The sequence below is a fragment of the Dromaius novaehollandiae genome, chromosome 2 (genome assembly GCF_036370855.1).
Source record: "Dromaius novaehollandiae isolate bDroNov1 chromosome 2, bDroNov1.hap1, whole genome shotgun sequence".
NCBI classification, from domain to species: domain Eukaryota; kingdom Metazoa; phylum Chordata; class Aves; order Casuariiformes; family Dromaiidae; genus Dromaius; species Dromaius novaehollandiae.
In genome coordinates, this window is record NC_088099.1 from 150,666,921 (window position 1) to 150,739,009 (window position 72,089).

Genomic DNA, 72,089 nt, shown 5'->3' on the forward strand with positions numbered 1-72,089 from the left:
GGAAGAAAGCTCACACCATCAGGCTGCAGTTCCACAACAGAAGGGATTAATCATTCCAAATTTAAGGAAATCCTTAGCCATTTTTTCTCATCCTTGTTCCACAGTGTATTGCCCCTTTAATACAGCTGACATACAGAGAGTCCAGATTCTGGCCCTGAGTTGGACTGAAAATGATCCTCCTTTTTAAAAGTTCTTTATGAGTTAATTTTAACTTGATTAAATTTACTGGTTGAGAACCAGTGAACTGTTGCACTCTGCTGCATTCAGAGATGAGACAGTAGATCTGGATGTAGACAGGCAAATCCTTACACTAGCCTTGCTGCCTAATTTTATATAGGTGCATATAAGTATGCCCCTCCAAGAAGTGACGGAGGCCTTCCTTCCCTTCTGCTTTCTACTCTTCTGACCCACATTTTCTCCAACGAGCGAGTGCAAAGGAGAGGGGACAGCTTTGCCATTACTGGTGCCTGGACTGCTGGTCCCCCGTGGAAGCTGGACCATCAGGGTTCATCCTCCTGCTACCTGCAGCAACGGTGGCATGTTCATGTCAATCAGCAGGCAGCTCCATACCACAGAACCCAAAGTGCTTTCAGTGATAATAGTTCATTAAATTGTTTTTGTTAAATAAAGTACCTGTATTTCTCCTCCTTCCTTCTTGTATTCTGTTTGACTTCAGCATTACAAAGCCATGCTTTGCCGTTTACAATTTTTTCGTCTCTACTCGTATCTAAGACAGGTGATTCAGAGGTGAACGTTGGAATGCACAGCAATTGCAATCATATCACATGAAGTGGTTTTTATCTTGTTCATACAAATAAAATAGGAAATCATAGAAAATATGGTTAAGAAACATGAAATTCTTCCCATAATCAAATTATTTGCATTTCACCTCTTCTTAATACCCTTCAGTGATGAAGATTCCACAGACTGCCCAAGCAGTCTTTTACAGCACTTAATTATGTTAACCAATTTGTTGTTGGTGTCCCATCGCAGCGCACAGCAATTTTTCTGTAAGTAGTACACCAGTATGTCTGATTTAGATCTCTTTCACTGGTCCAGGATCCATTGTTTTCATTCAAGCTGAGCATCTGGTTAGGAAATAGTGTACAGGCTCCTGACCAGAAAAAACACTAGTGAAGAACTTTCTATCTTCAAAGACGCTTTTTTAGAAGCCTTTGCTTTGACTGAACTTTTCCTGAAGCAGCAGTCCATTAACCCTCACCCATGCAGATTGTAATGCATGAGTTTTTTAAATCTTATGTAACAACTTCAGTGTGTAACAATGTCATGGTAATTAGAATCACAATTTAGATTATTATGAGGCATTTTCTGCTTGGCTTGTGCTTTTAAAATGTTCTTTCCCTCATTTGGCAGCCATACTGATGAGGATGTGGCGAAGCGGGGGAGATGTTAGGGCAGTGCAAAAAATGTGGAAATCACCCACTAAAATTTCTATCCCAAATCAAAGCTAGTCATGCTGGCCAGAAAAGCCAGAATCCTCCTTAACTTTGTTTTCATTATCAATCCATCAGAAAACTCCTCGGCCCCACCCCTGAGATTTTTCATCCAAAGAGGGCTGAAGTTCGGACTGCCCAGTAGCTATGGATGCAGCTGAGGCTGCATTGCCAAAAAGATTTTTAGAGAACTTCCCCAGGTTGTCCAATGGGGCAGGTTCAGAGCACACCGCTCTGCACTCGTCGAAGGCTGAAGCTCTGCAATTGCAGCATCCATGGTTTAGTATTGCTCTTCAACAGTCTCCTTTCTTCGTCTATCTCCGAAAAGAAGCTCCAAGCTGGAGAAGAATGGGATGAAGCAATCAGCAGATCAGTATTCAGAGACCTGGCAAGTATCTAAATCAGTGCTTTGTAGCAGGGTATGTAGTCAAGGCATTCTTGGACCTCTAATGAATTTCTTCTGATTTCCTGCTGAGCCGTTTCATATGTTTGGTGTGATCACAGTTCTGCCGTCTGGTAGAATAAAAACACAGCTGAGGAGGCTGCTGAAAATAGTGATGTGTATTACTACTCCTTTGACTGAAATGGTGGTGTTTGCTGTACCTTATCCAGACACCGACTGTCCTTTAAATATGGACTCTGCTTTCCTAACCAGTAACTTGGAGTGCTGAGAGCAATTGGTTGGACTGGTAAAGCAGCAGCTAGTTGGCAGCATGGAATAAAGGTTGGTCAAGCAGCCTGTAACAGTTTGTAAGGAAAATAAGGTGTTAAATGACAAATAGCAAGGTATACATTGCCACTAAGCTTCTAAGAAGTCAAGGTAGGAGAAGAGCTGGGATACCTAGAAAAATTAACATTTAAGTCTGATACCTCACAAGCATACCCTAATCACGGCAGAAGCTGGCAGTTTACAGTTGTGAGCAGCACATAAGACAAATACTTGTCTGAATACTGAACAGCCTGTACAGTGATGAGACGAAAAATAGGAATAAGGATTTTAAATTGTACAAATAGATTGTGCATGAATGTAAAAAGTCTTTTGTTTATGAGTTTAGGTAAGCTACCTCGTCTCCCCGTACTTCGATTTTCTCATCTTTAATACTGCGTGTAGTACACCTTTCTGATGTGTGCTGAAACCCACAGGTAGAAACTGCTAGGCACCATTACTATTTCCCTCAGTATAAAGAGATGCATCTCGCGTGGAATTACATGGAAGTAATTTCTGCTCCTGCTGAAGCTAGAATGGCCAAGTAACTCTAAAATATTGTCAGACAAGCAATTACTAGCATTTTTTCTTGGCAGATATGATAACCAGTCCCTGTTTCCCCTCCAGTTTGCCTTTCTTCTTAAGGGTAGAAACACAAACCACTCTATGCATTAATAAAACATGCTGTCTTTCAAAGAAATCATTTCCCCTCCAAGTTCAATGATTGTCCTGACAGCAACATCTCAGAAACATTGCAAAAATAATGAGGTATAGTTGAATACAAGGAGAGAACTTGGAAAAAGGAACGAAATTAATAAATAAGGATTGGGGGAAAGCACAGGAGAATTCTTTGCGAGACAGACATGGAGTTCAGAGCTGAGAACATTTTTTTAAATGGTCATGATGTCAGGAGGGTGTTAAAAAAACATTCTGAGAGCAGAATTCAGCCCAGGGAAAGCGCTGTAATTCCCTTAACTTCAGTACAATTTATTTCAAGTCAGACAAAAAAAGACCCCAAATGTATATGACACGCTATTGCAGCTATGAGAAGATGAGTAACAGGGCTGGGAGCTAGAGAGATGAATGAGCGGGAACGCAGCCTCAGGCCTACAGGCATACATCTGCCTGCAGTTCCCCCACCACAGTCCTTGAAGGAAGTCTGATGGACCAGCTCAGCTGCAGATACTCTGACCCTGAGCCCTCCCTGTAACTCTTCCCCATCTGCTCCCATTACAGCCAGCATCTTTGTAGCGCTGAAATGTTTGCTGCCCCAGGAGATGCGCTGTCTCTGGTCCCTCTGCTTCTCATCTGTGTTTCTTGTGCAACAGTTAAGTATTGGTCCCACTGCTTGGGAAAGCTCTACAGGCATTTGCGGGCAATATTATTCTTCTTTCTTCTCTTTTCACTTATTTCTTCTACTCTGCATGCACAAGGATATTGCTGTTGGCTACAAGTAAGAGCAGCACTGCGCTAACTCACACAGCTCTGACCCTACAGGCCTGCGTAAGGAGAGCAGTGCACTTGTGCTGCCCTAGGAGCAGAACACAAATCAGATTATAACTGAGAGGCAACCTATTTCCCGCTTCCCCTTTCGCCGCTCTGGCACCAGAATAGGCCATCCCGTAATTGGAGCACATCGCCGCTTCCCCGCCTGGATGCTGCCTGTTTCCCAGTCTGGCTGGCCCCGTTCTCTGTGTCCATTAGGAAGAAAACCATGGTAGCTGGCACGCGCGGCGCTCGCCCAAGGGCACCGTCCTACCGCCGACCTCTCCGTAACTCCCCATGTGCCTTGTGGAAAACTCCCCTCAGAGGCTGCTCATTGTTCGAGCTTTGTTAATTTAAGTCTAAGTTAAATTAATGTAACAGCTTACAACAGTGTCCACTCATTGTAAGCTTCTGCAGCTTATTACCATTAATGGATTCTCACATTTAATTAATGTCCACAGGATGTAGTTAAGACTATATGAAAATTCTTCTTTCAAGCTTGTATATTCATCACTGGTCTATGTTAAAAATTAAGCACATATTACCCTATCATGTGGACTCAGAAACTTGGATCTGTAATGTCCACTCTACTGACATTTTAAAATCAGTCTCTGGGGGCTCTCAGGATATAGTTTAGAGTATCAAGTAGTGGAGAAAGTTCTATTTGACTTGCTTAAGGCTTGTTAATGTTGTCGATTCATCAGGCTGATTTATATTCCTTGTTTTCCCCAGCATTCCTGAAGTGTCTCTTCTTTGCCTCTTTTCCTGGAGTGCTGACTGATGTAATTCTGGCAGTGGTCTCTCTTTGTGAGCGTCAATACCAGCAAGATTTGTATTTTACGCATAAAAAACTCCTGCAGCTATGGTCACTTCTTGTCCTTTAGCTTGGTAGTCATAAAAAGAGAATTCATTCTGAATTGACTGTAAAAACTAATGCTGATTTAGAAATTCAAAATGGTAAAGTTTTGCTACATATTTTCCAAATATACAACAGTTTGTGCTAGTCAAACTTGGAAAATGATAAGGAAAAAATAAATTTCAAGATGGCAAAATTTGTACTTGGTATTTATTCTCATTTGTAATTATACTGTGATAAAACTTAAAAGCATGTTAAAATGTTCACCTCTCTCTATTACCCTTTACAGCAATCTGCTTATAGCAAATTTATTCATTTATTTTCTTAAATACTTTTGTTTTATGTTGGGAGGTTGTAAAGTAGATCTAAGCTAATACCTAAAGTTCCAACTTTAATAAATAAAGGCCATGTAGGATCAGGCTACATCACAGCACAGAGTCTTTAAGTCATATGATTCAAATATCTTGAATTTTCTCTATTTTCATCCACTAATTTATCTTTAGTGACACATCTTTACCATTACTACACAAGTTAATGGTATCTGTAAATGCTCCGCATGTAAAATGAAGTTTGTCCATACTCTTGAAGAGTAGGAAAAAATGCATCTGAACAAGTAAATGAGTCTTCCTTTGGTTCACAGGGACAACAAAGTAAAGTTACCACTTTATTCATTCCCAGCCTACATGGATGCTACCCTTGTACATTCTTCCTTGTACCACAACTGTTTCCGAGTTGTTTCCTCTTCTCTGTCGCTCATCTGCTTCAGGTATGCCACCATTTTTACCTTATGAAAGTAACCTCAACATTACCAAACTAAAATACATTCCAGACCCTATTAGGGGAGGAGCTCGTATATCTCTGCATGCTTCATACCTCAAACACGGGACATAGGCTTGCATGCTTTGCTCTATTGGTTAGTTGTAATTTATATTATTTTGTTCTTCTTCCTTGGTATGTGTCATTTCTCTGAACTATAATTCTGACTGAATTATTATTGAACTGACTGATGGGTTTGATAGAAAAAAAGAGAAATGCTAATTTTTTAAAAGAAACAGCAAAAAAGTTTGTTAATATTTTTTCAATTTCATTTTGCAAGATGTAGCATTTGCTGTGATATCTACCAAAAGCCTAAGCTGAGTTTTCTACAGTTTTAAACAGTCGCCTCAAAACACCTTACATTTAAAATTATTATATGAAGTTTGGATCACTATCTTTCCTGTTGGTTCCTGCAGAAGTAGGAAAAGAGCAGCACATGACAGATCCAGAAAACAGATTTCACATGACAATTGCCTTTTTAGAACATCTGAAACTTTATTAGGAAAACACTTTCAACTTGGAATTACGTGGTGGAGCTCCTTGGCATTAGAAAACAGTTTTTAAAATCACTGTTTCAGTTTCCGAGAAGAAAAAGCTTCATACCAAAAACATCTCTCTTTCCAACTACAATATTATCTGGCATAACTGGATATGGTAACAATAATTCCCTGCTCTACGTGAGTGTGGAAGGTTTTCTCCTCCACAGTAAGAACAGCGGAATGCAGAGGAAGGTCAGTTTTCAGCTCGGCAGAACACAGCGTATGTGATCTTGGGCAAGTCATCCAAGACTACATCCAAAAAAGGCGGTAGGCAGCACTCACAGTGCAGGACTTGAGGATCCATTCTCCTCTTACTGTGCACGTGGAGGGTTGCATGTCTTGGGAAGCAATCCAGAATAACTGGGAAGCTGTCTAACTCTAGCTAACACAGAGGTCAGAATTATTTCCGACAACAGTAACTGAACCAAGCACCTCTGTGGTACAAGTTCCCAAGTCCTGCTGAGGCAGAAAGCTTAGGGCAGATGCAGAAGCAGAAGGCTAATTAAGAACCCCCCCCCCCCAACATTTCAAACACACATTTCTCAAATTTCAGTACCTTCAGCATTAGGTGGCAGCTGACAGGACTTTTAAAAGGATCAAAATTTTGGATTTATATGCTTAAGTTCAGTCTGCATCCCATATTAGGTATTAGAGCTAGCTCAGCAATCCAGCAGCATTGAACTCTGTGCAAGCTGATTTCTCATTTTAGCCCAGTTGTCTCCATGTTGCAATGCAGTGTGCAGAGCAAATGTGTACTAAATCCTTTCATGGATCTGGCCCTTAATCATTAGGTACATAGGTACAGTCCTATTAAACAGGTGTAACACCTACCTACCCTACAGGCCTACTGTAAGAATACACGAATGTTTCTGAAGTGTCCAGGTATTACAGATACAGGCATTGTAACATTAGCTGCAAGTATGTCTTTGCTCTGCAACGTCAAAAGAGTGGTCCTTCCAATTCAGTGACTTAGAAGATTAAAAAGTAGTTTGGAGGGAAGGAAAATAAAGACATATGGAGTCTCTCTCAATGGAGAGAGCTCCTCAGAGACAGGGGAGTGATTTTGAGTGTGGAGTCTGAAGCATTTTCTTTCCCAGAAGAGAACTTGTCAGAGTTGAAGGTTTGTCAGACATGTGAGACCAGTGTTTGTGGTATTTTCTAAACAGATCAGTGTCTTTAATATATCTGCAGCTGAACAGCTAAAAATCCATCACCATTTCTGAGCATCTTTTGCATTTACATCATGCCTTAAGTGGAGTTTTATTTATTTCTTAATAAAGCAGTGAAGTTGGGAGCCTTCTTTTCTAAGAAATCCTTCATATATACAGTCTGTGCCCAGAATCACTTGCAGTGTTAGAAGACAAAAGGCACAAGGCAGACAGAGGCGACACGACTCGGCAGCAGCAGCAGCGCAGGCTGCGGGTCAGCGGCAGGGCCCCAGCGCGAGCCCTCTCGCGCCTGAGCCTTCCCCGAGGCAGCTCCAGAGATCGGCGCCACGGGGGTGGCCGGTAAACATGGAGCGGCTCGGAGCAAGTGAGTAAAAAATGGCTGTTCCTTGTCTTGTCCAAAACAAGCCCGGGGGCACGAAATGAGCTAGCAGGTAACAAGCTTAAAACAAATTAAACTTTGTGGCACAATACATGGATGCTGAAAGTCCACGTGGATTAAAAAAGACAGGACAACTTTATTTACAACTATTAATACCACCTGTGTTACCGGGTGTCCCGGAGCTGGCTGGGGCCGGGGCGCGGAGAGCAGGCTCCATGCCTGCCTTGTCTCACACCTTCCCCTCGGCGCCACCTTTGCCCGTTGCGGCCGGCCGGACGCGGGGCCCGTCGGACCTCGGCGCTAACCCCGTAGGGCAGGTCCCGCGCCTGGGCTCACAGCGCTTTAGCGCTGCTGACGTTTATGACTGAACCACGAATTTTGCTGCGTTTACGATAAAGAGGCCTCAGGGAAGGCAGCCCGCGGCGGCGCGGCGCGGCGCGGGGGGCGGCGGGGCCCCGTTGCGGCGCTGCCCGGCCGCCGCCGCGGCGCCCTGCCCCCGTCCTGCCCGCCAATGAGGGCCGCGGCCGTCACGGCGGCGCGTCACGCGGGCGGCCGCCAAGATGGCGAAGGTCTCGGAGATGTACGACGTGACCTGGGAAGGTAACGCAGCGCCGCGGCGGGCGCCTGGCCCGGCCCCGCACCCGCGGGTACCGCAGCAGGCCGGCCCGCCCCGCGGCTCCCCCCCGCGGCTGCGGCGGGCCCCGGCGGTCGCCGCCGGCTGGGCCGGGCCGGGCCGGGCCGCTGCGGTGGTGGCGAAGAGCCCCGACTGCTCGTGCGCGGCGGGGCTGGGCGGCCCGGCCCGGCCCGGCCCGGCCATCGAGACGCCTCCCCGGGCTGCCGGGGGCTTGTGTGGTCCGAGGGAGCCGCTGCCGGGGCGAGGCCCAGCGAGCCCGGCCGGGCGGGCCCCGGTTTGCCTCTCCGTTGCTCTGTGGTTGCTGCGGAGGCAGGAGCGAGCCGGTGATCCGACTTCAAATGTAGCAGTGGTTTTTGGTGGTGGTTTTTCCATAGCCCCAAAGTTCTTGTTTATTCCGTGGTGGAAATATTTTCTGGTGAAGTAAAATCACGTGGAGGGTAGGTGCGAACGTGTAACGCTGACGTGAGAGCAGGGTGGTTGGACAGCCTTCTTCTGGAGCACTTTGTTTGGAGATCCAGCATATATTTTACTGGAAGAAAACATTCTTGCTGGGATGAACTACGTCAATACTAGATGCATTTGCTGTTGCTCAATGCTTTTAGCTAAAGTCTTAAAAGTGGAGGGGTAACAAGATTTAGGATAACGTAGCTGGTATCTTTCAGTCTGTTAAGGAAGCCTGTGTGGAGTAAGTTGTCGGATGTTTCTCTAAACTCAATCATGAGACTTTGTGGAAGAGCACTCAGGAGCTCTGACGTGACATAAAAGTTTTTGAAAATCCTGTTTCTTAAATCTTTGTATATCTGTTTGATCTTAGCGCAGTTTTTTTATTTTCTTTCTTTCTTTTTTTTTTTTTTTGGGGGGTAGTGAAACCTACTGTGGTTTACCCGAAATTCGGAATGGTTCTTCTTTCTTAAGCAGTTTGTTCTCACACCTCCATGTCCAAATGCTCGTTCATACAGCGCTCAAGCCCACTGGAGTCTCAGATCAGAAATAAACTAATGCTTGTCCATAATTTTGGACATAAAAGAGGGACTTAAACATAAATGGCCCAATGTGTTACAGATAGGTAACCTACCTACACGGTAGGTAGACAATGCATTGACAGAGAAGCTGCGTGATGTTTGTTTTTATTTATTTACTAATCCATGTTAATCCATGAGGAAATACTTGAGGAATTGGGAGAAGAAAAAAGAGTTAACAGAATGATTTCCTGAACATAAATTATTATTGGTTAGTTTGGTTTTGTAATGTGGGGAAAGAGGAGGAATATTGCACGGGAGGTATTTCAGCAGATGTCAGTCACATGCACATCAGAAGTAGTGCACGGTCTGTCGGTCATGTCGCTTCCTCTGGCGGACTCCAAAGCAGCACAAAATGGAATATGAAATACTCAGTTTTCAGTTGGAATTGCATTAATATCAGAAAATATTGTTTCTGGTATTGAAGTAAGTATCACCATAACCGAATGATTAAGGATGAAGAAGAGAGTTTGCTTGCCAGCATGTACAGTTGCATTATGGTGATGTCATTAGATTAATCTCGTACTTTGGGAAAAGATTATGTGTGTGTTTTTATATATCTTATGAGAAGGTATACCAGTTGTGAAGCTGAACTTGAATAAAGAGCAGGCAGGCCAATATATGGGAAAGAAAGCATGCATGTGTCTGTGTGTGTGTGTCTGTCTGTCCGACTGTGTAGCATTATTAGGTTTATTTTTAGGCCTTCCCAAAAGCTGCTTTAAAAAAAAAAAAAAAAGCTTCTGAAAAGAAGGCTTCTAAGAAATCAAGAAATGACAGTGCCAATGTTGTGGTACTTTAACTGAAAAAAAGCTATCAGTTTTGAGAAAGATATGTTGACATTGACCTATTAGTGACAATGGCCTGTTTTAGGCCTTTTATTTGATTTATTAATACAAATATTGAAAACAAATCCTTAAAACCAGACCAAATATGAATGCATTCTCTTTGGAAAAAAAATGGTAAGCATTTATGATCAAGGGGTAATTTAAACAAGTCAAGTCACGCTGCCTAAATAAGTTTGATTATATTTTTCAGTTTTTACTTCATTTGAATATAAATTGCTACAAAAATTACATCAGAGATACAATTTTTTCCCCTGCTATTTAAAGTGTCAGTGATTGGGAAGAGAAGTAAGATTTTTTTCACAGGACCAGTAGCATATTGCATGGATACACTCCCTGTGTAATTAGCCCACCCTTGTTTTGGCTGACGGTATTGCAGACTCGCTGTCTTTATTCTGTAATCTGAAGGTTACGACCAGGTAGGCATAGAGTGCTCAGGCTTACCGCCTTTGGACGTTGCATGGATGAGTGCCCTGCTCTCCTGGAATATTCCATTTTCAAGAGTTTTAATTGACATTTGCGGCACTGTGCAAGGTGCGTGTTTTTGCCTAGGGGTATACTGAACTGAATGAAAACTTTTGAGGACTAGTCAGGGTGTTTTGTCATACCAACTTTTAAGTTGATATCTTCCAGTTTACCTTCAAATGAAAGAGTTGGTTGGCATGTCCCGGGAAGCTTTGAAGATTGGCTTTGGTACCACAGCTGTCTCTGCTTTAGAGAACACACATTTGAAACATTGTATTCTTCTGGCACACTTTAAGAGATGCGAAATAGAGTAAAAACCAACAAATTCCTGCAACAAACTCTTCTCAGCGAAGGCAGCTTTTTCACTGTATTCCATGTGGACTTTTACAGACCACGAGTGCAGTGAGGCTGTTCATGAGCAGTGTTGTGTCCTAGTCCCTGATGGAGAACTTGAACATGGTTCTGGGAACTGAATGCAGCCTATCTCAAATGTATCTAAAACACTTACTGATTTCTATGAAATCAAGTATATGGTTGGTGTTTTTTTAAAAAAGCATCCTTTATGGAGCTGGTGCTTTCTAAATGGGATGGATTTCACTTACGTATTGCTCAAAGATGAAACTGTGCTTGGAGGTTAGGGAAGAAGACTAACGCTAGGCAAACAAAATACGGTTTGAACCTTGCTTAATTTTCAGTCACATTCTTCATGACAAACCTGAGTGTTTAACAGTGATTAAATTGTGTACTAGGTAGGTGCATTGCAAAAGTAGGTGCTTAGAAAAGACATCTGAAAATAGCTGTGATTTCTGCAGTTGAAGCTGTTGTCTTTATTTTTCTTTCTTTACTTTGTCTGCTATTGTGTCTTGAGTTTTAAACTGTGTTTTGAAAACAGTAGAGCAGGAAAATGTCCCTTATCTAACTTCAGGATCTTGAGCAATGGATTTATATGATCCAAACATGGCTTCAGGGTGCTATTGTATCAAAGAAATGCTTATATGTGGACATTCATTGTATATTTTACAGCTTGCTTTTTTAAGCATAAGCTGGTACATTGCTTTTTTGGGGGTTGCTTATTATTCCATGGAAAATGGCCTTAAATTTGCTGCCTGCTTTATATTTGCAAGAATTAGAAACTGTGTAGTGACAGGGAGCCAGGAATTGCTGCCTGCCAAAAAAGCATGATATTGCAGATTTGGCGTATTAGCAGTAACTGGTGATGTCCAGTCTCTTCTAGGAACCTCTTAAGCCATGTAGAACTTTATAGATATGGTCGACCCAAGCAACGCAACGCCACTGGCACGCCTCTGTTCTGTTTGGATTTGTTTCTAACTTTTCTTGCTGTTGATAACTATTTGACACGATTTCAGTGATACATTAAAGATGAATTTGGCCCATGAGTGGAAATATTAAAAAAAGACATCTCTACAAAGTTATTTTAGGAACTGGTTGTGTTCCCACAGAAGTTGGTCTGTGTGTGCAGAATTAGCTTGATTGGCAAAGAAGAAGCAGTCATGACTGTTGAAACTAAATAAAGTAACAGTTGGCTTTCACAGTAAAACTCATCTGATGTCTTGTCAGAATTGGACAAAATAAACCAAGTTTGCTTTTCCTTCTCTTGCTTGCACAGAAGCGCAATTGCGTTAACATGCCAAATGCAGCTAATATGAAGCAGTGCCTTTCAGTTAATGATAGACATGCTTTCTGGAGGTCTCTGAAGGCTGTCGGGGCAACTCTTTTTCTGATCAATAATTCTTCATTGGATATCAAAACCAAAAAGAGAGATGTCATATTCTCTAAACTAAATTTCCTTTAACATAAATGGAATGCAAGTCAGGAGACTATTTTGCAAGATTTTGGATAACTTTCTTGATAACTATATTCTTGACCTTACACAGATTTTCTGGATCAGTAAATCAGTAATTACTCTTTTTTAGATTAAAAATTGCACTACTTAAGTAGTAGCACGTTAGGACTTTTTGTTGCACATTCACATGAGACTTTTTTATAGGATTCTTTGTAATTCATGTATATATCATAAAAATGTTTAATAAAATCAAATTAAACAGTCTGTATATTTGGGGCCATTTTCTTGCAAACACATGCATGAGGAAATGTCCTGTATAACAAAGAGAAAATCCCAAATGAATTTTGAAGAGGAACATTTCTAACTACCATGTCTCTAGTTATTAGAGTCCACTTTCTATGACGAATTGCTCCCTTTCTATGACTTAAATTGAATTCACATTTACTTCCTATTAAAAGATTCCACTAAATAGAAAGCTGAGTCCAATGCGTTGTCTCTCATAATCCATATTCACTTAAATGTTGATGAAAAGTATTTGTTGCATTCCATACTGTGCTTGCTTGCTTCTGCGTATTCCTGATTTTTGTTGTAATTGGGGACAGATCAGTTTACTCCAGATTTTAAATTTGAAGTAGCGTGATTACAACAGGCAAAGGTGAGATCCTGAAATTTTAGCTCAGGCCACTTTGTCGTAGTTAAAGGTGGCATCGGTGTTGCCCAGCTGGATTTCTGTTGCCTCTTGCTAAGCTTGCAAGTTACTGGCACATGTTTGGCTGGAGACAGAGGGCTGGAGCTCTGAACCGAGCCGCAGCCGGGCCACGACACACAGTGTGGGCTTGGGTCACCTTGTTGAGTTGGTGGCTTGGTGGGGCTTTTATATTCATTTATTTATTTCCCCTTTTGTAAGATGGGAGGGGGTGGAACTGAGCTGTGGTGGAACACTGGGTGTCTGCAACTGAAGAATAATATAAAAATGAGCTCTAGAAATGTGCTGGTTGCTGAATCCCTCCCTCACTGACCATGGTAACGGTGGTCATATGTCAAGGTAATGATTTAAAGTGTGTAATGTATGTCTCCACTAAGAGGGATAACTACCTTGATTTCATCAAGTGGTTTTAGATATTAAGGACTTGAAAACTGTATGTCATCTGAACAAACAAATGAAATAGAAATAATTATGAAAGTTACTTAGTGCCTAGTTGCTTAGGCCAAATTAACTGAAAGCTGAGCAGAAACAAAAATAAAATACAGGTTTTTCTTTTGGCTTGCTACACATCATTTGTATGTTTTTAGGGACCAACAAATATCTTGGCAGGTGTGCCTGTTCCTTTGAGCTTATAACACTTTGATTTATTTATGCATAGCTTGCTATTTTAAAGGAATCCAAAAGTAGAACAGATGTATCAGTTGCTCAAGACCCACCTATATATATGACAGAGAAGTAATTGTAATTAAAGTTGGTCATTTATTTAACTATATTTTTCTAAAATCCCAGCTTGTTATTGCCCAACCTTATATTACATAGTACATGTAGATTTGTCTCCAAGAGTTGACTTGTTATTAAGTTTGAGAACATTGTAAAAAAAAAAAAAAAAAGTTACTGTAATTTTTAGCACTTTCTTGTGCGTTTTATAGAGAATTCAGTATTTCTTAAACTAACGCACGTTTTGACAGATGCACCTGAATGAGAACATTTATTTTTGTTTTCTGCTTTTCAGTCACCGATTGATGTACTAGGCCTGTCCTGCTGTTTTTGGCCATCACTGTAGAATCTGTAGTTAGATGATGAATGGTAGATGTGCAGTCTGTTAATAAATAATTTAGACACAATTGCGTTTGGAGTTGCACTGCAGTGGAGTTGTTGGTAATCTCCAAGTAAATGAGTAGGTAAAAATGAGATGACTTATTCTTGATATGTGTAGCTCATCGGTTTTTGTGAGTATTTGTGTTCTCTCACGTTCTTGCTGTCTAACTTTGAATTTCCAGGGATCATCATGTGTCTAGAGCCATTTGACTTTACTCATGCGTATGAAACATAACCCCGTGGTGGTTTTGGTTGAATTTCAAAATACAAAATATAGCACAGTAACAGTTTTATGAGTGATCTGAGATCACTTCAAGTCGATGGAAGAAAGTTCTGTGCATAATTTTTAACTGTCAGTTATGTTAAACTGTGCATTTTGAAGTACAAGAAAAACTGACAGTATTTAGATCTACGTTTGTGTTTGTTTTTCCAGCTGTTATAAAGTAAAAAAAAAAAAAATTGGCAACAGATTTCATGGTACCTTCAGATTAGTAAAAATGCTATATGATATAGAAAGCTATTCTCTTTATGTTCGCTCAACCTTTTGTTCTAGTGTATGGAACTGATAAAAAATTCTTAATAATTTTGCATTTCAGGGGATAAAAAAATCCTCATCTAGTTAGTGCTCACTAGATGAGTATGCCCTGCTGTTCAGGAGATCTGGTTCATAGTAAATGTACTCCTAAAATTGAAAGCAAACAGATGTCCTCATGCTAAAAGAAGCTTTTTTCTATCTTAACTGATAAGGAATGATAGTCTTTATGCCTTTGGGCCCTCCCCCAGGGAAGAAAGCCTTCACTGCCATGCCCGTCTTCCATGGTGCTCCTGTCTGTAGGAGTGTGCTGGTGCTTTCTGGAGTGGAATTTTACAGCCTTTGATTTGCACTGGTAAAAATGAGAGGCAGAAGAGTTCTCATAGCCCTTCTGATACTTTCTTTGAGTGAGAACTTATTCACCTGGAAAAGATAAAGCAATTTTGATATGGTTTGCAAATATAAGTATAAAACTGCTTGAACTGTTGAAGCCTGTTTTTCCTAACAATGGGTAATGTCCGTTAGATTTTATTATTTATCGGCTAAAGAGAAATCAGGGGTTTCTGCATATGTTACTAACATTATAGCCTACAAATTCAGAAGCTGGATTGATATTATATGTATTAGCGCACAGGCAAGGTTTGATACAGTTTCAGAAGCCAGGTGCATCGATCTGTCCGCAGGTAGATTTTTAATATTAGTGGAGGTCATTTTCTTAGATCTGCTGCCCTCTCTAAAACCATTCTTCAAATGCTTATTTCCCAGACATAAAATTCAAATTCCGTTACTCTCTGGAAATCTTAGTATTTTCTTTTGACTCCCCCCCCAGATATGCGTGATAAAATGAGGAAATGGAGGGAAGAAAACTACCGAAACAGTGAACAGATAGTGGATGTGGGAGAAGAGTTAATTAACGAATATGCATCTAAGCTTGGAGATGACAGTAAGTATACATTATTTTTAAAACTTCCATCATTTTAGCTTTTATTGCACATATCTGTTTTTGTTTATTCTGTTTTCTTCTTTCAACCTGTGTATTATACTTCTGTGTAGCTTTTCTCTATCTGCTGATGTTGATTAAATATATGTTGCTTCCTTAGTTTAATAGGCTGCCTGAATCCCCAGCCTTGATTTCTTTCCTGGATATGGGGTGCAGTGAAAATAGACGGAAGAGTTACCTAGTTGAACTCTTAGTTTGGCATCTTAGTAGTTAGACCATGATGTGAAAACTTGGCGTTAATCTGTTATCCAGCTGTCATTCAACTGATTTTATGTTCTTCAACAGCATGGCAAAAGTTGAAAAGTATCTTTTTATAAGAGAGAAAGCTATTCCTTAGTTTAAGTCGTAAGTACTGCAAGAAGGCTATTTTTCTTATAGCATTGTATTTGTGATACTGTATTTGAAGGTAAGTCTAGGTTTCTGCTATCCATAAAATTATTATTTTCAGGGGGTTTTAACTACGTTATACTAATTCTTGGTAGACAGAAACTTGGCATATAATGTTTCATACGAAAAAATTGCTTAGAAACGTGTTTCACAACAATACAATAGCACACTTCTCTGTAAGCGTGAAATAAAATATAAAGTACTGTCACAAGAGTAGTTGTAAGTTTGCGTATTAATGTCACACAGGCAGATTTCTTTTTTTTTAATGTTCATTCCTCTTTCTTCATGTTTCCTTCTTTTATAATTTGGATAACTTAATACAGACCATATAATTTTCTTGCAATTCTTTCATTTTCATTAACAGCTGTTATATAGTCACTGGATTTCAACAGCCACGGTAGTGCATTGTATTTACTAATGTAAGTTACAGTGTTCTGTGTGACTAACTGTTTGTTCAGCTTTGGTAGGTTAATTTTAATTTCAAATACTTAACTTCATACAGTGTTCCAGGAATTAAAATCCACATAATTATTGCAGAAGTATACTTTGCTTCATATTCTTATCAGAGAAGGAATCTTTTGATATTTAATTTTGAGTTCTGTAGATATGATTTTCTTTATAGTGATATTGTTAGTGATACAGTGATATATTATTGTAGTTCTGTCTTGCACCTTCTGCACTGTTAGTCTGTTTTGGAGTATTTTTAGTGCTAGGGAACTTGTGACATTGGTCACTGCAAATACTATGATTTTGGGATATAAATATGTTGATAATTTACCCAAATAACACTGTGTCATAGACACTTCTGTGCATAGCAATGAGTCATGAAGTAGATACGGAGATTCAGTACCTAAAGTAGATATTGCACATGGGGGTCTTACATTATAGCTGTGACAAACGTACTTGTTTTTAGACTGGCTGGTTGGTTGGCACCCTGCAAAAGAATTAGCACAGTTTTCCCCCTGCTTTAGAAAAACTCTGAAAGCTAACTTTGATTTTAGGATCTAGGATTTTGTTGTTAGGAATTTGAGATTTGTATTTTAGTGTCGAATGCTGTAGGAGCTTGATGTTCCTCTCAGATCTTGCCAATGCCCTTCTAAAACAGTGTCCTCGGTAACTCAGCCTGAGTCAGTCCTTTTCGTTCCCTTCTTGTCTGTGTTGTCTTTGTCCTTCTTTTCGAAATATATATATCATATTCTTTCATAAAGCTGACATTTAGGATTTATTAGATAAATTAGCTGCAGTGTTCCTGAGCTACTTAGAAAAATGCATAAAAGTATCTGAAATTTATTTAAATATTTGTGTTCATTTTAATTTTTGAAAAAAAAAAAAAAAAACCCAGGAATGGAAACTGTATACCATTTAAAAAGAAGAAAGGTACAGTGCACCTAGAATTTTTGGGTAGCCATGAACGGTAAAGGTATCATCATATATGATCGATGTTAGTCTTGTTGCTTAATGTGCTTTCAGAAAATACCTGGATGTTGTAATGATTCATTTCAGAATGCATATAGAAGGGAAAATACTGAACAGAATAGGGTGGATTATTTGGGTAGCTCTGTAACTTGCCTTGTATATTTATGTATGTTATCTATATTTTGTATCTGATGCATCTATTTTAACGTTCGTGAAAAAATTGTATAAATTATATTATAAAAATAGAGTACATCTCTTATGAATTGTTTAGTGGGGAAAAAAGGATACAGACAAATTTAGCATGTGTCAGTTCTTTTATATATTTAGAAAGAAAGAAGGAATATTCTCTTTTTAAAAATAGTGGAAACTCATATAATAGAATGTGTGTTAGAAAAAAGCTCAGGAGGGCCTTTGTTATTGGCTGTCTTTATTTTGGAAGATACTTGCTTCTGGTTTGGTTCTGTGATGTGAGTGCCCCAATTTGACTTACAGGAGGTGAGAACACTTGGTACTTCCAGTACTCACATTATATGTTTCCTTCTGCCATAACACATCTTTTCTGTAGCCTATGTAACAACAATTCTGAGTTCCTTCCATTCAAGAACTCAGTAAAGCTAAAATAGGAATAACATAATCTGTCATTGATTTAGAGAAATTGTCCAACTCCAGGAAGAAAGCAATGTTTATAGGAGTTTTGGCAGTGAAACAGTTAAAGAAATTTGTTTTCTTTCTAGCCCAAATGGCTATTTTCCAGGTCTGATCAGAGAGCAGGTCCTAATGGAGATCTGTTTAGAAAACTGTAGGTATAATGTTAGGAAAAGCAGAGAATTAGAGCTTTTTGCCTTTCAAGATGTCAAAAGGTACTTTATGTTACTAAAAGCAATAAAACTGCTTAAATGTATTTTTAATTAATTCCAGCAGTTTGTTAAAATGTCCCTTTTTCAGTAATGATCCACAGGAGTTGAAGGGGGAAAATATACAGAGACAGAATTCATTAATCTTATTTACATTTTAGGTGTTTCCCATTATCTTAAAAAATCAATTATCTGCATTTAATGTCTCTTTTGTGTCCAGTTTGGATAATATATGAACAGGTGATGATTGCTGCCCTGGACTGCAGTCGAGATGATTTGGCATTGGTAAGTTTTCAAGTTGACTTTCTCCTCAAACCTTAAGTTTTCTTCCTGGGAATCTCTTCCAGATAGTTATAGGATATTCTGAGCTCCATATCTTGGAGCTTTTAGAATATCGAGAAGTACACTGCGGGGAAGAAACTGCCTCCACCCACCTTCTCTAATGTGTAACTTTTGTTTAGACAGATCATGTCTCTTCCAATAGCCATGAAAATATTTACAGCTACTCTGGTATGGGCTAAATGTCAAGAATAATACTAAAGTTGCCATATTGTACAGAGAATGTTTGTTTATTGAAAACGTCTTGAATTATATTGGTTTTTTGAATGTTTTGGGGTAAAATGTCATGTCATGCATACCATATTATTTGTCAAGTTGGCTATCATCACTGACAAGGAGTCACACAGTTAGATGTATGTATGGTACATCAGAAAGGCCAGTATATATAATTCCAATTGCTATAGCCTTACAAATGAGTAATAATGGAAGAAAGTGTGGTTGTACCTGTTTTTGCTCTTACTAAAATGTCAAGACCACATTATAAACTTAAGACTGTTTCATTTTTTGTTAGCTACCTGGTTTTATTTTTCCACTTAATTCTCCCTCATCACCTGAAGAAGAAGTGCCACAGCGATTTCTGACTTTTTGTCTGTTAAAATTGTAAGTCAGAAAAGGGCCTGAAGATGTTAAAATTAATGAAATTCTTTTTCTTTTGGCATTTAAAACAAGTCTGGTTCCTAAATGCAGAAACATCTTGCTGTTGACTGTTTTTAAGGTAGTACGTTTCAAGTATGGGAACTGATTGTCAAGGGAATAACTTTTCTGCAGAGTACTTGGTGCTGTTCTCTCTGAACAGATCAATGCTTCAGGTGAACTCTCTCCAAGAGGATTAAAGTAAGGAATAGTTTTCTTATTAAGCATACCTGCTAGGTAAACAGAGCATTTCTTATATTTAAATTTCACTCTCACAAGTTAGTCAGAAAAGCTCCCTTTTTAAAGCATTTGCTTTTACTCATTAGGTAAAGAATGTCAGATAAATGCTGTGAGTTTTAACTGATGATTCCTCAACCTTGCTGTATCATTAGTGAGCTTATTTTCTCTTTTTTTGTGTGTGTTGTATTTGAAGAGAGAGCATTTATTAGCGACAACATAGTCAGCAGGTTGAGGGAAATGGTAATTCCTTTCTATTTGGCCCTGGAGTACTGTGCACCGGTTTTCCGTTCCTCAACACAAGAAAGACATTCACATATTGGAGCAAGTCCAGTGGACAACCACCAAGATGATTAAGGAGCTGGAGTGCATAATGTGTAAGGAAAGGCTGAGACATCTGGGTTTGTTTAGTCTTGAGAGGGCTAAGAGGGGATCTTCTTGCTGTCTTCAAATATATACTAACGGGAAGGTACAAAGATGGAGCCAAAGATGAGAGCAACAGACACAGACTGCACCAAAGGAAATTCCAAGTAGATGTTGGGAAAATATTTTTAGCGATAAGGACGGCGAACCCTTTGGAACAAGTTTTCCAAGAGAGACTGGAATCTCCATCCTTGGAGGGATTCAGAACTTGATTAGCATATGGCCCTGAGCCTCCTGCTCTAACTTTGAAGTTGACTCTGTTTTGAGTGGGGATTGCGCCCAAGTGACCTCCAAAAGTCCCTGCCAACCTAAATTATTCTGTGTTTTTTAATGTAAATATTATTTATGGATATTTAGTTAAAGTCAATTTGTATGTAAATTTATTTGCGCATATATACAAACAACAGTTTAAATAAAATGAGCTAATGTAAAACTGTAACACCTTTTCACTAGATTAAAACTGTAAAACACAAACTTAGCTACTCCTTTGCAGGCAGGAACTGAAAAAAGCAAATGACTGTTTTGCACCCAAACTTTAATGAACTTTTCATCTATCCTTCACAAAAGGCTGGGAAAAGACATGGGGTTGATTTGTGCCCTGAAAGTCAACAATCTTGGGCTTATTCCAAATAAATATGAAGATACTTTATAGAGTTTAAGTCATCTGTGAGAACTGCTCTTCCAGTATTTTATTTTCCTACATGTGGCAGGACACCACGTAAAGTCTTTGAGCCTCATGTTGTGTTGTTTGGGCAAAACTCACTGGTCTGTGCTACGCAAGGGGTCAGACTAGAGGATGTAACTGGGAGAAGGGCAATTTGAAAGTAGACAGAACTAGAAAGTTCTCAAATCTTTATCTCAAATTCTGTATGTATATGGTAAAATGGAGTACGCTGAAAAATACAGCACAAAATACTGAACTTGTGAACCCAGTGAGCTTCCCTGTCTTAGATAACTCTTATGTTCCTCAAAAGAAAATACTGTTTTAGTATAGCTGTCTGTTTAAACAAAAACAAATAGACTTACTGTTTAAATAAATGTATTTCTGTGTGCCGATTTATATCAAAAACATTTTTGATCTTTATTTTGAGGGTCTTTTAGGAAGACTCATGAAGTTGTTGAGGGAGCCAGTGTTGAAAGATCAGTTGTGAAACACTTTGTTTTTACTAATCCTGGCAGAGATTATGAGTTTGAGTTTCTGTGCCCTCTAAGGGATATTGCTTGAGATGAGAGATTGCAACATTTTATGCATCTCAGAAAGTAGGCAAAAAGCCTAGAGGGAAACTTGGATTTTTTTTTTTAATTTGATTGATTTATAGTAAAGAAACAGTTAATTCAAACAAGCCAACATCGTATGTGGTTTTTTTTGCTACAGCTATAGCCCCAAAGTAGACAAACAGCTCTGGAACTTCTGTTTTTTAGCAGGGAGCTTCTGACAGCTGTGATGCATTTTGCCTACGGGAATGGGTCTCATCTGCTCCAAAGGAGGAGACTGAGATGGTTTTCACAGAATCATTCATCTGGCTTTTTTTTTTTCTTTTTTCTTTTTATTACTGCTGTCCTCTTTGTCTTACACAAACTGATTGTGCATAATGCATGCAACCACTGCAGTTAGCTTATTCTGTCCTTCACACACACATTTTAGCAAAATCACCTGCTTTTGGCAGGCACCTGCGCTACTGGTGTCTTACATGCTGAAATTCAAGTTTATACTTCCTTGTTGTTGTAGAATTTAAGTCAGACTTTTAAAGCTAAAAACTTACTGGTTAAAAAAATCAGAAAGCAAATTAACAATACTTTAAGTTGTACATATAAATTAGATTTGCCGTTGTAACTCCTGAGTTTCTGAGAGAATCTCAAAAGTAGATTATTGGCATAGTGCAGAACTGGTGCTCATTGTAGGAACTGATAGAACTTCTTATTAACAAGTGTAGCATTTCAAAAATAAATACTAGCTTAAACAGTTATAGGAATCACAAATTAAATTAAAAAAAAGGAGATGACATTCAGTGCTGCTGAGTCCAGAGCACTTTGAAGATATACCTAATGTATTTTATCTCTGCAGAGGGCTTCTTTTGTTTCTGAAAGTGTTGCAGTGGATTGTTCATGACTGTCTCCCAGCTTTTCATGTCACTTAATTGTGCCTGATGTCTTAAGCTCTTGGAGTTTGTTTTGGCCTTGTGGTTGCTGTATTCAGTTCAATTATGATCATGTAGTCAGATCTGTACACAAACGTTTCTGGTCTCAGAGTACCCCCTGCACTCAAGTGTTAGTTCATCATCTTTCTCTGTAATGTCGATGGAGTTTCTCTGGATGCAGCAGTCTATCTGCAGATTGTGGGCTTTAGGCTCTATATTACAATTTTTGACATTTTAAAAAGGTTACTGGAGAAAACCAGAGCATACTTTTATTGTGAAAGTTATTGTTGTTCAGGATAGCCAGAGTATTGGACCACACAGTGGATTTATGGTCTGCAAAACTTCTTTTTAAAAAATAGAGAGTTACATTTGTATTATGGAAGCTAGAGTGAAGCTACCTCTGGAGTTTTATGCAAGTTTCCTTGTCTGTTAAATTGTTCACAGGTTAGTTCAGATTATGTAATGTGCTGCTAAGTACATGTAGTTTTCTGTAACAGTTTGTAGTTCAGAGCAGCAGCATTTGACCTGGCCATCACTCAAAGTGCCAGTAGACTGTTTCTGTGTTAAATCTGTGTCTTTTATTACATGAAATTGCATTGTTGAGATCTTGGTTGATTGGTACTAACAAGATCATGATGCAAATAGCCTGTGCTTACTGCAGGCTAAACATTACTTCACTGATTACTGTCTCCTTCTTTTCTCTTCTCTCTGTATTCTTTTGTGTCTGGGGGAGATGTGAGTACTTCTTTTTGCTGTGCGCTAGGAACCTATTTCATTTACAGAAACAGAGAGGGAACCTGGTAATTTTTACCAATTTGCTTATCTGTCCATATATTTTCTGTGACCAGTGGATGTGATGGGATGGAACAGACTATGTAGTTAAGCCTCCACCAGACCCTTAGAACTGAAGAACAGGTTTAAAACTGAGTTGTATAAATAAATGCCTTGAAAAGGAGGGTTCTGTATGAAGCTATAACATGACTGATACCACTGCTCTTTTAGAGAGCCTGGGGCCCCATCCTGCCTTCCACTGTAGAGTAATGGATCCGCTACATACATTGCACTGCTATCTAGCCACATTCATGATATGGTTAGAGTTGGGTTGCTTTGGGGAAGTTCTGACTCAGTCCCTCTACTAACCTCCTTTTCCCCTAATCCAGCAAAATCTGCCTGTGATGAATTTGTTTTATCCAGCCCAGGTGTCTCATTGATTTCAGCAGTTAGACGTTTTGCCTCCTCTGCCAGCAGGCTCAGTTTAAGCCAGTGACAAACATTTTCTTTGGATTTCAAAGTTTTATTTTAAAAATAAACACACCGCACAGTATTAGCATAGTTTCTTCCATTGTAAGAGATCTATTTATTAAAGAAGTGTCATATAAGGTCTTACTGTCTTTATTTTGGGTTTTTACTGTTTTGTATTATGAGGCAACTAAGTAGATTTCATGTTTTAATAGTATCAGAAATCTTATAGTAGATGAGTTTAATTTTCTAGATAAATAACTGTTTCCAAGAAGCCCGGCAATCTAGCGACTTGTATGGAAAATATTTCTTAGAATTAATCTTCTAAGACTAAGAGTTTCAGTTTCTGAACTTCTCTTTATTAATACATTTTATTGCTTATTTCAAAAATTGGTATTTGCTTTCCTGTTCTTGGAAAAAAGTCAAGTTTCTTTTTTCCCAGCTTCTGTGTGGATAATTATATTCACAATAATATTTTTGGTTTTGTTTATTTGTATAGTTTTGTCTTCAGGAACTAAGGCGGCAGTTTCCTGGGAGCCACAGGGTTAAGAGATTAACTGGAATGAGATTTGAAGCTATGGAAAGGTAAAAGCTGAACTTAAGAAAATGTAATTCCTGTCTGGAAAAGGTACTTGCTATTTCTTAAAAAGGAATTCAGGCATAATAAGAGCAGAGCAAAGCAATGCTGTGCAGTTCCCTTGTAGAAAGTAACAGTGTGCATGATAATCTTATAATACTTAGACATTTTTATTGCATTTTTGCTTGTACTCTACAGTGTTACATTTTTTCCAGTCTTCCCATCAGACTTCACATATTAAAAGGATCTGTTACTTGCCATCATAAGTCATTATACAGTAAAACACTAGGCACTTTTTTGGCAAAGTCTATAAGCTATGCATCTAATGTCACAGACCTAGAGCAGCATTTGAAAATCACTGACAGCCTTTTTGTTCTTTTTGCTCTCCTGTGCTTGTTATTAGCAGGGAACATCTTTTCCCATGTTTTCTGAGTATGGTAGGTCCAGTAGAATTTAGTAAGGATTAAATCTATAGGATTCTTTACAGAAATTACTCAAAAGCCATACAGAACAGAATAGCAGAACCTAAAAGGCAGACTGACTTTTCTGAAATAATCTATAGAAGGGCTATAACTTACTAAATTTAGGGGAATTATTTAATGAACAGCTGAGGACTTTGTGGCTTTTCAAGAGGAATGACCTCAGGGCTTGAGGTTGGCCTTCATTGTCTGACATCCTTCTCTGGATATGTCCTTTTTATCAACGTTCCTTTGTAATGCACTTATCTGGGGTATGGCGGAGGGCAGTTAAAACTTTGCGAAGGACTTTTAGTTTTTGGTAACTTTGAGTGCTAGCGAATCTGTTCTGTGCTGCACTTCTAATTGTTGAGATTTGGAGCTTTTGGGCTGTCTTGATATGAAGGAACTGGAATTTAGAAGTAAGCCCATAAATGCTTTTTTTCTATTTAGCAGATATTTTTTATCCATTTCCTTGCAAAATGAACTCTGAAAATATAATGGTATCAGCCACAAGTGAAGGTCCGTTGTTTGGCTCAAAATAACTAGACTCCACTACCACCAGCGCAGCCTGAGGGCAACTAAAATTTTGACATTCCAAGCTCACTTTGTATAAAATACATATCTCTGAAGAATTTCCATTAAACTTAGCTCTCTTTCTGTCTTCATTTGATGTAGGGTAGGAAGATGGTGAGAGATTGGCAGCAGATTTTCCCCCTCTCCCACACCTATCCACAAGTACAAAAGTTTGTAATTCTGTTCAGGCTTGCGTGACTGCATTAAATGTGTTACTGCATATGAAGAGATCTTTGTGAGAGATGACTGCTACGCAAACATTATGTGTTGTTTCTGCAACAAAGGGAGATTAAACTGCAGTTTTCCAAAAGTGCGCATAAAGGTTCTTGACGTGATGTCTCTGAGAGGTTAGTTCCTTGGGACTGGAACGTCAGGAGAGCGGAGGTATTGACAAAAGCTGACGTTTCCCCTCCATAGGTTTCCTTCAGAATTCGGAGATGGAAGAGAGGCTTCATGTCTGGGTTATCTTGTGCAGGAACCTGTCCTCGTACAGGAACTCTGCGAGGTCTGTCTCTCCAGTGACTATAAATGGAGCCTAGGGAGACCTGCTAGGCTGAAGTGATGACACATTCTGCTGAAGAAGTGCTCCTCTGCTGAAGTCTGAGTGACTCCCAGGAGTTGATAAGATCCTACCTTCCTCAGCAGGAAGATGAAACAGTGAACAACAGCCTTGCAGACTGAGGTCATCACTTACTAACAGGAAGCATAGACTATTCTGGAACTTTACCCAGTAAAGCTGAGATTTTGGCCATCATGTTCAGTCTTGAAAAATATTTTGGATAAAGTAGCAACTAACAGGGGTCATGAACGTAGCATTTTGCAATACTTCTGCTTAAGTTGTCTGTAGCAGCGACTGTCTACTCATTTCTGCTTTTGTGCTTCGTTTCACTTTTTTTTTTATATCTTATGGTGATCTGGACTGGACAGCTAAGTTTCACAAATCACAGTACAGCTCAGGGAACAATGTGAGTACGTAAATGGCTGTCCAAGGTGAGAAGGGGATGGGTAGCGACAAGTTTGGTCAGCAGTACCCCTGGAAAATTCCTTGTCAGACTATACATTGAGAGACAAAGTATGCCCCAGCTATGCGGTTATAGCACAATAGCTGTATAATCGGATGTGTTTTGAACTGAATTGTTTTGTTTGTCCGGTCTGGGTTCTTCATATGGCTGGCTTAATGCACAAATCTGTTTCCCAGAAGATTTAAAGCATTTATAGCAGCTGCAGTAAACTATTTCTAGCATACTTCAGGTAGCAGAATTAATTAATAAAACCTATGTACTGATAATGGAAAAAGTTTTCTTTCATGATTTATGGTAATATAGGGGTTGGACTCTTTCATATGCACCTCCCTGTTATACTCTGCTGCTTATGCTTTATAAAGTCATAACAAAAGAAACTTACCTGAAAAAAGTGAGAAGTCTGTCATTCTGGATGTCCTTTCAAGTTTTTGGGTTTCTGTTCTTTTGGTGAGGAGGAGAGTTGGAAAGTGGTGGTTGTACAGAAAAAGAGAGAACAAGCAAAGGAGTAAAACAAATTGGGTACAAAATGTGTTAGTTGTTGCTGAAATAGTATTCCATGAAGGACTTGCAATTTATTTTTTTAACTTTGTGGCATAAAGTACTGCAGTTCATATTCAGCACTCAACAGAAATTTTGCAGAAATATAGCTCTCACGATATTCAGTATGAAAAATGCAGCAGTGTTATTAACTGTATTGGAAGGATAGTTGGAAGGTCAGGAGTTCTGTCTTAGCAGAAATAAATGTGACTGATTTCTTTCAACAGGTATGATGATGCTATCCAGTTATATGATAGAATTTTACAAGAAGATTCAACCAACACAGTAAGTTTAAAAGATTTTTCTGAACTACAGTGCTACATTGTTTGAAATTTTGCTAACATTTTGTGGGTTTCACTGTGGAAGAACATTTTGGCTGTATGATTATTGAATTTGTTTCCTTTAATTTCCTATTATAATAACTTTGTACATTACTTTCCTTAGTAATTGAGATTCTTCTTATAAAGAGAAGGTGTGATTTAATGTTTGCTTAAACACTGAATTTAGAAAACGTATTGTTATAACTTGTAACCTTTCCAGTGATCGTGATAGGGTTCATACTGGACCTTTCAGCTTTTCCATTTCCCCTGAATATTTAGTATTAAAGGATCAATATAGTCTACCACGTGTCATCTGTCTTCCTAACGCTTAATCTTACTTACGAGTATGATTACACTCAGGTAGTGCTTGAATTGCCTAGTTATTTTGATTTATTATCTGGGACACTTTATTAGCTTTTGAATCAGAATGCTGTAAAGCTTGCCAACCTTACAAAACAAAACCTGAGACAGACTGTACTTTTTAGGGATTTCTTGAATACTGGTTGTATAAGACTCCTTGAGATATCAGATGCCAAAATGGAAGTCTAAAAAAGCTTATAGCAGTGTATTCATACATTTTTTTCCAGTAAAGCTGGAAACATGAAGAAACCATGGAGTTTCATGATTTTATATCACATGGTGCAGTTTCAGTTAAGAAATGTTATTGATCATTGTCCATTTGGGAGTATGTTTTGTCTGTCTTGGTTTTAAAAAACTGGTTCTGTTTATTGAGAAGTCTATGCAAATATAATACTTTGGCTATTTTAGATGTTTTGACAGTCTCATGTGAACCTTCATCAATGCATTTTGAACTGCTGCCTTTCTGCAGTCTTATTTGGTGCGGTCTGCTATTCAGGAATGAATAACCTACAGAAACTCAGATAACTGGGCAGAGTATGCCAGAACTGGCTATAGATAAAATGCCATCGCTTAAACAAAGTAAACTACAAAAAAAGAAAAGACAAGAAATTATTTGCAAGGGAAACATTTTAAAATGTAAATACCAACTTAAGCACTCAGACAACAGTGTTTAGGTTGAAGTCTGTGTCTTTTTGCCGTGATTAGCTCAACAAATGTTTGTGCAAGGGTCAAAAAAACTCTTTAAATTCTTCAGGTTTTTTTCCTTCACTCTCCGTGAAGCTGTATTTCTTGATCTGTGTTCTGCAAGACAAATGTAAATGGTCTGCGGTTGTCCTTTGGAAGTATATAGTATTGCTGAGTAGGAGTTTGACTACAAGGTGCATCATTGTCTGCAGTAAATTTTGATGGATTCTAGCAATATATGGCTCAAAGAGTTTTAGAGATGCTGTCTTCAAAGTCATGCTAAAACAAGATGGAAACCATCTACAGTGTGGCCACAAGAATAGGTCACCTAGGTGCACATTTTATGACCTTCTGCTGAAGCCATTGGAAAATGGAGCACCATATTGCCATGACTTCTGTAGACCACAGATCTTTGAAGTGTGCATTTTTGGCAGTTGTACTCTTCAGCTGTCTCAACATGGCTAACGTCATCTGAGTAAGTGGTTTGTTGGATAGTTTTATAAAACAAAATGATATATTTAAATAAGTAACATGCATAGCAATTACCTAATTTGGATTTCCTCCTTTAGAAAATCATGAAGATACAGAAAATGTTAATACTTAGAAGCATAAGACGTAAATATTAGAACAGCTGCATGACCTATTGGATTTCTTTAAATCTGAGAACAGAAGTGAAGAGACTATTAAATACAGAGCAAAGGTTCTTTGTTCTATAACTATAGAATAGGTTGGCCCAGTCTTGCATGTGCAGAGTGAAAGTTAAATACAAAGTTTTGATAAATTGTCATATGTTAGAATTTTTTGTCTTTTACCTGTTAATTATTTCCATGCACACATGTGGCTGCTGTAGGAAAATAAATATTTCAAGATTTTAAAAAAGAAACCATTGCTGAGTTTGTCTTGGCACTCACGTTACCTTACAGCAATTTCTTCTGGTGTGCTGACACATGGAGTTGCTTATATATATTAAACGTTTTGGCAAGTGCTGTAAGTGGAACATGGACATTGTTCACACGAGTCATGTAAAAATCATACTTTGCATCGGCTGACAGTTTCAAATAGAGAGAAGCATGGGAAAAGTTTTCTTTTTTTAAAACATCATTTATTTCTAAGATGCAGCAGACTTTTCCGTTATGGAAAATGGACTTTGAACTCAAATTATGTAATTGACATTCACACTTTTGTATGAGGTTTTTTTTTTTTTTTTTGCATGCAAAATTCTGAAATTAAGATAGTAATTATTTTATTTCTTTTTTAGGACAAAATTTGAAATACTCTTTGTTACAAAAAGATGACCATCTCTCAAAGTTTTATCTCACTTTAAGCTTACTTGCTGAAAAAGAAGACTCATTTGACAATGGGGCAATGTTAATGTTGTCACTTGAGAGATCCTGTTTCATTGTTCAGAGCATGTAGGCATTGAGTAAGAGTCTGCCCCTTCCCTGAAGAGGTTATCATTAATGAGTGAAATCTGACTCACGTGAAAAGCACAACTTGTGTGGAGTTTAATAGGAAAAGAATGCGAGCCTTTTTCTTTCTAGACCATTTCAATTGAAATGCAGGAGTATTAGAGCTGTAGCTGGCAGTTTACTCTGTAATGAAGACTGCATAACATTTTCTATTGTAGGACCATTTTTATTAATTAAAATTTAATATAGTGTCTAGTTGAAAATATTTATACTGATGCCAGACAGTGGCCAGTGGCTTAGTTGTTTGTAGATCTTCACATAAAGTGCTTAGTCTGTTTCTGAGAACAAAATAAGGGGTACTTTTTTTTTTTTTAGCACGTTGGAAGAAGGGTTTTGGGGGTTTTTGTTGTTGTTGTTAATGTGTTTCATTGAGAAATCCCTATGCTTCCTTCCTTTAGAGCAAAGCCTTGGATACCAACAGGAAAAGAACTCCTAGTAGAATGCAACCTTTATTATACTATGAGAACAACACCCAAACTGGCTCAGTTACAGACATTTGAAAATCTTCATTTCATGTGGTCAGTAGACACTGCTGGAATTTTTATTAAATACATCTTATTAAAATTCCATTTGTATTGAGCCTGATCGATCCCAGGCTAGAGAGCCTAAGCAGGACTTCCTTGCAGTTGTTCCTCATGGCTGCAGTGCTATGGAAAGGGGCAGAAAGTAGGGAGACTCCTTTCTTTTCTGAGTAGCATCCAAGTGGTGAGGAAGAGAAGGAAAAAACATCCAGAAGGAACTGAGTGATATGAGAAGGAAGCACAATTGTGAGGACCAAAGGGGGAGGAAGAGGTGATGGAAGGTTAGCAGGTTAGTTAACAGTAGAAATCAGGTCAGAAGTAGGAAATCAGGACAGAGGAATATGTATTAACACTTAAGTCTTGGGCATTTGTTTAAAAAAAATCACATTTTGCCTTGAGGCACATTTTGCCTTGAGGCACTGTAATTTCTGCTGTCAGTAAATAGCTTTAAGACCTACTGGTGAAATGTGTCTCTTATTCCCTCTAGTACCTGGTATGTATTAGTTCTGTCAGTAACTGTTTTACCTCTAATGGTGAAGGCATATACTATTTGGATGTTGCAAGTAGCCAAAGTTATGGTTCTGCAAAACGGAATTTCTGTTCTGCCGCATTGGTAGCATGCACCATTGGGCTATTGTGAATCAAATCTGTTTGTGCACACAAATTAGTTATTGTTTGATGGACCCAGCTTATTAATCTGTTTATTTCTTAAGAGCATAAGATACAGGGTGTGTTTGGGTAATGGAGACAAACTATTTGGATGTTGTAAGTAGCCAAAGTTACGGTTCTGCAAAACGGAATTTCTGTTCTTTCATTAAAGCTAGGACAGGCACACTTCACGCCTTCTGAAGATAAGGCTGAATGGTCAAGCATGCTACTTAAATAATGCCAGAATATGTACAACCTTAAGTTGACTTTTGGAGTGATTTTTAGTTATTTAGCTGTATCCATTGTAAATTAAGATAATACAAAGGCTAGAATTTGATATAATTTTATGGTATGAAATTTAATGCCAGATTCAAACTCTTAAGCATTTTTAAATGGTAAGCTGATCCTCTATGAGTAATACTTCATAATGTCTTCAGTATCTTTATTAGTGGGCTGGGTACTACATTAGCATTTGTGTTTTGGATGAATTGCTTGTGCAGGATTTAATAGCAAACTTGCTTGGAATTGATTTATTCATATTCTCTATTTGATACTCTAAGCCCTTTCTGGGAATAGGGCTCTTTACTACTTGAATTTTTAAGACCCATGAATGACTTAAATTGTTTTTTTTTTAATTTTTTTCCTCTCATTTGTCCCGTAACACCCGTGTGAGATGAAACAGTACTGACATTTTACATATGGAGGGCAGGTATGCAGAGAAATTAAAACCCAGGTCTCAAGTTATTTAGGACACAGTTAGTAAGTAGGTAGTTAGCTCTCTGATTTTGCCATTAATTTCAATTCTGTGATAAATATCAAATGAGTAGTTTTTAAACTATTTGTATGTCTCTGTTGATGGCCTTTTTGCATGATTTTACGCATGATTTTACGACAGAATTTTTTGGTTTTGGGGAGCAGTTTGAATGAACGCCATCTATTTTAATAAGATACCTAAATATTTTTGTGGATTGGAGCCTGGTTGAGATGACTTGTCCAAGAGTGCAAAGAAGATTGATGATGAGAAAGGAAATTGAGTTCAGGTGTCCAAGACTTAGGTTCGTGTCTAAACCAATGCACTATCATCCTACTCCAGCTATAGTTTCCCCTTATTCTTCAGCTGATCTGCCAAGAAGATTGCCAGGGCACAGAGTCAGGGGAAAATGAGATAAGACACATGGTTCTGTCTTAATTCTAATCCATCGAAAATCTGATGTTTTTATTGGAATACTAATTCTACTGTTTCTCTTGCCCCTTTTTCAGCTAAGCTTCTAATTCAAGAAGACATTGTATATGCTTCCTTGGCTTAGGACATATGGATAATCCTGTTAACTTCGTGGGTCTAGTAGTATAATTGTGGCTCACTGAAAGAAGAATTTAAAATAAAATTTTAATAAGATGGTGATAGAAGCCATTATCTTTCAGGCTTCTTAAGATGCTCTTCACTAATAACCTTGTGGGAATGAACAGGAAAAAGTATATGGATTTGGTCACATGAATTTACACTTTTTTGTACTGTTTTGAGGTCCTTTTTTTTTTTTTCCCCTAGCCAAGCTGGATATGTTCCAGAAGAGGCACTAGAGATAGCTGAAGACCTGTGGGAATCCAGTCATTATAAAAAAAATCAGAGTAAAATAATAGGACTGTATGTCACTTACATAGGCAAGAATTATGTATCATTAATATCTCAGCTCTTCCTAGTGTCTCCTTTTGTCATTGTGTATTACTGTCATCTTGACTATATCGATAACTTAGTTTCATCGAGTTCCTTATCTTTAACAAATATGAGAATAGTGAGCTTTAAGTACAAGCATTTACCATTTTAATAGCGGTAATTCTTTAAAATTGTGCTGTGCATTCATTTTGAACAGAGAGAGATCTCCTGTGAAGTTTTTGCAGATCTGTGCAATCTACAGGATGCTCTAAGTTTCAAAAGGGAAATTGCTTGCTAAATGAATATCTGCTAGCGGAGGGAATTTTCTGAGGTGATATATGTATGGTTCATAAAATATGTTGCTAGCACTGCCAGGAAGGACATGACTAATCCTAAACTGAAGTTTGTAGGGTGATAGTTTTAAAGGGGATTGAAAAGGATAGTTTGGCACTGTGTCTGATACAGGCTGGAGCTGGTGAGACGTATGAGGAGCTGCCCCCACGGAGGACTGACGATTAAGCTGGGAATGCATATATGGATCCCGAAGAAATGTTCCCTTCATTTGGCAGTTGGAGCATCGTTTGCCTTCGCTAGGGTTTTTTTTTGCTTCTTGTTGAATCATGATTGGTGAAGTGAGAGAGTGCATTCCAGCATTTGTCACATGTTTGACTTCTGCGGGTGTAACATTTTTAAATGTTGATGGAGATTTTGTCCCTTGAAATTAAGTACTTGAAAATATAAGAACAGCTATACTGGAGTCGTGCCCAAAGTCCATTTAGCTCGTTGTACTGTTTTTGACAGTGACCAATAGCAGATACCAGGGGAAGTGAATAAGAACAGGGCAAACACAGTATGCTCTGCTCTAGACTCCCAGCTTCTATTAATCTTCAGGTCATGGATTTCCTGTGCCAGAAGTGGTAACTACTAGCTCTTCATGGAATTTCTGCATTAATTTTTTGAACTGCTTTCTAGATCTTTGTAAATTTTGTGTGGGTGTATGTGTCTCTACAACGTCATTTGGCAGTGAATTTCCATCACTCACTTATGCTTTGGGCAAATCTCCTTTAGTTTACTTCGAGTCTTCCACCCAGCAGTTTTATTTGAGAACCTTAATTCTTCTCTCATAGGCAATACTCATTTTCTGTTCACTGTATTAATTTTTGCTCGTGATTCTATAGATCTTTCATTGCCCTCTAAGCAGAGAAGTCCTGCCCTGCCTAGCAGTTCTCGTTGCCGTTCTGTGCCTGTAACCCTGTTGCTATTCTGGGGACCCTTTCTGTTGTTGCTCTACTTTTTTAGATGAGGTAGGAGAGCACAGAAGTGCATTATGTATTTATACAATGGCAAAATAATGTGTTCTGGTCTGTATTGTTTTCTGAAAATTCCAGCATCATAGTGTTTTTTAAGAGCACTTCTGAACACTGAACTAACAGTTTATAGAACTGTTTATTGTAATTCCAACATCTTTCTAACTGGGCAGACTCAGAGACTGTTGCTGTGTACATTAAATTAATACTATTTTACCCTTTGTGTATCCAGATTAAATTTCATGGGCCATTTTATCATGCTGGCATTCACTGTTGTGAATGCTAGTATTTTCAGTTGAGTGTTGTTTTTTATACTTGAATAACTTATTATCATCAGTTAACTCTTTAGTCATCCACACTCAGTGACTTCTTCAAAGAACTCCAATATATTCATGAAGCCTTATTTTCTTCTGTGTTAACTGTTTTTGCTCTTTGTGGGTATATTATATTTTTCATGTTTTCAAATTCCAGTCTTCAGTATAGTTTCTACCAATTTTCTGTCTGCTGATATCAGACTTTACAGGCCGTTGTTCACTGGATTCCCCTTTGGAACCCTTTAAAAATATATATTCACATTTGCTACTTGTGCTTTGACATTATCCCTAAAGTAGCTGCTTCAGGTCAGCAGCTCTGTGCCTGCATAGATTCATTTGCAAGATTTGGCATGGTTTAACTGTTTTCCATGGTTAACTTGGAAAAAAAAAATCTGGTAACAGTATATTCATTATCGTGGTTGCATTCAAATAATAACTTTCATGTACTTCCTTCCCTTTATCTTTGTTATAGCTGTTTACACTTGTTTTGATTTGCATATTGCAATTTGAAGGAAATTATTTTAATCAGTCAAACTTTTAGACCAAATGCACATTTTCTAAAATGTTAAATCCTCTGTAAAAACAAATTGAAAGAATTAATTTTGAAGAAATTTGTAGTCACAAAATATAATTTGTTTACCATTGCAGCAGTTACCCAGACATGAAACTGTTCCTTTCTTAAGAGAGCCAGTAACTGAAACCATGAAATTTAGAACAATCTTAGACTCTCTATTGGTATGTTTTACTAATCAAATGCAGAAGTTGATAAATGTTCAAATCCTCGCTTCACTTTGAGTCTACTTAATGCTAATTAAAAAGAATCATGACAAATGGAGGATTAGCTCTTGTGCCAGATTGGGGATTATTAGTCTTTAAAAGAAATAGCTTGGAAGGGTTCACTGTTTAATAAATATGTGACATACTAAAGCACCTTACTCCATATGATACTGATTATGGTATAAGTGTTTCTTTAAGATGACATTTATCTTTCCATTAAGAATGCTGGATTTACGGAATCAGCCAGTAACCATTCCGGTGTTTTGTTTTAAACCCTGGAAAATTGATAGGGGGAATTCCATGTCATAGGTTCTGCGTGGTCAAACAGTGCATATCTTGTTGCAACATAAAAATTTTTGTCTTTTCCTTTTTGATTTAAGGTGGAAGGAGAAGGGAGAGCGAGTTCCTTTATGTATTAGAATTGTTATCATAAATCTTATTCTTGTGACACAGAGAATTCAAATGAAACCCTTGGGGAGCCTTGCTTTTCTATCTTTGTTAACGTAATTATTATGGCTATTTCAGTATGCTTCATAGATTTCATAATAATCACAAATCTTGTAGTTAAAAGTAGGCTGCTCATGATAATTTTTAGTGAACTTGAAATTAATGAGTTTGAACAGATTCCTACTCTGTATTCTGCAGTTTTTTGGTATGTTGCAATAAGTCTACTAAAAATGAATTCACATTTTGAAATGTGAGGTTTTTACTAAACGAAGGGGTGAAACAAAATATATGACCTGCTCTTCTTATATCAGCTGATAATGAAAAAGGTGTTAGATTGGATGTATGAAATATAAATGCTAAGTAAATCTTCTGTAGTATTAGTGGCATGCTACCTTTTCGTGTAAGAGTAATTAGTTTTTGTCTGGTAAGGTGGTTATTGGTAGTGGTGGTGTTGCACAGTAAAAAAAAAAAAAAGAAAAAAAAATTGCTTGATTTGATGCAAATAAATAAAAACTGGTGCTAAATGTCTGAATTGTCATTACATATTGCATTCTCCTGGGGATGCCCATTAAGAACCCTGTGAGCATGATGAGTGTCATTCCCATTTCACCGAGAAGGAAACGGACACATCCTCCAGAGACCTAGATAAGGGCTCAGAGACAATATAAATCAGGATAAGGAGTAAAAGCTTGCAACACACAAACCTGTCAATGTCCTGATTTTAATGCAAGCCTTTTCATATATTTTTTTTTTCTTGAAGCATTAGCTATTGTAGTCATACTGGATTTCAGTATTCATTTAAAAAGTAACTGATAGTCCTTGTGGTCTAAAGAAAAGCTAGAATGAAAGCGTAGTATGTGAATACAGGTAAAACCAATGCTGTTTTGTTTTCATTTATTTTTTTAGTCTGTGTTAGGACTTGCAGGGATCATAGATCTGAATACTTCATATCACTGCTACTGAACACCTAAGTACATATCTCTTGGCGATATGTGCAGAATATTTTTGTTTTAATTTTATTTATGTGTTTGAAAAATTTTAGCAACTTCTTTAAAAACAAAACAAAACACAGATCCTGTTTGACTTCTTCCCAGCAGTTTTTAACAGGTTAAGTAAAATGCTGACTTTCAAAAATTCTGTGCCATTATCAAACATTTTGTTCATCCAGTTGCTAGATTTTTCCTTTGAAAAAAATGTCTGCACTATTTTGAATGTTTGTGCCTGTTCTTTTGAATTAAGGATTCTCTGTAAATAAGCTAACTTATGCCAACATTTTTGAAGGTGTATTTGAAGGTAAGAGAGTGCTTATTTCAAGCTGATTTATCTTTGGTGGGCAGAAGGTGAATGAAAAAGGAAGTTTTAAATACTGTTGTTCTCAAATATGAAACAAAAAGTGTAATTTTGCAGAAATGTTGTGGGATTTGGAGCAGGAAGATGCGGTTCAGAACAGTATGTATACGAACTCCGTTTTACTCCTGCATGCTACTATTGGAACCTGTTAATCATACCTAATTCTTTTGCCTTTGATTTGATTACATTAGATGAAGTGCTTGCTATAGACAAACATCAGTTTATATTCATGTCTAGAAATAGTTGTAACTTTTCAAAAGTTAATATCTTGAGGCTACAGTGATTTATGTTGTTGGGGAGTGCTATGGTGCAGAAATACAGCAACCACTGAGAGAATCCGTTTTCAGACTGTTTTGGAGGGCTTGCGTGCGATTGCAGGAGTTTCATTAGAAGTGAAAAAGAAGGATGACTTATGTAGACTGCTTCTGTCTGTCACTGCAAATTAAGTTGTCAGATGCGTTGCTTTTTTTATATATATTAAACAGTACATTTCACTTGCTCAGCAGTCTCTTGATTGCTCTTTCTTTAAATTTCGAAAATAACGGATTTTTTTTATCCAAACGCTACATTTTAAAGTAGTTTTCCTTAAGCAGTCACCTGCAGAAAGAGGTTTCTCTCTTTGTAAATCTGAATTGCATGATATGCCCCTTTGGGTGCCCGTACTGTTCTCCCCTTGCCCTTCCCTCCGTTGCCCTGCTCCGTGAACAGGTCGTTGCTCTCTGTACGCTCTCAGCCTTCAGACCGCTGCAGTAATTATCTCTTGCTATTGAGCATAATGCATTCCCTTTTTGGGGATGCAAATCTCAAGTTGTATTACCAAATGTAATGTGAGCTGATGTGCAAGTGGAGCATGAATCAGAAAATCTTGTTTGGTTTGTGCCTGTGGCACTGTGTGACCCAGAGCTGGTTTAATGCTGCATCTGTGTTCCCACCATAGCAAGGGTACTAACCTGCTTTAGATAGTGCTTTGAGATCTCCTCATAAAAAGTGAGGGTTTTTTTTTTGTTTTAGTAATAGTAGCTATGTGATAAACATGTGAGACTCTTCATATTTGAAAATTTAAAAAGTTTAATTATGCTGTTTATCCTTATTTTAAAACCTCAGGAAAATAAGTGTGTATTGTTATTATAGTGATTAATGGGGTGGTCAACAATTGCAATTTCTAGAGTCAGTTAAAGATTTAGCCTAATGTCTCACAGTAAACTCAAAAGATGAATGTAATTTCACAGAATGCAGTTTGACAACGAAACAGTGGTTAACAACGTGACTCTGAGTGAACCTCCCATGCTGTCTATATCCAAATTTGTCTCCTGATAATTCCAATGAATTTTCTCTCTATCTGTGCATTGCACTTAAACAGAAGAACAAAATTTTTTTTCTTTGCGTGAACCATTTTCACTGAATGTGCATTGACTATATGTTTGTGGGGAGTTAAATGCATTTCTAGCTATATTGGTGTCACTTGTTTGTTTTGTCAGCTTGAACTAATTTACTTAAATGATACAGACTACTCTCCTTCCAGAAGGAATTAAATTGGTTGAATGATGTTGAAAGGATAAGAGATTAAGTGAGAGAATAGTCACAGTTAAAATACTGCGGAAAAATAGAAAAACTTTCACATTATATGTGACTGAGATCTTAAGAAGGTCTGTCACGAAGAAACAAATTTCAGAACTATCTCAAATTCTAAGATTAAAAACTTTCAAGTTTTCATTGAAGAATTGTGTGTTCCTATGCAGCCAAGGCTTCTGTAAGATTATACCCAAACCGTACAACATCTTCGTAAGATAATGAAATGGAATGAGAGTTATGAGGGGATTAAGCAGTGGGATTGTGCTACAGAAAGAAAGCGCACTAACTTTTCATGAATATTATCTCAAGGAGAAATAGCATGTAAGTGTGTGTAGGTACACATACAGATCTGCCATGCAAAACAGACCATCTGTCTTCTTGTGTTAGACTACAGCAGTTACGATGGCCCAGGAGAACAGAGTTTACATGCGAGGGAGAGGGCCAATAGTATTTTTTCTTTGAGGCGTGTTATACTGGAGTTTGTTTTTACTATTATTTTGTGGGATTCCAGATCTGATGGCTTTCAGGCTGGCTGAGGTGTGTTGCTGTTTACTCCAAACTCTGTCACACTGCTGGGAAGATGTCAATTTTTTTGAATTACAACATGAGTATACCTTGGTTCAAAATTCCTCAAGGTCAGAAGACTGGTTTTAGACAACCATAACCTACATACTTGAAAAATGGAGTATCAGATTGGAATTCAGAATAATTCACTATTAAAATGCTGTGTATCTTTTTTCTTGGTGGTCTGTAACAACTTTCATAGTTCCAAATGTTACTACGGTATCATACTTAAATCTTCATTTTTTATATTGTTTATGCTGAAATACATTTTCCACCCACATATTGAAGTACTGGTTGATTTTGCTATTGAAGAGGCTGTTTTATGTTGCCTTTACATTAAAAGGTCTACTTTGTGCTCTACGAACGATGAGAACTTGTTTATGAAGTTGGTATATATTCAACAGTAATTAAAAGTGGCATTCAGTGCTTTGACAGAAATCTTTAAAAATGGCTGAGAGCCATATTTACACAGTGGCAACCCAGATGCATCTGTGCGATTCTCTTAAACTCAGTCGTTATAATCATGGATCTTGTGAATGGGAAGGTGGGGGTCTTTGGACTGGCTGAAGATTAGCCTCTCCTGCTGTTTTGTAATTATCAGAATCTGGACAGTCATTTGTTTGAATGAAATAATGCATACAGTGTGTGCCTCCAAAGAAAAGCATGCGTAATGTGATTGTAAGAAGAGGTTTTCAGTCTCCCAGTGGGATGTCATGGGGTATGTTTATAAACTCCAGCCTAGCAGTTGCTCTGCAGTGGAATTCCACTGGTATTGAGATAATAATTTGCACAGTCAAATTGCTTTCTATACAAAAACCCAGGGACTTATGAGACCCTAATCCTTTATTAATGTCAACCCACAGGCAGCAAGAAAGCGTAAGATTGCCATTCGAAAAGCCCAGGGGAAAAATCTTGAGGCCATCCGAGAGCTGAATGAGTATCTGGAACAGTGAGTGTCTTGCAAGAATACAGATTGTGTTTTGCTATTCTGATAAATCTTTTTAATTAAAATGGAATTTGCATTTGATTTACGCCTTTGCTTCTATGCTGGTCATTTACAGAATCCCTCCACACGTTCTTACTCTTTTTCCTCCCTTGCTCTCTGTATACAGATTTGTCGGAGACCAAGAAGCTTGGCATGAACTTGCCGAACTTTACATCAATGAACATGAGTAAGTTGTTTGCTAAGTCCACATAAAAACTGTTAAATTCAAGTCTACTCCGTGCAAGTCAAAGACATCAGTGATTGTTTTGACGGACCAAGCGTCATCAGGAAATAATTAACAACCTTATCTGACTACTAAATGATTTAACAAGGCATTTTATTTTAAAGCAGAAACAACTTACTAAATTACCTGTATGTTTCATTTTTTCAAAAACAGCTGATAATATATATATATATATATAAAGTGTTTTATGTGTAGTGGAGAACAGCACACACATTTGCTGTAATTTCTCATTCGGGTGATGTTTTTGCTAGTAATAAATTTTAAATTCTGTACCTCTAAAACAAATTAATTACACCAACTGTATGTAATATTCTGTTTTTCTGTTAGCTTACCTCTGCAGGAGCTTGCAGGGCATACTTCTAAACCTGAAAAAAACCCAAATCCCACACATACACAAAAAGCCCCTTACCCACATACAAAAAACATGGATCCAGAGCTAGAGGCATTTGGTCGCCTGGGTACAAAAGCCAGTGCAATCAAGAATGTTGAATGTTGTAGTAACTTGCTTATTGGATATTTAATGTTTTTGTTAGCTTTTTTTATTGCTGTAGTGACAGGAGGAAATCCCAGTGTGAGAGGATTAGCTCAAAGCCTTAGTGCAAGTTTTCTAATATCACAGCATGAATTCTAACCTCCACCCAAAGGCGTATATCCCTCCCCTTTGGTTCTTCAGCCCGGCCTGAATTATATCACATTGTTTGCTTCCTTCCTTTCTACAGAGTAGTAAAAGAATCAAATTCTTAAGGAAAAATGAGCCATTCTTGTTGTCACGAAAAAATTGTTCCCCCATCACTTCTCCTTCTATTCCATTCTCACCAAAAATAATAATTAAACTCTTTCAAATGCTGACTTAAAGAATAATCTAGGATTTTGATATCCAAACTTCCATTTGTTTTGGAAAATTCACCAGCAACTTTTCCAAGAAAATAGTTATTTTTTAAATGTGAACTGAACTCCAATATATAAAAATATATTTAACCTTGTCAGAGCTGTTGGTACAAAAATGAATGATAGAGTGGAGCAGACATACTTATTTTTACTGTTGTTTGTTTTGTTTTGTTTTTTTTCCTTCAGCTCTAATCTTCATTACAAAATACTGTAGTGGAACTTGAGAAATAAATTGCTTTTGCTTGTACTTATATTGGTTTGTAATTCCAATAAAAATAGTAGACAGAATTTTCTCCAGGTCATTGAAAAAATTGACTGTGCGTAGTGTACTGTTCTGAGTATTATTATCATTTTAAGATTAAATAGAGAAAAAAATTGGAATCTGGGCTAAAAAGCAACTGAAAGTTAATTTTTCATTAAAGGAAATAATTAGTCAGTTTACCTGTTCTATCAGTATCCTAAATTTAGTCTTGATTGTGAAATCACCATGCTGTTACCATTGCTCATGAAAATGCTTAGCTGTGCAAGGTTTGTGCAGTCCCCAGTTCTGCATTCTGTTCCATTGTGAGGACTGTGGCTTCCTTCTGATCTACCACTTTTGGAGACTGAGATGACTGTCCTTTCTCTCCACGTTTCCTGAACTGTCATAATGTGCACAGAGGACAATCACAGTATGTTTATTTTAAGAAAAAAGATAATAAAAGTTACATGGTTTAATACTATCTCATTGCTAAATTGCTTTTACTCTAATATTAAATATTTGCCAATACGTGTGTTACAAACCTTGTGTCTCACTCTTTGAAATCCTGCCATGTAAACTCTTCTGACCAATGCTATGGTGTATCTGTAATAGATGCAACTTCTGCAAGAAGCCATATTAACTGAGACACTGAGAGTTAGGATTTTTATAATTAATGCAAATAAATTAGCATTATGAGCTTGTCTTCATAATTCATGCTGAAAGCTTTAATTTAAAGAACAAGTGCTAGCCTTTTCTTTTGCAATGATGAATTGTTGCCCAATTTGACTGGTTTAATGCCATTTTCTTATATACATATGGACTTTTTGATTTTAGAACTGTTCTCATGGTTTTTAGATCTCACTTTTCTGGTTAACTGTGAGTAGATAACATTAACTGAGAGGTTAGTACTTCAATCTATAGCTTGATATATGAATCATCATGTAGCTGAATTCTATGTGAAGGGAAATAGAAACTTGGTAGCCTGAATTAAAGTAACTTTTAGTAGTTAAACAAAACTTGCTTATCCTGTTTCTTCTTATCATTTATTAATAAGAAATGAGTAATTTTTTAAGTTTTCCATGAGCTGTTCAACATATACTAGGGCCATTACATTTAGTAAAGATTTCACCATCTAGAAAATAGTAATTTGTGGTTTCAAATATCATTTGAAAATAGAACATTTCTTTAGCTCATAAGTCATGTGAAGTTATGAAGGAAAATTAAGATTCCTTTTACTGTACTGTAAAGAAACTGAAGCAAAGAGCTATACAGTTTTTCATATTTATATGTCACTTTTTTTATATTCCTTAGCTATGCAAAGGCAGCCTTCTGCTTAGAGGAACTTATGATGACTAATCCACACAATCACTTATATTGTCAGCAATACGCTGAAGTAAGTATTTTCAGAAAAATCTATTGTGTTCGAATGCGCATTCTGTTTTTATATTACTTAAGTGATGAAAATGGAATAAAAATGTTTAATTTTTCCCTAGGAGATTTAAGGGAGTACACAGAGAACATATTAGTTTAAAACATCTCATATAACTTAAGGTGTTAAGAAAACTGTGTTTTGTTATTTAATACAACAATGTGACTAAACTATAAATATGAGTAAGCGCAGGAATTATTGAAGAAAAAATTTCCTTTTAAAAGGAGCTATTCTTGTTGAAGGGTTTACGCACTTTTCAAATCAAGTGTATGAGAAGTTAAACTTTTTCATAATAATGCTGTCTAGGATATTACACACTGCCTGCAACAGTGGAGCCAGATCTTGGAGCTCTTCATGTAGGAAATTTTGCCTGAAAGAGCACAAGGTGGAGAGAGGACCCTTAAGATTTTTAAAAGGTTTTTAGCAGTTTATAATAATTTTTCAGATGTATATTTTTTTTTCCTCTAAATTATACTGTTAACTCCTGGGAAAGGATTTAATTTGTTTTGTTAACAGGGATAATATTGGATTAACATTAAAACTTGAAAGGCTGAATAGCTTTGTGGTAGAAAATCTGTGAAACATCTTCTAATATATATCTCCTTTCTTTTTGATTTAATAATAGGCAAAATGAATAAATAAGTAATGGAGTAATCTTTAAACTTTGTGTATTGTTATGCATTTGAATAGATAATAAAAGACATTGTGTTGTTTTGTGTACTGGTGTTAACTAATGTTAAACTGAAGGAATATAGAGTTAGTGTGCATTTGTAGCAGTCAGAATTTAGCTTAGATTTAAAGTTTATTTTCATAGGAGACCATCCCAAAATTTTAAGTAATTTATGAATAGGCTCAAAATAATCATTCTTTTATTATAGCAACTGATATCTAAAGTAGTGTTGGCCTTTTTCCTATAGTTAAATATTTTTTAAAGAATTTCTTTACTGAAAAGAGCTCAGGTTTCTCCTAGTCTGGTATTTTGCCTTTGACTGGACTCACCCGATTTGAAATGTGAAATACAAATCTGAAGAGACATTTTATAATATCTTTGATTCAAGAGTGAATGCCTGATAATATATGCAAGTTTAAGGAGCCTATCATTTTTACAGGTTAAATATACTCAAGGGGGGCTTGAAAACCTTGAACTATCAAGAAAGTATTTTGCACAAGCACTGAAGCTGAACAACAGAAATATGAGAGCTTTGTTCGGACTTTACATGGTGAGCTTGATTATGTATTTTCTATGTTATCATTTTGCATGTGTTATTATGCATGTTTTATCCTTTACAATTTGATGACTTTTTGTCTTTGCTTTAACGTTACACTTAAGATTATTAACACTGTTATTAAATATTGCATATGGACAATTTTATGCCAATGGTTAAAAACGGTTAAAAAGTCAAATCTGGATTCTGTGTTCCAGTATGTATATTCTGGTTCCCCTATCCCAAATAGGATAGTAATACTTTATTAAACCCGATCTCAAAGCATTTTATTAAAACATTCAAACTGCAATGTTCAGTTGCTTTTAATTTTTTTTTTCGTGGAAGCAAGGCTTCTCCTTTATGTGCTTGCCCATATGTGAATCCAAACAAGATCTTTTCTGACTTGATGTTCCCCACTGGGATGCTTACGTATTTTGACTATTGGTGTGGACATAAATGTGCAGTATTTGTTCGTGTCTCAGTTTCTGCCAACTATCCAAATGGTTTGATCTTTCTCAGTTTTGCTTGCAAATCGTGTTCTTGCCTTGTTCTCTCAAGTTTATTTGATCAATGATTAACTCATTTTCAACTATTTTATCAGTCATCTTTATTATCTGTAAGAATTTCCCTTTATCTCAAGCTCTTTCGAGGACCTCAGTGCTTCCAGAGGTTTCACAGGCCTCATACTCATAGGTGACATCCAAAATGGTTGGAGATGTGTTAGGTTGGCTGTCAATCCCCATATTTAGAGGTTTCATTTGTGCTCTGCTGTAATTTCTGTATTCCATCATCAGATGGCCAGTTCAGCTGTGTTACCTATACAGTGTAACACATTATTGGCCAGTATGCCATGTATCAGTTCTTTTGTACTTACTGGAAATGATCACTAGTTTGCACCAAATTCTCCTCAGCGCATCTGTCCACATGATGTCAGACTTAAACAGCCAGTGAATTTGTATTATCTACTATGTCCTTGCTGGAGATAGGTGTGTATTGTACATATATTTATGTATATGTGTATATAAAAAAGGCTTGGAAAACCATGCATTTTCTTGGCAGTAGCCTCCTGTGCATGTTTTTCCATGGATATCTCTGTAGGACTGCCACTGGAGTGCTAGTTTAAAGTAGAAACATCTTTTTCTTCTACTTGCGGAGATCCCGTTTGCTTTGATATTTGTCTTTTTTTGCAACTACAAAAAGCTGATCTATGCTGTTGTAGTCTTTCTTCTTACTCGAAGTGTTCTTCAGTTATAAATCTTGCTCATGTTTTCCAAAGAATTGTAATGACTAAATTCTTTTGCAAAAAGGTATATTCATGCGTCAAAGTCACGCTCTTTACGGGGTGGTGAACTACTGAAGGGTACCAGCACAATATGGTGACTGTGTTTTTGTTTTTTACAAACTTGTTTTCTTCTTTGTTTTTTCTCATTCCAGTTTCTAAATGAGCTTTCTATTTCAGTATCAGAATTGGTGTTTATCCTGTACAGCATTGTTGTCTGGAGTGCAGCAGACACAACAGCACGTACTGCCATGAACACGGTACCTGCAGCTAGAGTGTACTGGCATCAGTACTTCAGTTTCTCCACAGAGATTTAGTCTTCCATCGAAGATCTTTCTTTAGATCTTAGATCTTTTCAATGATCTTTTTAACAAAACTGTTTTCCTTTTGGGAGATGTTTGTGGGCAGAGGGCAGGCAGATAGCTTTAGGGCTTCCTAAAAAGCCAGACAGTATTAATAGGAACTTCCTATCCAGGATCGCTTTCTCTTAGACATCATATATAAGACACGAGACCCAGACCTAATCTTCCTAGATCATCTTGGATTGGTGAATATATGTTCAAGAAAGAAAAGGATAGCTCCTTGCTGTTCCTTTGATGATTTAGCTTTTAAGGAATAAGATTTTGGAGAAAGCATTTACTGCTGCACAGATTAATCTGTTGATTAGCCTCAGTTGATTTTTAGGTGTGTATACATAGAGACAGCTCAATTGATGCTAGAACAGCCATAAGGATATATGATGGCCAATATTGGCTTGTCCTCTGCCAGATCTTGCCTCCCACCTGTTATTTTCAGTCTGTAAAGTAGGTTCTGAACCTGTTACTGGTGAGAAATTTGTTTGGGTGGTGCCTGAAAGTCATACACAGACATCTGGATTTGCATAACACAAGTAAACTACTGCAAAAAAGGACCCATGCACTTGGTCTGGGTTCTGACAGTTTCGCTCAGTTGGTTGGCTGTCAGATTTCATTAGGTGATTTTTGCAAGTGCAGCTTTCCATCTCTGTTTGTTTATCTACCCTTTGGCTCCTGACTTCTTTGTAACCCTGTTTCCGGGATTTAAGATCTGTTTTTACTGTGGCTGCTACTTCTGTACTTGACAGACATGCCAAGTGCTTGTAGTCCGTGAAGAAGGTCCATATCCCCGGTAAATGCTCCATAGAGGCTTCCAGCCATATCTGCTGAGGAAACTTGTGTATAAGGTTTTCACCTGCCTTTAAAACTTGACATCTGATGTCACATGGAAAAATGTTATGTTTTTAATGGCAGCCTGGGCTCCAAAGTTGTGTGCTATGTATCTTCTCTGATAATAAATGGAATTGGAAAAACTGATTTATAGCTCTTACTTTGGGAAAAAGGAATTGGATTAGCTGATTATGTCCAGGTTCTGTTGCTAACTCAGTACACGACTGAACTTAAGTCTAGTTTTATTTAGAACAAATAATTGTTTAAAAGGTTTAGTTAGTTCTTAATTGGATGCTCTTTACTAGTCAGCTGACTTTTTTTTTTTTTCCCCCTGTATCACTAAGCCTGGGGCTCCACAAGCAGAGGTGTCCATCTGTTTACCTCATGCATATATATTTTACAGTTATGTTGTTTTTCTTTTTTTGTTCCTAGTCTGCCAGCCATATTGCCTCCAACCCAAAAGCAAGTGCAAAAATGAAAAAAGATAATATGAAATATGCCAGTTGGGCAGCTAACCAAATAAATAGAGCGTACCAGGTTAGTACATAATTGTGTTCTGATACCTACCCTACACTTTACATGCTGTCTTCTTTTCTGCATTTTTATCAGCTGCTATTCAGAAAGTTAGATACGACAGTTAACATAAATCAGCATTATTTGCTTGGTCTGTATGCGTTCTGCTTCTGTTCATTTTCTTAGAAGTCTTAATAAATTAATACAAGTAAAGTTGATATTTTACCATTAATTTGCATTATGTACTCATTAGCTTTGAACACTTTTTTTGGTATTAACGTTAAATGTACAATGTAGTATAATGTCAACCTCCAAGACTCTGGTTTATAGCTATCTAAAGTATTTTAATAAAACTTGGTGTATATTAACTCTTAGAATGAGTTTCCTTGAGTTTATTGTCATCTTTTAAAAGCCTATTTAACAGTGTTCTTGATAATTACCTTAGGAACTGTGACTGAGGCTGGTTTTGCATAGTTTCATAGAAAAATTCCTGTAAAATTGTGAAAATGTAGACTTTGTAGGCCACAATCAAAACTCACTAAAGTCAATAGGAGTCTTTTCAACAAATTGAAAAGTTATGTATGAACCGCTATACTTGCTTAACCTATGAATACAAAACAGATTTTAACTCATAGGTTCTTCTGTCCTTGCATCCTGGACTTAGTTTGTCAATTTGACTCCCTTACTGCTATTTTTAGTGATCTAGCAATCAAAATATATGTCTAAGTAAGCTTGAACATCAACAACAGACTGTCCAGTTCTCCCCAGAACTCTGTTTATGAGCAAAAATGTTGGTATTAAATGCAAAGAGTTTACAGTTATGTAATGCTCTGTTCTCTCAGTATCAGGCCCCCCCCCCCCCTTTTTAATGCTTCTGTTTCAAAGCTAAATACTAGCAAATGGATTTTTGACCATCTTCATCTATTATGCAGTTAAATTAGGATTTTCCTTTATGAACAACACAGTTTTCTTAATGTACTGTGTGTCAGTTATTGACAAGAGTGCAGCTTCATTTGACCAACAAGTATTTTCGATACCTTGCAAATTTGAAGAAGTTTCCACTTTCCTTGATTAGCTGTGTAGTTTCTGACTGTACTGTACAGTGGAGATTCTTTCGTTAGAAACAGTTTTATAGGAAGTATATTGTATCCCTGAGGACATAATTAACCACTTTATACTTGAAAGCCTAAAGGTTTCTTTTTCTATTTTGCTGTTTAAATGACTCCCTGCTTTTTGTTAATAAGTCATCTAGCTGTTCATGACAATAAGATGTGTATGACCTTATACATGGTATGACTTTTATATCTGATTCCACACAAATAAGCAGGACTTCTTTTACTTCAGTATGCTTGACATTCCTGTAAGCACAATACTGATGGAAAACCCAGGTACTGCAGGATTTATCAGAAAAACTTGAAGAACAGGACACACACTAGATTTACCATTGATAGAACAAGATAGGCTTTAGCAACGAGTGAATTTGAGAGAAAACTACCATTGCATGTTTTACACCATAATAAAATGAAATGTTTAGATTTAGAGGGGCTTTGAACGTGTTTTTAAGTGATTGTTATGAATGATGTCTTCAGTTCAAAACACCAGTAGAGACCCATTAGCACTTCTGGGAAACCGTCCCCTTCAAGATGCATCAGGATGGGAATGTAAAATCAGTATTGGCTGTAGATTGATGTCATGCCAAGATTAGTATCTAGAAATTTATATCTCCAGGTTTTAAATATGATGAAAGTTTAGTTATGACAGTTTATACTTATTTGATTCACAGCCAGATAAGTTTGCTTTTTTTAATGTGACTTTTTGTTAACAGCACTCTCTGAGGAAAATGAAAATCTCTGAGTAAATATGACTTTTACTTTGTGAGGCTTTTTATTTTATTTTATTTTTTTTACTGAAAAGTGTGATTCTATTGTTCCTGTGAAGTTATTTTGGAACCTAGGTTAAGCATTTTTGGTTGATGGTTACCAGAACAGATCATGTTAACACAACTAACATATATGTGAAACAAATGTCATAACTTCTTTGTGACTTCATACTTTTGTGAAACATTGTATACTTCATCGGGTTTTTTTTAGCTGTTTCGGACATAAAGTGACGAATACCATATTTGACTGGAATCACCAGAGGAGTTTAGCTATGCAGAAAGCATAACTGTTCAGACTAGACTTTGGCGAGCAAGTGGTGCGAACACCCCTTCCACTTCAGAAAAGTACCACAAGAAGCTCTAGGGACCACAGATGGACAAGACAACCCCCAGCCCAGCCCTGCTGAGCCTGTTATTCTGACAGGACCGCAGAAGGGTTTGGCCACTCCAGTGTTTACATCAGACACTTAAAATCCAACTGCTACAGCAAGTGGTGTTGGTGATGTAGTAGTTGGCTGTTTCCCCTAGCATCACTATTGATTCATTGCTCCTGTAGAATACTGAAGAGTTGGAAATTGTCATCTTTTGGACATAAGGATGAAACCTTGATTGCTTGTGTCAGTGGAAGCCCTCGCAGTCTTCTTCCATTAGAGGAGGATTGCTAGCCAGGTTTTAAGCTGGATACTCACATTATCTCTCTAAATCCTCCCCACTTCCCTTGCATTATCCAAAGCTCTTTGTAAAGTGAAATGAGAGCCTTAAGAGCTTGTTGAGTTTGGCATTGACTTATTTTATTAGTTGGACCTTCTGATACTCTTAAATACAATTTGATCTGTAGTCATGTCCCAGAGAGCAAGATGTATTGGCAGTCCCGACTTGAGTGCCCAGTCAAATTGTATGAATTTCTGGCTTTTAAATATGATGTTATTAATTGAGAAAAATTGCTCTTGAGCAATTGTCTTGCAATGAGATCTTTCTCCACTCTCAATCTGGATTTTGAACTTGGAATTACCACCAGTTTGCTCAGTAATTTTGGAAAATATCCTTTATTTTTTCAAATTCAGGACTGGCTGTAGTTGCATTTTTATTTTTCATAGAGTTTTCTTGAGATATTTTTACTGGTCTCCTTCTTTCTGTTTGTTCTCTCATTCAAGTTGTATGCTTTGGCATTTGATTTTTGCTTTTTCTGTGCATTCCTGTTTGAAATCTAAGGAACTGTATGTTTGTTGTCACTTTAAAAAAGCAATCTTTGAGCATAAAACCCCCCTACCTTACTTTCATAAATGCCTGTTAGACTGTGGAACAGTTTCTTTAAAGGAAAATATAGTGATAAAGAACAGTTGAATTAAATAATTTTTTGAGAAACACAGATATTTGCTCCATCTGGTTAATACTCCTATTTTGATGTTGAATATGTAACCATCACTGCTGATTACTACTTCTCATCTGTGCCTGATTGAGGAGAAATGTCAACTTTTGAAGATAGTGAGAAAGGTTTTGTATCTGGGGTTGCTACTTGGAGCTTGAATTCCTGGCTCCTAACAGATGCTCTTAAAAAAAGTCATTATTCTCTAGGCCACTTAAATTTTTTTGATTGGGTAAAAAAAACCCCAAACTTTTATTTGAAAGACATTATAGAATTACTAATTATTGAAAGAGTTGTTATAATTTTAAGCTTAGTTTTGCATTATCTTATCACTGGAAAACTCTGGCTGTTCTGGCAGTGCAGATTCGGTGAAGAAGCGTACGTATAGCTGCTCTAACTAGACATGAGTCACATAGTTACTTTAACATGGAAACAGAATATGGCTACCTGGGGCTCGTCTATTAGATAATTGGTTTAGCATGTCCTCTGGTAGAAGTGTTTCAGCAGAGGCAGGCAAGTTTGATTAATGCTCACAAAAACCTTTAATGTGATCCTAGTCATAGTAATTTTCCAGATACATGCTTCTTGGGTACACTGCTAAATTCTTCTGCGTTTGCAGTCCACATGTTATTTATGGTTGGAGAGGTGATTTTGTTACAAACCATTTGGGAAAAAGAAAATTAAATCATGATTTTAAGAAATGGATTCCGGCTCAATCAGTCAAATTGCAGTGTAATGGCAGAATAGACAAAATAATTGTTCGTCAAGGCAAATTTGAAGTGATTAGATTTCCAAGTTTACTTCTGTTTGTTATGACGCAGAGTTTGGTTTTATTTGTTCAGCCTAAAGTACACGTCAGTATCATTAAGGCAACCGCTCTTGAAATGAACAAGTAACATTCTTAAACTAATGTCTTATGTCAGCTTTGCTTTCAGGGTCCCAAAGGAGAAGTAAAAATAAGTAAAATTCTTTTTATTTTGAAACCTTCCTCTGCATGCTTGCTGGGTGTCTTGCCATGCAGCTCTCTGACCACAGTATATTCAGGCTTCTGTGATTTTTATTGAAAGTCTCAGAAATGCTCGTTTGAAACAATTTTTTTCAATCAAGGATTTTGGTTTTGGGGGGCGGGATTGTCTGTTTGTTTTTATTGAAAGATTTGGACCTCCCCCAACTCTCTGCTTAGGACTATTCTTACTCAGTGTGAAGAAAAAGAGCGTACTGTATTAAGTTCAAATCCAAGCAAAAGTTACTTCTGTCAGCTGGGAGGGTATTCAGAAATCTCTGGTTTTCTTCTAAAGTTGATTATCGCAGGTCATTCTGAAAACTGCACAACCTAACAGATAGATTTATACTTATTACTAGAGTCAAACTGTGGGACAGTCATTTGTATTCTGGAAATATGAAATAAGAAAATATGGTGTTTTCAGTATGTCCTTCAACTATATAAAGTCTTGTTATCATAACAACATTCTATTTCCCTAGGTATTTAATCTGAAATGACATTCATTTGCTGTACCAAAACTGTTTCTTTAAGACCTAGGTACTGATTGGGAATCCCAATGTTAGATTTTTAACTGGGGGTCAAAAGCAGGTTAACAGGTCCTGCAGCCTGGTGGTGGTCTGATATTACCTGGGTCTGATTGTTTAATCTTTCTTAACAGGTCGTGAAGAGTTTGCTAAATTAAGTTAATTACAAGAGAGAAGGGACACATTATAAATCAAGGACTAACTGTGAAAGACAGCAGTGGTATTTGAAATAAAAAACATTAAATTGAAAATTTATTGAGGGTTTAGATGTTAACGTATAGATAAAGAATAGGCTATTTTACTAACGGCAAATTATAGTTACTGCTTTTATAATTTCTTAACCAACCCAGCCCAAAATGCACAACCATTTTAATGCAAGTGTATTAAAAATGGTTGAGAGTTTCATTTGACTAAAGCACCAGCCTGGTCCATAGATCGTGTTAAATATGGCTGATGAGTGATGGTAATTGTCAGTACAGTTAGCCAACTCCTTTTGAGATCAGTGTGGGGTAGTCAACAACTCCTACACGTCTTGTCCCTCCTCTCCCCACCTTGGCTGCATGTGCTACAACGAATCTATAGCTATACTATTGAAAAGTAGTATTTATCAAGTTATATCTTCCTTTGTTATCAACATAGGCTTTATCTCAAATAGTCTGAAATTGCAGTTGTAATAGATTACAATCAAATGAAAGGTCATTACTCACAGTTACTTTGAACCATGAAATGTAATTATAAGATTACTACATTGCATTATAGACGTTTTGTAAGTAGCTCGTTCTTCTCTCTCTTGCTATAACAAAAATAAAATCTGATTAGCTTTTATATCAGGTTCAAGTCTTGCTGCTATTTAAATTATGGATATAATCTAATTTAAATCACATCAAAAATTCAAGTCTGAAATAAAATCCGTGTTATAAGTCACAGAGCAAACAAAGCAGCACTAAGATTTTCTCTGTATTTAGATAAATGTTAAATTTTAAAGTAGTATATTTATTATATACTTTTATTTATTTTATATATATTATATTTATTCTATAGTGGTATATTTATTAGTTTGTATTAGTTCAAGTTCAGAGCAAATGAGTGAAATTAAGGAATTCTGTTTTGCTAAATTTTTTCCTGACTTATTAGAGGAAGGCTGGTATAGCTTGTATTCTAGTAAAAATGATAAATCTTAGTGAAACATTAAAGAGACTGCTTTTGAGTTTGTAGTAGAGTTAATGCTTTTTAGAGTCTTTCTGTTGTAGAATTTCTGATATATAACAAATGACTTTTTTTTTTTTTTTTTTAAGTTTGCAGGCCGCAGTAAGAAAGAGACTAAATACTCCCTGAAGGCAGTGGAAGATATGTTGGAGACCCTGCAAATCACTCAATCTTAGATTGGCACAAAGAGATCCAATATTAAATTTTCCAATTCTGCGATCAACCTTTAATGACCTATGGGTTAAGTTACTGTAGTGGTGTTAAAAATTAATTTTGTATTGATTAATATGGCTATCTAAAATGTTTTTATGAAAAGTAAAACGCCTGTTTATTGCTGCTATGAGAAATATGGTGAATGCACACTGAAATGAATAACTTATCCCAGGAAGACAGCTTAAAGAAATTAAATATGTTGCACATCATTCTCTTTTGTATGTACAGTACCTGCTTTTAAGCCATAATTTGTAGAAATAAACCTGTTAAATGATTAAAAAACAAAAAAGCTACAGTGATTTATTGGGTCTGCCAGTTGAAGTTACAAATTTATATATGTAGATGGATATGGTGTGATGGAAAACTTTATCTTACTTGTATATTTAAGGGTTAAAGTGTGCTACAGGTATATACTTTCTGGCCAATATTTACCATACAAGATGTGATTGTTGTGCATGAATATACTTTTATTAGAGAAAAAAGTTAATAGTTTCAGTAAGGTATTGTTATCCGGTATTACAGAAATGGAGAAAACTTATTTGTATACTTTGCTCCAGTGGGGCTTTTGTACTGGCTTAAGGCCAAAGACATTCCTTTCTGTGGCTTTTGTGGGCAAATGCTTGCATGTCCACTTAGTTCTCCAATCGGTATATGTATATGCACTTTTTATTCCTTCTGTCTGTCCTTTGTTGTACATATGCTTCACATCAAGAGTTTAAAGACCTTTTGAAAACAGGGCTGCATACTGGTCTGTGCTAATTTTGTGCCTGAAGTCTGGCTACCTCCTCGCTGTGGTGTAAGCTATGGTGTATTAGTTTCTGCACAGTAACTGAGTGTTATTGCAGAGTAAGTTTGAGGCAGTTCGTTCTACAATCTTGCACTTACTGTAGGATTTAAGTGTGCATGCAGCCATTAGCATGAAGTATCTAGCGAATTGTAAACCCATACTATATTTGTCTTTTAGGAACTTGTTTGTTTACTTGGGTAATTAGTCAAGCACCCTAATTCATGAATTTTGCAGTTCTGATTGTTTTGGCTGTTGTTTGTATGTGTACTCTGACAATTTAGTTGTGCAGGTATAGTTTTTTTATTGCAGCTCTAGTTAGAGTACATAACAACAGCAAAACAAGCCTGACGAATTCTAATAAAAACATTGCACTGTCATTTTGATGATTGTTATCACCATCCAGAGTAATTGCGTTTCAAATCTTATACTTCCTACTCTATGTAAAGGGGCATGTTAAAGGCTATGCATCAAGATGTCCTTTTTATGACCCCAGACCTGATACAGTAAAACAAAGCTATGCTCTTGCTAAAACCAAAGCAGCAACAAAAACTTCCCCTGTGGGTTTAAAGCTTGAAAATGTGTGTAACTGGTGGTTGCATGAAACAGTACCTTCTGGAAATACAAGATCGCATTCCCATTGTCTGTGAAATAGGTTGTCACAAGCAGCGAGTGTGATGCCATGAGAGGATGGGTGCTTTGCCACGAGAATGAATTGTTTGTAGAATCTTAAATTAAATTAATTCAGTATTGCTGAAATATAAAACTGTTAAAAGATATACACATATATATGTCATATATATATTTATAATAAAATATTATGTTGAATCACCCAATTCTAATCTGGGGAAATATTGCAGATCCTTTATTATATTAACTTATTCACAAACTGGCAAAATTCAAAACATTATTTGCAGATAGATGTTTTATATTTCAGGTGGAAAAACAAGTTAATCTCGTAAGTGAATGTACGTATTTCTGTTCAGATTTACAGTCTTTTATTGTATGAGTGTGCCATCTAGAGTTTTAAATCTTCATTAGTCTTGTTTTTATTTTACCTACATCTCAAATAACTTGGTCTTCTTCTGAAAACAAAATAGTGGAAAGCTCTACTGTAGACTAAAATTACTCGGATTAAAGAGCAGTTCAGTAATCCAATTTCATTTATTTTCTTTGCATCATAGGTTTACATTTAGGAAGCACATACCTGCTGTGTGTTTTACTGGAAGAAGTAGCCTAGTTAAGATACTATAGCAAGCACAAAGAGGCCAGGGTAGGTTGGCCTCTGACTCTGTAGTATGGTCTAAGATGCATATTGTAAAGTTTCACCTTGCTGAGTTAAATTTATGATAGTCAGTGAAGTAAAGAGACAAAAGTTATCAGGTTGATTTATAGAAAGCTATTCACACTGCTTAAACATTTTACTGTGTGTAGTTTATCATAATGAAAACTCTCCCACATTGTATTTAATCAGTTGTATAATGAACTTCAGTTATGCAGCTGAGGTGTGTAATGTTTTACCTCCAAGGTGTTCATAAATTAGCTGTGCAGTACTCTTGTGCAGCAGGCAGCTCTGCTTCTTGAAAGTGTCATGTACGATGTTTTATTCAGAGGCAACTTTTGATAAAACAAGGAACTTAAAATGTGATACTTGTGTATATAGTGTATCTGTTTCTCTGTAAATCTGTTCTGTTGATTGCAGTGATTTGATGACAAATTTCATCTCACTGACCACTTAGAACCACCTATTTTTTGTTACTGCTTAACATTTTTTGAAATCTACTATTTAGCATTACTGAGCTTATAAATTGGCCTAGCAAATATTTCTGATAAATTCGTATTTACTTAAAGGGTAAAATGAATTACTCCTATGAAAGTGCACGGGCAGTTTTTGAATGAACTATTAAATTCTTCAGTGGGAATTGAGGGTTTTTTCCCCCTATATGCTAATGAAAAAAACTTGAAGTCCTGTGTCTGCAGGGGGAATAACTGTGTGAAATGCCCTGCAGTCTCAGCAAGTGAAGGGTACAGAATTGAAGCTGAGATGTAATGTGATTTTTATAAAATTGATTTTTTAATTTTAGTAAATGATTTGTAATATATTGCTGATGTTGTCTTGGATTAAAGAATAGGCTTCGAAGAGGGTTTAGTTAACGAATAAACTTGATTACATTCTGTATTGTGCTCTGACAGTGACAAATGCTACAGAAAGATAGTTATCAAGCATTCAGTCTCCTCTTTCAGTAATAAAAGACTATGATTTCATATTGTTTCAACTGACGGCAAAGATCTGAGATCTTTGCAATGCCAAACTGTGTAGCAATGACTTACGCCTATTTTGGGCAGTTGTGCTTTGATAACAGGCTTGATAGGGTTTGGTATCATCTGTTGGAAGTGAAGGTCATTGAAAAGCCAGCAAAATCTCTGATTCTGCCTTTATAAAACAAGTTACTGATGACTTTTCAAAAATGTTATGTCCAAAAGTTACACAATTCATCTTTTCTAGTTGCAAAAAGCACATCTTGTTTAGAATATATCCCTGAATCTCTTCAGTTCAGTGCCCAGAATATCTTGCAGTTGCTATTGGAAACTCTGTTATTAGTCAACGGAGGACTTCCTCTTGGCAGTGCTCTATTTGTGATGGCATCCGTGTTTGCTGGTCACTGCATTTACAGTGGAACTTGTATGTCAGCCAGCTTGAGAAGGGAGGGGAAAAGGAAAGCAAATTAAACTTGACTTACTGGCATGAATTTGTTAGCTTCTTGTTACTTGCACCCTCATCTTCCAAGAACACCAACTGTAGCTGTAGTCAGGTTTGCAATAATAACTCTTCTTGTAAGTCAAGAGCTTCTATATATTCAGCTGTAAAACCAACACTCTCTTAAAATATAAACATACAGATTCCAGTTAGACAGGGCTATGCAACGTGTACTTACCTGGTATTCAAGGAAAGAGCAGTTCTTCTACCCTCACTCAGGTTGGTGTCAGAGTGGAGGAGTATTAGAATAGTTCTGTGATACTGGTTTGTTTATTTATTTTTGTCTAGAAATTTGATTTTGCTTAAGACACTTGGAAACACTGCTTATTACTTGCATTATTGAGTGCCTGAAGAGAATTTTAGGACCAACTATTGTTTTAACTACAGATACTTGAATCTACATGGAGACTAAAGTACTTGGAATTAGTCATTAGTCTTATCTGGAATGACTCTGCACCCTTAGAGATCTGTATCCCCTTGATAGGCACCAGCTGGAAGTTGGATTTAATCCAGAGACTAGTTTTCAGGTATAGATGGTCATTAATCTACCTGCTTCTTAGAGCAGAAAAAAAAGATCTGGTAGAGAAAGTTGTTTTTCAGATGCTGGATGTGAAATGGGAAACCTTTATCAGTGCACTTTGTAGGTAAGTTCATTCTGTTCTGTTATGAGGAAATCCTCTCCTGTGAAAAGCAGTGCAAGCCTTTTCATGCCCCTCTAGTATGGAGAAAGGCTGGAGAGCAGCACAAAGGCCTGTGCAACCCATATGCCGTAGTAGAAGGCCTTTCTATGGCAGGTCCTAAAAACGTCAGTGATCTGCTGTTAGGCTGCCATAGGTGAGTGTTGCTGGTATGCAGGCAGTATTTCCACCATAAAAGGGCTGAATAAGACCCACCTGGCACTGCCCAGAGCCTGCTGCAGGTGTTTGGAGGGTCCTGCACAGGCATGGGTCTGCCTGCAGGGGCTCTGCCCCAGCCTGTCCTATGTTTTCCTTCCCCTCCGGCCTCCGCGGTGGGATTCTTGCAGGTGGCTCCGTGCGTGCACAGAGCCCTGCCGGTTCGGTAGGGCTGCGGGCAGGGATGAAGGTGCGTGAGGATCGGTCTGCCGGATTGATTCTGCATCTGTGAAGGTTTTGCGCCTTCTTAACTTCACTGCACTCAATTACCAGCACACACGTAAAGGTCAGAGTATAAGCTTTGGCCTCAGATTGAAAGGATGTCAGCCCACAGACCTGCCCTGTTGCACATCTGCGGGCAGCTTCATTCGTTTGGGGGTGTTTGACAAGGAATGTGAGTGGGTGGATTTTATCTGTGCGGAATGATCTGCAAACACGTGGAAAGATGTGTTATTCGTGGTATCACGGTGGCTGCAGTTTAGGTCTCTTATCCACTGGGACTTCCTTTGTGTGTGTTCATGTTTGTGTAATGAGTTTTTATTAAAACATGTTATATTACAAATATACACGGGGCATGGAGTGAAAAAGCTAGGGAAAACATTTCCAGATGGGAGGCCCGTTATTCAAGCTTGGAGGGGCAGCTACAGAAGAGCCACGTTTTCAGCCTGCGTGGGTCAGCGAAGGTCCAGCCATTCTCTTCCCTGTAGAAGATGACCAAGTGTGCTGTGTCTTTGCATTGTGGAAATAGTGAGAGACAGGCTGTATATTTAAAAACAAAATAACACCCTGAAACTGCAGTGCAAAAATATTTTACTTCTCATCCCTATGTATTTTAACAGTTTTCAGTGTGACCTTGCTGATGTTAGGGTTTGTCATGCCATTTGGCTAACCTGTAGGCATCTGCCGCAGGGCTAGCAACGGAGAACGGCGTAATCGGAACGAGTGCTCCCTGGCCGCAAGGTATTGACGTGTGCCCATCCCTGTGGGCCATGACCTCTCTGCATGGGCAACAGAAGCTCAGCTTGCCCCATAGACAGTGCTTCCTTGGATAAGGTTCCTCTTAGGATTGAGGCTAATTTCCCCCCCCAAAATAATTTATCCAAATTTATGCAGGTTTCCCCCCCCCAAATAATTTTCCCAAATGTACACAGGTTTTCTATAGCATGCTTTTAGTTTTTGGACATTGTGTTTGGAAACGAAACTTTAAACCAGGCAGATGTAGTCCTCCAGGGAAAAGACTGCAAAAATCAGCACCGAGGCTGTTTTAAAAAAAGGGAGCAGCAAGCAAAATTAACCATTGCTCCTGTTTATTTAGGTAATTGAGCTTGACACAGTGGTGTGCCTGACAAGTTGGTCTGTGTTTTTTATTCCATTAAATACAGATACGACACTCAAAGCTGTCACTGGCAGTCTGAGAATGTTTGTTTCAGTTTAGACTTTGGAAATCCTGTAAATGTGGATAGATCACGATGTGGGCAGCAGCATAAGAAAACTACCCAGTAGAACAGTATCTCCTTTCCCTGGACAGCTGTTACAGTTTGTTCTGTTTAACTTAGAATTAAGAATGAAGACCATGAAAAATTATTAATAGGTCTATTGAAAGCCAATAGCTGCTGTGTCCTTTTAATTAATTCAGTAATCAGCATTGCTATTCCTCTACTTTTTTTTCTTTTCACTGAACAATTTATTATTTGAGTTGCTTGGGCATTATTTGTTTAGCTGGTTTTATTGTAAGCTGGAAATACATTTGGAAGATTTAAAGGGAGAATGAAAATTCTGAAAAACCTATAAACACCTTGGTCTTGCTGACTGAGATCAAGATAAACGGTATATAAAATGAACACAATTTTTGTTTTAAACATACCAATAACATTTAGTGAATTGTGTAACAATATTGTAATTGTAGCCGTGCCAAGCTTTTTGATCAAAACTTCCCAGAAATGTGATGTCTGTATCGAGCCAAAAGCTCTAATAAGCTTTTAAATAAACTTTGATTTAGTTAAGTATAGGCACCGCCCAGACTGAGGAATAAGCCTTTGCTAATATAGCTGTCTTACTCCTCTTGGGAAGCTCCCATTTTCAGGTAATTTTAAGCCTGATTATCTACGAGAAAGAAACAGCTACACCTATTATCACAGTAGTGCAAAGGAACATCCGGGGCTTTTCCACATAAACCATCTCCTTAATAAAGGAGAGATGTAGATGTGGTCATTTGGGAACAAAATTTGAAAGCAAATAGATACATGATACCATCACTTTGGGAGGGGATTGGATGAAGAAGCCTGGTAAGAGATTTATGTTTGTTCTTCCTTGGGCCCCTTTCTGTAAAGTATACTGAATAAAAAGCCTTGTGCAAAGAAGGTCCATTTAGGTTGGCTTAAATCTGCATTTCAGCTATTTAATTACTTAACACAAAGTGAATTTTGATGGGTATCAGTCGAACAGGCTGATGAGTGACTGATGTTAGTGCAAGGAACAGTTTCTTACCAGGGTTTCAGGCTGAGAGCGATATGGACCTGCTGTACCAAAGTCACAGGACCTATCATTGCTGCAGCATGCTTTGTTAGAACAAGAACAACTGCCTTCATGTCCTTTCAGTGCCTAACTCAATAGCATCCAGTCTTCCAAGTGCCATTATAATACGAGTGTTTTCTAAAAATTCAAGTTATTTGCCAGTTCAGAGGGGATAAATGATCTGATTTATGCTTCCAGCTCTAGCCAGTATATATACAAGTATTTTTAAAAAATGAGCTCCTAGGCCTTGTTGTTGAATTGCTCTTTAGGCACCAATATAAGAGGTTGAGTGCTCCAAATCATTCTGAGGCCATCAGCTCTCCTTTGGCCTTGCTGGCGTTCTTCAGTGCCCATTTTTTTTGAAAATCAGACCACATATCAAAGTGCTTAAACATGGATTTGGTTCTTAACTTGAGGCACAAATTTTCTCTCTCTCTTTTTTTAGAACAGATAGTTTTCTAAATCATCCTGGCTGTGTATTTGTAAGCAAATAAGCAACTGAAAAATAAATGTCTTTTCATATATGGTTATATATGCGCTGAATCATAGGAAGAAAGCAGCAGCTGTGGTTGGTGGCTAATGCAGTCAGAACAACATTTCGAGCCAAATTAATGCAAGAAAGGCTACCAAGACTGGGAATCAGAAGTCAGTGAGATAAGAGGTCTACATAAAATACAGAAGATAAAACAAGTCCTGAGCTCTGCCGAGTGCTGGATCTTTTTTTCTTCATGCCCCTTCCTGCACCCTCTTCCCTGTTACCTGCTACAGGTTTTAGCTTGTGCTGTGGCTCTTTGGGGCAGGGTTTTTGTCCTTGTGCTGTGGCTGTCCATGACATGAATAAGAACGGAGAGGTGACACCTATCCACTGTAGGGAGATGGCTTTTTAGTAGCTTTGTCCTGTTTCCTTTCCAACGGAGGGTGAGAACTACTGGTGTGTTCTTTGGCAGTGAACAAAAAATATCAGAAGGTTGCCAGATGTGGGCTGTCTTCACCTATTTCTGATCACCTCAAGTGAATGAAATGGAAGAGTAGCTGGTGGCGGGAGGATGCTCCTCTGCCGTCTGCTTCCCGCAACCCGAGGGAAGTTGGAAGAACTGACTCGGGTTTGCCATGGGGGTGACCGAGGGGATGATATTCTCACTTTGAACTCTCTGAATGAAGAACACTATTTAAATGGAAAATGATATTACTGAGGACTGGCTAGAATGCAAGAATTTTGTTATCCAATAAAATTGAGGTTTGACTTCTGTTTTTGTTCCCTATTAGAACAAAACAGAAACCTTTTCAGTGCTAAAAAGATCATACCCACAAGGTTGAAATCCACATGGGATTACAAGCAACCTAATGACTGAGTCATTTCCCTGGGTTGTAGGAGGTCCAGATTTAAGTTAGTTGTCTACCTGATTGAGAGAGAGACTTTGAACTTGAATTTCTCTTATTCCCGGCAAGTGGCCTAACCAGCATGTTGCTGAGTCAGTCTCTGGCCCACTGAAAGTTGGAAAAATGGAAGAACTGCAAAAGAGAGATTGGCCTGTTAGCTCTTGTAGGTTGGGTTAGTACCTTCCCTAAAATAAACTCTGAGAAATTTCCAGTGAAATAAATGCATTTCTATGAAAAGCATCTGGCTTTTATGAGTGGTAATGTCTTTAATATTAATTGTGATCTTTCATGATCAGGATATTGAATTTACCATTTATTAAATATACAGTGGCTCTGAGGCATTAAAAATAATCACATAACTTGCTTCTTTTTCAGCTAACAAATTTGGAAATTTTCAGAGAAAGGAAAACTGAGAAATCTATCTGTGCTTGCTCCCTTTCTTTACTTGCTCATGCGCTTCATGGCACGTGCATGTGCCTGGTCCCACTGAACTGAGAGGCAGCTCAGATCGATGGGGAAAGCAAGCAGCTGCCTGCGGTAGAAAATTTTGCAGACTTTGTCTGAAAAGAGTGATGGGCTGTTTTATCCTCATCAGCCTGTCTCTGTGCACATGTTTCTACCCTACCCTGGCAGCAAAGGAAGGGTCAGGATTTGTGCATGGATTTGGGGAGCTATCAGGTACTTCAGGGACAGCTTTTTCCCGCAGCAGAGTTCTAGGGAGCAGCTCTCTGGGTTCAGGCTGCTCTCTGATGGAGGGTCAAGGAGCAACGTTACTTCTTTTTTTAGAATAGAGTTGAGGTGGAGGCAGGTGGCTGCTCTGAGAGCAGTGCCTCTTGGTCAGGGGAGAGGGAGCTCTTGTACAGCTGGTCCCAGCTGCAGGTGGTGGAGGAGGAGAGGTGGAGACCTGAGCAAAGCCCTTTCTGGCTGAGCTGCTTGTAGTGACCAGCTTCAGCCAGGCTTCCATGAGTGCAGGCAAACCTGCTCGTGAAACTCCCGACATCTCTGCTGCCTCTCTGCAGAGCCCAGACCCTAGCTTTAATCCACTGATGGTCACCCGAAAAAGCCATTACACATGTAGACATTTTCAGGGCAGACTTCAGCTCAGGTAACAGGCATTGCAAAATGGGAAGCCTGGGAACATGTTGTCCTGGCAGAGATTTTTTTTTTTTTTTTAAAGGAGGAATGTAGAAAGAAAGAACTTCGTTGGAGAAATGATTTCTGTGTTTCTGGTAACTCAAATGAAGTTCTATATTGTGTAAACAATATACAGAAAATGACTTCTAAGGAGTGCAAATGAGTACAAAGGAGAAAAGAGAGGTCCTTGCTTTTGCACAAAAAAGTAAAAGCTGGAGAGAATGGCCAGCCTAGTAAGTCTTAGTTTTCTTGGTAGTTTGCAAAAAGAAACGTTGCTCAGGCATATTGCATTTCTTTCATGCAGAGCTTCACATGTCAGCTAACTACTGAAGTGATAACTGAGTTTGTATAAACTCTGAATTATCTTGCAGGCATATGGATGCATATTCACATCTTTACAATGAGGTAACTTAGCACAGACTTTCGATATACTCACTTGGCCGAGTGGGCAAATTTAGGAAGCTGGTGCTGATAAGGAAGATACGTGCTGTTTCAGCAATGACACCTCTTAGAAAAACGAGATTATTTTTCTAACCTGCTTGAGATCAGTCTTTTCATTTTTTTATATATGATTTTAACTGGGCAGGGTAGATTGGTTTCTCTGCGACGCTGATCTTTCTGAAAAAGACACCTACAAATGCTGTTTTTTGTGTTATTAGTAAAGTGCATCATCTCTGGAGCCATTCAGCCTGCAGGATAGCGACCTTTTTCCACACAAAAGTAGTTTAAAGTCTCTCTGATATTTGCATGCAGAAAAAAGGTAACTATGCTAGAAATAATTATTGGTTAATTGTTTTTTCCCCTTGCGGAGGGGAAGTGAAGTTCTTCGATCTGGTTAGGGTGAGAGAAATCTTGCTAACACGCGGGAGACGGTACAGGTTTGCGACTGGCATGGAAGAAGCCTGTCGCTTTGTGAGTTACATTGTTGACTTAGCTCCGCAGTTGAAAGCAATTTAGTAATTAGGCTTTTTCTGCTTTGGATGTCTCAAATGTAAAATAGGATTAATAGAATCTGTTGTGCACACAAATTCACTGCTTGTAGGTGTTGCCATGAAATTAATACAGCGCTTATCAATTTTATTCTGCTTAACATCATAAATACCATATTACTAGTTGGCTGACCAAGCAGCTACATCTGTCTGGGGAAAAAAGTAATTTCTGTGTGCAGCCATTTCTCACAGGTAACAAGAAATTTACGTCATGTGGGTCACCACAGTCAGTACTTAGGGTGACAGGAAAGTGTAAGGTAAATTTGGCAGAATTCACGTACACTTTATACAGACTCCAGATGTTTTAAGTATTCTATGCATTTGTTGAAAAAATGGTCTTTTAATATTTGAGGTGGTTATTGATTTTTTTTTTTTTTTTGCCTAAACTCCACTTTATTATGAATAGTTGATGGGCTTAAGTTAGCATGTCTTACTAACCCAGAACTTCCATTAATTATTCACAGTTTATTTTCTATATGTGTCAAGAGCTTCTGATCCTGCAGTCTTAACTGAGTTATAAAGGACAATCTGCCATCTAGATTAACAAAAGAAATGTGGTTGAAATATGTTGTATGCAAAGTTTTTATACAGTTAACTACAAAATGATTACACAGTAAAGGCTTTTGGAGTAAGATATAAAAAATGCTTGAAGGGAAAAAGGAGACGTGTTTCTGAATGTTAGATGGGCCACAGCTAGTCCTGAGATAGGTTGTTCTGTATATGCTGAGTCTGATTCAGCTCTGGTTTAACTCAGCATGAGTTTTCGTTTTGATCTAAATGGGAACTGGGTGTTGTGAGTTTTAGGGCAATGATTCGATTCCCTTAAAATACTAATTTATATTTTATAAATCTATTTTAGACCATTTTCAATTATAGCCATAGTTCTCTATATATTGAAAGTGCGGTATTGCCAAGTATCTTACCATGAATCAGACACATAACAATTCAAGTGCTCACAGTGCATGACAAAATAAGAAACCAATTTAAAAATTTCTCTTATTTTTAAACTATTTTTCCATCTTAAGTCTGGAAAGTAAGCAACTGAATTTTTTTAATTATCATTAGGCAGCTCTGGTATAATTTATGTTAAGAGGTTTTGGCCTGTTTATGTGTGCTGGAATTTGCCAAAATTAGTAATGTGATATTCCATCTTTAGCAAGCCTATAGAGCAATAAATAATGACACATGACTGTATGTGAGTGTTGTTAGTTTAATTTTTTTTTGCGGTGTTCATGAAATGCAACAATCTTCCAACCCAAATTCTGCAGTATTAGGCAGCAAGTTGTACTGTGAACTAAACCAGATGCTGATCAGCTCTGTTCCTATTATCGACTTGGGGCAGAGATGGTAACCAGACCTTATTTGCAATGTTAACATTTGGAACAGATTAACAGCAGTTAGGCTGAAATGAGAAACCTCCACTTTACTGAAAAGGTTCAAAACATATAACGCTGTAAAAATCAGGACGTCTGTAGTATGTTAGATAGGAATAAATAAGTTAACTGTAGGCCACACTTTCCCCATGCAGGATGTGTTGCTTCCAGTTTATGAGTGGCTCGTTTAAAGGACATGTTTATGAGGTATGGTGAGGTTTAAGTCCTGATAAACCATCTGCTTGATGAGGTACAGCATGTCAGAACTTGCCAAGCTTGTTCGTTGTGGTGGTACTGCGATAGCCTTCCCTAGGACCAAGTGATGGAGATTTCCATCTTGGGGACAAATTCCATTTGAGCTTATAAAGCTGTGAGACCCCAGAATTTGTATGTTTTTGAATGCCAGCTTTCTGCTGCATTCAAAGGCTTGTCAACGAGGACATGCCCCAGAACTGCCCAGCAGAGGATATGGGGCATGAAGTGGCCCATAAACTACACGCTGGGCTGAAGAGGTTTCCTTCTCTGTGCGTTTTCACGCTATTTCACTGGGTAATGGCAGGGGCTCAACATTTCCTTCCTTGTGCATTTTCATGGTATCCCAGAGAACTGACTAGGTACTGGTAGCGGCCAGAATAGGTGTAGCAGAAAACCTCATGCTTCCTAGGCTGAGAATAGGCTGAGCCTGATCACCTACTTGCTGTGAAGGTTGTACAGTTCAGGCTGCAACTGCATACTTCTATAATGTATTATTTCTGGTGCTGCATTACCTTCCTCCTCCTCTCCAGTGATTTTTTACTGGGAATATTGATTTAGCATGAATTGAATAGCAGGATTCGGGCTAAGGAGAATCTTTTTGCAAAAGCCATTCAAAGACATTACTGGGTTCTTGTTGTGTCACCTGCTGTGTAGTTTTTCCATGCGACTCGTTTGAAAATACAGTGTTCAAGTTTGCATAGAGTAAAAGCTTTTTGAAAACTCATATGCTGGTCTTTACTTACAGTTATTAACAACTGTTTATCTGGATGTTGAGAGATATGGAGATGAAATTAGCTTATCCTGATAACGTGGTAATGTTGTTCGTATAGTAACTGGTTCGGCCAAGGAAATCACTGACTCCAGCTCTGCACAAGAAGAACTGTGCCAGGCGAAGAACTACTAGTGAGTGCTTCATTCATGGATGGAGGTTGTATTGGCATGGCTGAACTTTCACCAGTGTAAACTAAATGGGAAGTTAAACCTAATCCACTGTAATTACACTGGGTAAACTACTGTGTGGATTCCAATTCTGTTTTCATTGACTTGAAACAGGCTTTAGTTAAAAAAACAGAGTAAGTGTGACTTGAGATATGCCTTGGATTGGTAACTGGTTCAGAAATGAGTTGTTACAAACCTTCATATATAGAGTAGCAAAAGCGACTCCTGTCTTTCAGGAAGGAGCAAATGTCTCATGACATGACCTATCCTCTAGTGCTCCCTCTGCCCCACCAGTGCAGTTTAGTAGGACTAAAATCATCCTGCCTTGACTTCAGCAACAGAGCCTCAGTCACCCAAGTGAGAGGCAGCGTGCCACCACGCTGTGGGTGGCTGATTACTTTCTTATTACTGGTGGCTTATTAATACTGGAGGGACCAGTGCACTGTCCTAACAGAGCTGCCACTGCTTTGGCCATGCAACGAGCCAGAAGGGCTGGATTTGGCATTGCCCTTTGCACAGCAATGGGGCGAGGGAAGGCTTTAGAGGTGTGGCCAGGAGAGCAGGGACAGCACTGGGGTGGGAAGTAGTGTCAGAATGATGGCTAGAAAAGATATTAAGACATGGGAACATTTACTCCATGTGAGCTGGTTATAGACACGCTCTAAAACATCCTTAACTATTGACAAGGAAGGGATCCTGAAAGCACTGTCAGTTTATAATGCTGTGTTCCTGTGCAGCGGGTACATACTGATGTATGTATGCATTGACACATGCTACTGAAAGCCCCCATTTTCTCTCCTGATATTCATTCTGAGAAGAGAATTGCTTCAAGTCTTTGAGGGTGGGCTTGCTCGTGTCTACCAGCATGGATGTGAGGCAAGTCTAGACTCGTGACTGGATTCAAGCCTGCCTTGGAAATGCTCTGTAGAAATAGGCTTCCTGCAGCATGAGGCTCTTTTCTAGAGGTTACCTTTCTCTCAGTTCAGTGACGTGTATCTCGAGAGCTGTAACCTCCCAACTGAATCCACTTACAGGTCAACCTGGTTTGTGGTTTTGTGGTTTGTGGTTTTGTGTCATTATTTTTATTCCTTCCAAAAATTTATTATAGAAAGTATGTTTGCCCCTTTTTTTGATCCTTTACGTATGCCCTGTCTCTCTTCTTGCATTCATGTAGGATTTGGGCCTTATGAAAATTGATGAAGCTTTTCTTGAGTTACAGGTCAGTATAAAACTACCCCTGGCTGTGGTATTACTTAGGAGCTGGTCTGTAGTTCAGGTTGTAATCAGACCTGCTTTTCCATGATCCCTATAATTCAAATCAGGAAGAATATTTTCAGATGGAGAAGAAAATCTGTGACTACTTTGCAAGTAATAGTATTTTCCACGTAGAGGTGAAAAAGTAGTGAAAGTAGTAAGCTGTTAGTATTTTAAAACCTGACCTTCTGAAAGGTGGCATATATTGGGGAGCTCGAAGGAGGGATTTTTATCTCCCCCCAGGTAAAATCCTATCACAGCGGGAGCTTTGAGGGGAGCAGCTTATGGCAGTAACAGTGCAGAAACGTGCAGGCGGGCAGCTCTGAGACAGTTTTATGTAGCTATCTTTGCTCGAAGGCAAAGAAGATTTTGATCTGTGAGACTGAATTTAGAGTATCCTAGTAAGTATGCAGTGAAAGATGGTGAAGCAAAAGCATAATGTTAGAGTCTGCTGCTCAGCACGCTCATGTTTCTGCATGGCTCTGATGTTAATATCTTCTCTGAAATAGCAATAACCATTTCATAAAGCAGGAATGTTGCTGAAAGTGAATGAGGGAGAATGCTGAAGAGAAAACAAAAGTGGCACTGCTGTGCATCAGGTTTTATGTGCCCAATCCTTCAGCCTTTCGCTTGCATCTCTTCGGTTTTTCTTCTCTTTGATAGGCAGCAGGTGTGAAGTGGTGCCGCTTGGCTGGCATTCCGGAATCTGCTTGATCTGTTGCAAAGTCTCATTTCTTGATAGCAGAGGCTTTGTTCATCATGTATCCTGGTCACCTCTGAAGTTTTACTGAGCAATGGAATATTTCCACAGGCAACTCTGTGCAGTGAAGACAAATCATACCGTTTCTACCTCCTGCATTTTAACTTCTCCCTATGAGAACTTTGCAATTACAATTCCTATTTCAAAGAGTTTCTTAACATTTTTATAATATAAGATGTCAAAGGTCCATTTTGACTATTGTAAGAAATCTACTGTACTGGAATTAGTGACTGAGTTTTGAACATAGAGTTGATACACTGCAAAAACTCACTTGCAGTTTCCAATATATTTAGATTTAAAACCAGCAAAAATGTAATTACAGGATAAAAATTGGCAATGTTTGCAGCCTAGGAATTATGTTTCAGACTTTGGAAGAAAAATGGTTTGGCTTATTTTTTTCCACTTTCAAGAACACTATTATTTGCTGACTTAATGGTTTCAGATGCTGTTAAATGAAAAAAATATTTCTGGAGTAAGTGTATTTTGCAGGTGCTTTGTCCTGAGGTGTCTCTCGGAATTTTACAATTTGACTCTTTGTGAAAGCAGCAGGTCACAAACCTTCATAAAGTGGCTTCCAGACAGCCAAGACTGGTGCTTAAGTGGGCAGCTGTGGTTGTGGGTGAGCGGGTGTACAGCTGCCCTGTCGTGGATGTCACCCAGGTTGTCCAGCTCAGCTGTTTGCCTTGCCTGCTGGTGGCTGCAGTAGGTTACAGCATGCAGTGATTTCCTTGAAAAAATGAAGGGTTGTATTTCTTGCAAAGCCGAAGAAAAAGGATTCAGCTTCTACAGTCGCAGGGACAAAGTACTCGGCATGTTGCATGCGTGCAGCCCAGTCTTAACTGAAGAACTAACCGGACTTAATCACCAGAGCTGGCGCTTGCTGGGCACCCAGACCAGCACGTAGCCCGGGGAGGGTGGCTCTCAGCAGGACCCGGGGGCCTTTCAGGTGGTGGCCAGGGAGAACGTTACATAGCAAGTGGGTGGAGTAATCTAGTATCAAAGGTGAAGTTGCTTTAAATAATTCAGTCAGCACAGAAGTATCGTTGGCCCCCAAATTACAATAATCCATAAACGTCCTTACCATTTCTTAGACATTTAGGGCACACATGTGAGTCAAGTCTGAATCATTTCTGTGATGGTTCCAGTTAAAAGGAAGCTCTCTGCTCTTTCTCTTTCCCCTTTTTCAAATGAAAAGTCACAGCCCTTGTGTTCTGAGCTGAGCTAACCTTCCTCCACCTCCCTGAAAGGCCGAGCTCAACTGTGCTCGCTCTTCAAGGAGCAAAGTTGCGCGAGCCTGGTGAGATGCCTACAACACTGAAACGGGGTGAGAATTCCATCTCTAGAGCCCACTGATGGTTTTCCTTTGATTCCAAAACGATCAGGATTCCAGTCCTGGTGCAGACAAGGCAGCTTTGATTTTATTTTGATTAATAGTCGTCTCAACTGTCTCTGTCTAAACAAAATTGCCACTCAGTAGTCTGCTCCGAGGTTTCAGCACTTGTAACTGCTACGGGGTAGTCTTCTTGAACAGATACTAACTCCTGAGGTAGCTGAGGTGTCAGCTGTTCCTTACCACTGTGTGTGTTTTGTAGCGACTCTTGAGAACAACTGGAAAAATTAAATGCTTGACTGTCCCTGAAGAATGGGAAGACTGATTGACCATATACATACATGAAATCACCCAAGTAAATAACGTTTTTTAAGACAGCCTATGGTTTTGATGGCAAGATTGCTTTTCTGCCTCTTTTGAGGAGGAGATCAATTACTTTTCTGCCCAAAGCTTTCTTTTTTCACCAAATTTTTCTCACTAGAAATTTGTATTTCAAATAATAAAAAATAATTTTTCATGTTTTTGTTGAAGTCATGAAAATGTATTTTTTTAAAATTAAAATGTGAATTTTTCTGCATTTTCAGTTCTGACTTACAGTCAAATACATTAGTTCTTTAATTTCTTAGATGCATCTCTTTTTTCTCTCCACCTCTTTTCAATTACATAAAACTCTTTTTATGGAATTTTCCGTATGCCAGGTAAGATGTTCTTTCTTGCCTACATATTTTCATTGCAGAAATATACAGAAGCGCTGGATTGCCAAGGCGCTCTGCACGTGTATGTCATGATACGCTACCTGTCCCAGAGGCATTTCTATTTAAGACAGTATGCAACTGGCAAACGGAACGAGTGTGTGGAGGGAGGAGGGATGCGAAAGCAGTCGATGGTGAGAAAAACACAAACAGGCTGTTATTTCCAAGAGTGACTGGAAATAGAAGCTCATTTATCTTTAGAAAATGAGTAAATATGCATTTTGGTGCTCTACCTGGCTGGAAATGGCTGACGATGACCTGTAGCGCACGCATCTTGCCTTCGCTCCTCTGCTCGCAGGCTGTGTGCCGATGGTGCAGGCGGCTGTGACGGCTCCGGGTGACGCTGGGAGGCTGCCGTCGACCAGCTGCAGCTCTCGGCCCCGCGTGGCAGCAGTCGTGGGTGGAGATACCTGCTTCGAGTACGCTGGGTGGTGCCTGGAAGAAGATGTCTTTTTCCCTTGCCTTTGCTCCAGTTCACTAGTGGAGAGACCGGAAGGAGATTTTATAGATTCACAGGACTAACACTAGTCAGCACTAGTGTGGAGCAAAAGATGGAAGCAATTTCTGAGAAGTTCTATGTACAATGTAATTTATACAAAAGTCTTTCTTATTTGAAAACTTTCAGTAATAGAATATAAGTGCTCCAATTCAGCACTGATTAGATTGATGTATTTCAGCACTTCCTACTGCATTAACAATTTTTAAAGTCATCTCTATATTGTCTATGTCAGTAACTTCCTGGGGCCGAACCAAAGTGTTAGAACAGTTTTGGGTTTTCTTCAACTCATTAAACAGGAAAGAGAGGCAGAAGAAGTGCTAATCAAAGATGAAGGTTTTACGTGTATTTCTCATTCACTTGATGTAAAGTGAATTCTTCACAGTGTAACTGGAATGTCTTTGAATATATTCTAGAATGGTTGTACCCGGCTTTGAGATGAAAATAGTGCATTTTGAAATAATATACAATTAACTTGCTGCTAACTTTACATATAGCCTTTAGTCAGAGATGTATGTCATTTCTATTTTACAGCTGTCAAGACGCACTTTAAAAAATCGAAGCCCTATTCACCAGATGTTACTCAGTCTGGTGTGGTCTACCTTGGACCCATTCCAAGCTTGCCTGCATATAATTTTCAAGTCCCAACAGCCCTGCAGTGCTAGGAGATAAAAACTGACCATAACTATACCCTTTCATATTACTCAGAGCTCAGTTTAATTATCTGAAACACTACCAGATAAATAGTTCAATCAGAAGAATTCCACCTTAACATTAACTACTACCACATCAATTTTTTTCTAATTTGACACAGGTTTTAGATTACTAGTTCTAAAGTCTGCAAAGTTACAATCAATGATTAATATAACTATCTAGAAAACGTTTAAATTGTGAATAATGCGGTGTGTTTATAAGGCCTTTGTAACTTACTGAGTAAATCACTCCATGAATTTATGTGATTTAGCTTTATGTATGGATGGGTGGGGTATGTGTGTGTGACTTGGTCCTGATATTTTTAAATTTCATGTCTGTAAGTTTAAATAGGTTCACCTGCAGTAATCATATGATTTGCAGAGCTGCTAAGCAACCTGTAATTCCCGTGGTCACCTCTCAAGAAAGCACCTAAGCACGGTATTTTTGTCAGCAGGGGTTAAACATTTGCTTAGAGTTGGGTCCATGCATAGGTACTTCCCTGAAGAAGGATATTCTTCTGAATTCATGTCACTAATTCAAAGATGGATTTAAATCAGTGTATTCAGTGCCTCCAAAAGTCTCTTTCAGAGACCGTGTTCTGAAGGAGGGCCTAGCTCTGAAGAAGTATTCAGGTTTTCTAGCTCTCCTTGAATGGCTTTGTGGACCTGAGCTCTTACCCTGAAAGCACATGAATTAGAAATACTATTAAGTTGAAAGCCCCACTTTCTTTAGCCAATATTTTCAATGTGTCCATCACTTTCTCATATTACAACAGTATTTTAAAATAAAATTTATTATTAGAAAAGCAGCTTAATAGTTTGGTTATTTTATAGCCATTGCTGATTTTCTTCCTGATGTCCTTTATTAGTATATGAGTTTTCTGTATATAATAGCTGTGATAAATTTGTCTCACTTGTCTTTGAAGTTTTGTATTTGTTACGTAACTATTCCTTTAGTTTTGGAGGAGAAGTTGTCCAGAGAAACAGGAGACTGAGAAAAATACTAGTGAGCGTTTGTACCAAGTGATGACTGTAGCTCAATGTGTAATCAGTGGACTTAGAAACCACTTGGTTATGGTTTCATTTTATTAGGGAATAGAAACAAGACTAGGACTCATGGGAAAAATCAGAACTAATTAGCAAGTTTGATATGGAATATTAAATAGCAACCGCATTCCTTTTATGGGCAATCTACAGGTTGGTTGTTATTTCCATGAATGATCCATTAAATTTCAAATGGTGGTACTGAGGGATAAACCTGCACCTGATAAAAGTGTTTAATGGAGGAAATACCTATTTCTGGCTC

The 72,089-nt window shown here is 37.9% G+C and overlaps 1 protein-coding gene across 2 annotated transcripts; it reads left to right on the forward strand.

The window, feature by feature from the left end:
• The first annotated feature begins 7,855 nt into the window (after positions 1-7,855).
• On the forward strand, positions 7,856-53,217 carry EMC2 (ER membrane protein complex subunit 2). 2 transcript variants are annotated; one of them, XM_026099718.2, is made up of 11 exons: positions 7,856-8,004; positions 15,334-15,447; positions 18,382-18,446; positions 23,670-23,755; positions 26,565-26,622; positions 39,185-39,270; positions 39,434-39,493; positions 41,991-42,072; positions 43,218-43,328; positions 46,209-46,313; positions 52,357-53,217. In XM_026099718.2, exons 1-11 carry the CDS (start codon positions 7,965-7,967, stop codon positions 52,441-52,443), a joined length of 894 nt encoding a protein of 297 aa, XP_025955503.1. In that variant the 5' UTR covers positions 7,856-7,964; the 3' UTR covers positions 52,444-53,217. The 2 variants fall into 2 exon arrangements, with proteins under 2 accessions (XP_025955503.1, XP_064363873.1); XM_064507803.1 differs by lacking the exon at positions 7,856-8,004 and adding an exon at positions 8,340-8,475.
• The last annotated feature ends 18,872 nt before the right edge of the window (positions 53,218-72,089 follow it).

Coding starts and splice junctions, on each gene's coding strand:
- EMC2 (XM_026099718.2), top strand. CDS start 7,965: ATGGCGAAGGTCTCGGAGATGTACGACGTGACCTGGGAAG. Junction 15,448..18,381: donor ATCTAAGCTTGGAGATGACA/GTAAGTATACAT, acceptor TTTTGTGTCCAG/TTTGGATAATATATGAACAG. Junction 23,756..26,564: donor AGATTTGAAGCTATGGAAAG/GTAAAAGCTGAA, acceptor TTCTTTCAACAG/GTATGATGATGCTATCCAGT.